Source organism: Vitis vinifera, chromosome 10 (assembly GCF_030704535.1).
Source record: "Vitis vinifera cultivar Pinot Noir 40024 chromosome 10, ASM3070453v1".
NCBI lineage: Eukaryota > Viridiplantae > Streptophyta > Magnoliopsida > Vitales > Vitaceae > Vitis > Vitis vinifera.
Window position 1 is genome coordinate 11,353,041 of NC_081814.1, and position 72,089 is coordinate 11,425,129.

The 72,089-nt window shown below is 34.8% G+C and overlaps 3 protein-coding genes across 6 annotated transcripts; 1 reads left to right on the plus strand and 2 right to left on the minus strand.

The window, feature by feature from the left end:
* The first annotated feature begins 4,974 nt into the window (after positions 1-4,974).
* On the plus strand, positions 4,975-42,643 carry LOC100233055 (cullin-4). The gene is made up of 17 exons (XM_002270728.5): positions 4,975-5,453; positions 20,364-20,479; positions 20,593-20,939; positions 21,935-22,115; positions 22,290-22,412; positions 22,526-22,813; positions 24,634-24,759; positions 24,931-25,032; positions 25,120-25,173; positions 39,471-39,577; positions 39,691-39,751; positions 39,878-40,009; positions 40,130-40,267; positions 40,398-40,478; positions 41,320-41,400; positions 41,510-41,590; positions 42,104-42,643. The coding sequence occupies exons 1-17, from the start codon at positions 5,099-5,101 to the stop codon at positions 42,215-42,217; spliced, it is 2,487 nt and encodes an 828-aa protein (XP_002270764.2). The 5' UTR covers positions 4,975-5,098; the 3' UTR covers positions 42,218-42,643.
* Positions 42,644-44,247: 1,604 nt separating this feature from the next.
* LOC100243015 (uncharacterized) lies at positions 44,248-47,139 on the minus strand. 2 transcript variants are annotated; one of them, XM_059740141.1, is made up of 3 exons: positions 46,733-47,139; positions 46,349-46,392; positions 44,248-44,498 (listed from the first exon to the last, which is right to left on the minus strand). In XM_059740141.1, exons 1-3 carry the CDS (start codon positions 46,866-46,868, stop codon positions 44,406-44,408), a joined length of 273 nt encoding a protein of 90 aa, XP_059596124.1. In that variant the 5' UTR covers positions 46,869-47,139; the 3' UTR covers positions 44,248-44,405. The 2 variants fall into 2 exon arrangements, with proteins under 2 accessions (XP_059596124.1, XP_059596125.1); XM_059740142.1 differs by lacking the exon at positions 44,248-44,498 and adding an exon at positions 45,988-46,094 and having other exon boundaries at positions 46,733-47,136.
* A 5,993-nt stretch (positions 47,140-53,132) lies between these two features.
* LOC100265306 (F-box/kelch-repeat protein At1g30090-like) lies at positions 53,133-58,468 on the minus strand. Of its 3 annotated transcripts, XM_019222741.2 has the most exons (3): positions 56,507-58,460; positions 53,969-54,113; positions 53,662-53,835 (listed from the first exon to the last, which is right to left on the minus strand). In XM_019222741.2, exons 1-3 carry the CDS (start codon positions 57,707-57,709, stop codon positions 53,789-53,791), a joined length of 1,395 nt encoding a protein of 464 aa, XP_019078286.1. In that variant the 5' UTR covers positions 57,710-58,460; the 3' UTR covers positions 53,662-53,788. The 3 variants fall into 3 exon arrangements, with proteins under 3 accessions (XP_059596091.1, XP_019078287.1, XP_019078286.1); XM_059740108.1 differs by having other exon boundaries at positions 53,133-54,113; positions 56,507-58,468; XM_019222742.2 differs by lacking the exons at positions 53,662-53,835; positions 53,969-54,113 and adding an exon at positions 53,133-53,589 and having other exon boundaries at positions 56,507-58,459.
* Between the last annotated feature and the right edge of the window lie 13,621 nt (positions 58,469-72,089).

The following is a 72,089-nucleotide window of genomic DNA, read 5'->3' on the forward strand; positions in this document are numbered from 1 at the left end:
GGGAAGCTTGATGATGAGGGCTACCATAGTCACCTTGGAGAGGGTAAGTGGAAGCTTATTATGGGTTCTCTTGTTTTAGGTAGTGGGAAGAAAAACAATACTCTCCACAAGACAGAAGCGAGACTAGTTAAGGGAAAGGTGAACATTGTTGAGAATGAAGCCTCTACTGAGCTATGACATAAGCGGCTTGGTCACATAAGTGAAAAAAGACTTTAGGTTCTTGCAAGAAAGAAGTTTCTACCAGTTAAAGGTACATCATTATTACTTTGTACACATTGTTTGTTTGGAAAGCAAAGTAGAGTTGCATTTCATAGATTTCATTCACATAGAAAACCAAATATTCTTAATTTAGTTCATACTGATGTTTTTACTATGCAAAGTAATACTCTTGGTGGTGCACTTTATTGTGTGACTTTTATTGATGATCATTCAAGAAAGGTGTGGGCATATGCTTTGAAATCCAAAGACTAAGTACTTAATGTATTCAAAGATTTTCATGTGAAGGTTGAGAAGCAAACTGGAAAGCAGTTAAAATCTATCATAGTAGACAATGGTGGTGAATATAGGGGGCCATTTCAGCAATACTGCAGAAGTCATGACATCAGGCTTGATAAGATGATTCCTAAGACCCCGCAACAAAATGGTGTAGTTGAGAGATGAATAGAACTATCTATGATAGAATTAGGTGTATGTTCTCTCATGCAAAATTGTCTAAGTCTTTTTAGGGTAAGGTCATGAGGACAGGTGTTGATTTCATTAATTTGTTTCCATCATATCCTTTAGAGGGTGATATTCCATAGAGGGTTTGGACAGGAAAATTTGTTTCCTTTGAGCACTTGAGAGTGTTTGGCTGTAGGGCATTTGTCCATGTTCCTAGAGACGAGTGGTCCAAGCTTGACAGTAAGACTTAACAGTGTATCTTCCTGGGTTATTCAAATGAAGAGTTTGGGTACAAGTTATGGGATCCAGCTACCAAAAAGATTATAAGAAGTAGAGATGTTGTCTTCTTTGAAGATCAAACCATTGAAGACTTGGATCAGGTTAAGAAACCAAAGCCTTTCAGTGAAGAACAGGTTGATTTGGGTCCAGTCTTTCCTAACTCTGTGGAACATAATGAACACATGGAAGTTGTGCAAGAAGAACATGTTGATACAGTTGACAGAAATGATGAGTTTGCAGTTGATGATGTAGAAGAAAATCCTATAATTGAGAATGATGGCTTAAAACAGCAGCAAGAACAAGTTACTTCAGAGTTGCCTACTGAAACATAGTTAAGAAGATCTACTAGAGAGCGTCAACCTTCCAGAAGGTATACTAGTGATGAGTATTTGTTGTTTTCTTATGGGAGGAAGCCAAAAAATTATTAAGAGGTTCTGTTGCATGATGAGAAAAAAGAGTGGTTGAGAGCTATGCATGAAGAGATGAAATCCTTGCATAAGAACAACACTTATGAATTAATGAAGTTGCCTAAGGGTAAGAGAGCATTGAAGAATAAATGAGTACTAAAAAGGAAGCCTGAACCAAACAGATCACAACCAAAGTACAAGGCAAGATTGGTTATAAAGGGTTTTAGTTAGAAGAAAAACATGACTTTGAAGAGATTTTCTCACCCGTGGTTAAGATGTCTTCGATCCGTGTTGTGTTAGGCTTGGCTGTCAATATGAATCTAGAGATTGAACAGCTTGATGTGAAGACTGCTTTCCTCCATGGTGACTTAGAGAATGAAATATATATGGACCAACCAGGAGGATTTACAATTAAAGGTAAGGAACACTTAGTATGTCGATTGAAGAGGAACTTGTATGGTCTCAAGCAAGCACGAAGACAGTGGTACAAGAAGTTTGATTCCTTCATGGTTGAGCATGGGTATGATAGAACTGCTTCTGACCATTGTGTGTTTGTGAAGAAATTCTCTGATGGAGAATTTATTATTCTCTTACTATATGTGGATGACATGCTGATTATTGGTCGTGATATTGATAAAATTGATAAACTGAAAAAAGAGTTGAGCAAGTCCTTTGAAATGAAGGACTTGGGGCCTACAAGTCAGATTCTTGGTATAAAGATTTCTTGAGATAGGACGAATGGGAAATTGTGGTTATCTCAAGAAAGCTATATTGAGAAAGTTTTAAATAAGTTCAACATAGGCAAGGCAAAACCAGTGAATTCTCCACTTGGAAGTCATTTAAAGCTAAGTTCCAAACAAAGTCCTTCAAGCGAGAAAGAAAAAGAAGAAATGTGAAAGGTGCCCTGTGCATCAGCTGTGGGTAGCTTGATGTATGCCATGGTGTGCACAAGGCCTGATATTGTTCATGCTGTTAGAGTTGTCAACAAGTTCCTTTCTAATCCTGGTAAAGAACATTGGATTGCAGTGAAATGGATTCTCAGGTATATGAGGGGTACTTTTAAGACATGTTTATGTTTGGGACTAACAAATCTATGCTTGTAGGATGCACAGATGTAGATATAGTTGAGAATGTTGATTCCAGAAAGTCTACTTCTGGTTATTTAATCATTTTTTAAGGGGGAGTAGTGTCATGGCAATCAAGGTTGCAGAAATGTGTTGCTTTGTCGACCATAGAGGTTGCGTATATTGCTATCACCGAAGCTAGCAAGGAGTTACTGTGAATGAAGAAGTTTCTACAAGAATTGGGTCTACAGCAAGAAAGGTATCTACTCTACTGTGATAGTCAGAGTGCTATTCATTTTAGTAAGAATCCAACTTTTCACTCTAGATCCAAGCATATTGATGTGAGATATCATTGGATTGGTGATGAACTAGAGATGAAATTGTTTTGCCTTGAGAAAATTCATACTGATGAGAATGAATCAGATATGATGACAAAACCAATACCTACAGAGAAGCTACAATTCTGTAGAAAACAAGTGGGCTTGGTAGAACCCCTCATATAGTTGGGAGGGAGAGATTTGTTGGGTTCCCTCGTATGTGAGGGAGTGGGCCCCATATGCTTGGGGCCCAAGTCAATTACATGAAAAAAAAAGAGATCGAGGAAATGAAAAACAGAGAGAAGAGAAGAGAGAGAGAGAAAAAAAAAAAACATATCTGCCCAGATTTCATCAACATACCGATCCCGCTTCATCTGTGGTCCAATCAAGTTGAAATTTGGAGGAAATATTTGAAACTCGAGTAGCTACAATCTGAACTGTGAAGATTAGATTTTGAGCTCGGGCACCAGTGTTACTACTTGTGAACAGTAACGACGTTTTTGGGTATTCTTTCTCCAATTTTTTCTTTGTTTCTTTTGCCATTTGATGTATTTGGTAGCCTTTAGAGATTATTTTAGAGAAGATAGGTGTAACCCATTATTGTTGATAGTGGAAGTTTGAACTGAATTAGGTCCCGTGGTTTTTTCTCTCGCATTGGGGGGTTTTCCAAGTAAAAATTTTGGTGTCTGATTTATTTTTTCGTTGCATGAGTTTATTTATTTATTGTTGTTAGTTACTATTACCTATTTAATTTTGTATAAAGAAATGGTAGAAAAATCCTGATGTTTATTAGAATATTGTGAATTCACCATAACAATATTCCACACCTTTTCAATTTATCTCTTCAAGACCCAAGTTTATCCCATACAAATAATTTAATATAGACACTCTCGTCAAGATACAAATGATGTTACATGAACATGAGTGAGGTTCATTTAAATGTAATATAAAAATTGGCAAACTAGCATGAGGAGAGGTGTATGGGGCCTACATCGAAGTGCTCCCTTGAAATATAGTTTTGTCCACGTCCTTTGGGAGCTTAAATGGAATATGACATCATTGGTTGAAGTCCAGTTCTTGTATATCTAGCAAAGTCAGACCTTGCTGTGAATAATTGTGGCTTAAGATGCTATCATTAGCAGATGACTCACTTTGAGCATGTTTGGTAACATTTTCGAAAATATCAAAAAACAATTTCTAATAACAATTATCAAAAACAATTATCAATTGTTTTTGGAATAAAATTTTATTTAAAAATCCAAATATGAAAAATAATTTTTTTGACTTGCTCTTCATACAAATATGAACACTTACGTATAATACATAAGTTTTTAAAGTATTCATTCAATTGTTGCTTAAAACATTTTATGAAAAACAACTACGACTTCTCACATTAAAAACAAACTATTTTCTATCATAATTTTTTCAACGTAGTTTCGAATTTAGAGAACTCCTTTAGTTTTAAAGAATAAAAAACTATTTTAAAATCCTTTTCCTACATTAAAAATGCAAAAACAAAACAACCCTCCACCCTTTTAGCATTCACTGCTTCCCATAGGATAACGGTGGGCTCGCCAATTGTGGGGTTTGTAGAAGCCCAAAAGGCCCTAGTTTGACACTTGGTAGGGCTCTGAGTTAAATATTTTTTTTTTCCTACCTGGAAACGTGAAAAAAAAAAAAGGGCATTGAAGGGATCCTCCTCCACAAACTTGCATGGCCTCTATAGGTATGCCTGGACATGTCCCGTTTTAGTCTACTCGGGAGGCAATTGGGTGTCCCATGCTAAGATGTACTCGGGTAAACATGGGTTTCTTAGCCGTGTCAACTCATGCCTTTGCCCTGGCTCCCTCCTAGGGTTCTATAAAAGTTGTGAAAGGAGAAGAGAGAGGGGTATCCAGAGAGAAATTTGGCAGCACCAAGTTGTTTCCCATTGCAATAAAAATTAGGTTGAAACTTTCTAGAATATGAAAAAACTAATTAATAACAGATATTTTTATAGTCTCGTTGGCTCCGTGATTTCTTATGGGTACAGGCATCTTCATTAACCGGATATGGTCTTTATTATTGACTAATGAAAGATGGTCATGGTCCTCGTGGACAATGGAGAGAGCATATACAGGAGCATTCACAAGCCTGATTATTATCCAAAATTTGGGCTTAGAACCCTTACGGGCCCAAAACCATTAGCTCAGTGGCCAGAGCCCACCATTATGCCAGCGAGGCCCAAAGCAAAAGGGACAGAGAGAAAAAAAGGCAACAAAAAAGCAGCACCCATCTGTGTGTGTGAGAGAGACAGAGAGTCTGATCTAGTTCTACGAACATATTATACATTTGCCCTCAGGAAGCTTACAATGCCCTCCTGACCACTTTGATGTCTCACCCCACCAAGCGCTCCCTCAGCAACACTACCACCTCCTCGTCCGGCGGCGCTTCCCCTCATTTTCCTCCTATGAAAAAAGCCAAGTCCCAGGCCGTGGCTTGCTCTCTCGACCCCAAGAACGGCCTCCAGCCACCACCCCACCCACCTCCTCCCTCTTCCCACCACTTCCCTGACGACGACTTCGACCCCTCCGCCATGGCCCTTGACGATGATCTCAAGCCCGACGATGCCGACGCCGCGGCCTGTAGCCGACCTTCAGCTGGTGGTGTCACCGCCAATTTGTCCCGTAAAAAGGCCACGCCTCCTCAGCCCGCCAAGAAGCAGCTTGTTATCAAGCTCCTCAAAGGTTTTTCTAATCTCATGTGCTCTGGTGTTTGTTTTCTTGGTGCTTTCTCCGCATTCTAGATTTAGGGTTGGGATTGATTTTTGCTTTTAGGTTTAGGTGAGTGTTGTTTGGTGGAATTGAGTCTGAATGCCTGTGAAATAAAGGGTCTTGCTTGTGATTTGATGTGAGTTTGGTGAGCTTGTAGCTTCAGTTGCGGTTTCTGCTTTTTCTTGGATGTGGGTTTTATGCATTTATTTTAGCGTGAAATTCATAATGATTTTGGGATCTGGTTGCTGAAATTGATGTTTTGATGGAGCATAGTGGCGGCAATGTTATGGCTAATCATATGCAATTCTTGCTGTGGAACTTGGAATTGCTCTGATTTTTGGGATCTGGGTTAGTGTTCTCCCGCTTGAACAGAGTGAAAAAGGCTCCTTTTAAACAGGGGAAAAAGCCTCTTCTGAAACGGATATCGCCTTCTCAAACACTGTATGCTGGGTGCCCAGGCCAGGATATGCCCAAAGTAGGGATTTTTCTTGATGGATCGAAAGTTAGGGTTTGTCTATGTACTGTCTAAATTATCGTTTTTTTTTGGTTTGAGGATTCCTTTTACCAACGTTTTTCTGTTATTTGGTGTGGTCTGCGCAATAAAAAGGCATGCTTGCTAAGTTTCAGAAAAATTAAGTGTAGGTTCTTTGGTATTTTTCAGGTAACTGGGGTTTTACTTTGAGTCAAATTGTGTATTTAACTGAATGGGGGCTTGAATTTCATGCATGTCAATTTTCAATCTTAGTTTGAAACTTAAATTGATTTGATCTTGGGATCTTGTGGAAGATATGGTGCATTTAGCTGTATATAGCTCGGGGCTGAATGCCCCTTTCTACTGGCTAGTGGGTTTTTTTCTTTGCATAATCTGTTCAATAGTAAGGAATGCGCTCTAAATTAAGGGTTTGTACATTACAATGAGTAGTTCCAGACCAGTTGCTTTGATGCTGATAAACTTGCATAGATTCATTTATTATTTTCCCCTTTTTTGCGTGGTTCTTAAGAGCTTGTAGCAGCATATGACAACTTTTACGATATATTTACTTGTGAGTAGGAAGCAAAGATGGCTTGGAGTTTCTTTAGCAATCATAGCTGGACGATTGAAACAAACATGTAGGTTATTTTTTGTTGTCTGACTTACTGTAGATGGTTCTGGCACAAACATTTTTTCTGTTCCTATTTTGGGACATGCTGAAACTGAATGTCTGTTTCAGTAATTTTTTTCCCATTTTATAATCAATTCTTGGCTCTATTAAAAACAAGGAGTTTTTTTAGGGCTTGTGGGAGGTTCTAGGTTTAAGTCTCAATAGGGATAAAAATTTACTTATTAGAAAAAATAAAATCATTCATATACATTTTGGGTCTGCATTGTTTATATTCTTTCTAGCAAGTGTGGATTCAATGTGGTAGTTTCTATAGTGTTGTATAACCTAAGGACAAGGAGGAAGTTCCTCATAAGCACAAAATCAAGACTTAATAATATATTATATAATTGACATCAATTAGAAGGGATGAAGAGGATAGGTTAGCTTGGATGGAATAAGTGTGGCAAATCTCTGTGGCCTTCAGTATGCTCCTTCAGCTAATCATATGCTCCCTCAGTATCCTAAAGTAAGGATTCTGTGGCCTCTAATTTTGTCTCTTTTCAATGTGGACTGGGCAATATATTCTTCAGTAAGAGGAAACCTTTTGAATTGGCACAGTTTCTTTTATGGGGAAAAATCCAAAAAAAACTTGGAGGGGCTGCTCTTTTGTGCCTTTTTTGGATGGAAAGAAATAAGAGGTCATTCAAAGATATTGAACAGTTTGATCAAACAATCAAGTATTCCTTTATGTGTACCTTTTTGGATTGGGTTAGAGTGAACATAGACGACAATTCCTTGACCATGATAGGCTTTTTAGATTGGTTGAGCTCAAAGTGGGCAGAGGGAGGTTTACATCGTGTGTTTGTTGTTGTGCCTTTGCTTAGGTGTCTTTAATGCATTTTCACTATTTGCCTTTAAAAAACGTGAGTAGAGGGAGCTTGTTTTTTATTTTCTCTTCCTTTCTACTAATTTGATGGTGCTTCTTGTATACATTATGTGTACTTTGGTACATCCTTTTCAAGTGCTTTTAATGCATTTTATTCTTTTGCCTATCGAAGATTAAAATAAAAAAAAAGAAATTATGGATGTCCCCTATCTTTTGGCCTTTGGAAGTTCTAAAAAGTGACACGGTATGGTAATATATTATTGGATGTCTCCTGTCTTTTGGTCTTCAAAAGTTCTAAAAAGTGATAGGATGTAGTGTTACTTTTGTAATTCCTTGTATTCATTTTTTGCATATGCACGAAGGTTAGGGATACCTTCATTCCTTAACCATAAGTTATACTAAGGATTAAGCCTAATCACCTCTTTTTATGCTTGCCATGAGATAGGCATCCTGTGTGGTGAATTCTTCTTAGATTTGAGAATGTATTATGATATAGACATGTTCTATAGGATTGAGAAGACTTAATGGCAGGGAACATTTTGGTCAAATTTTGGAGACTCTAGGGGTGAGCAATTTAACTAATTGGAAAACTGGTTGTTTTCTGAACATGAAGGGAGTTTAGGCTTTGTGAAGGTGAGTGAACCTTGGAATTAGACGCTTGATATATAAATATTTTGGACTTACCCAATGAAAAATGTTTATTATTGTATTACATCATAGAAAAGAAGCACAATGTAGGATAATGGATGGGATGCCAATTTGTACCATGGGAGACTTATTGGTTGTTGTGTAAGACAATTTGTCTATGTCATTAATAATTCTTCCTTGATGTCAAATTCATCATTGGTGATATATACCTCTGACTCATCAAAGGTTATTTCCTTAACTTTATAAGATTTTAGATGGAAAGTATTCCATGTTCCTAGCTTTTGTTTCCCTCCAATAATCTTGATCTTGGAATTTTGGTTTCTTTAGGAAATCTTGGCTAGGGGAGGAACTGCAAATACAATTAAGGTTCTTAAGGATTACAAGGGGAAGATATAGCTATCTAGAAAACAAAGTGAGTGAAGTAGGACATTCCATTTGCTGATCAAAAAAAAAAAGTAGGACATTCCATTTGAAAAATTGATCTATTCTTTGTTCCTCAAACAAGATAGGTCTGGAAATTAGAAATCTAGAAGTTGGGTTGTTCTTAAGAAAACTCTGTTTAGCAAGTTTTTTTTTTAATGGGTAGTGGAGGTTTGGGGTGGGGGGTTGGTTTGTGCACTCAATTGGGGGATTAGCAAAATGCTATTGGGAAGTGTTTGGATGTTTTCTATGGCTTGGTCAACGTTTATGTCAGAAATAGGATTAGGATCAAATTTTGTTGTAGGGAATAAACTCTTAAGGACTGCTTTCCATATCTCTCTATTTTAGCAATCTAATCGAGAAGCCTTGGTTGTTGATTATTTGTGTTTTCAAGGGTGGCTCTAGTCACTAGAACTAAAGGTTTGTTAGGAGTTCTCATGATTTGTAGTTGGAGATGATGGGGAGTTTCATGGTTGCTCGTGTATGCTTTATTTTTTATTTTTTTTATAAGTAAATAAGCAGAATATATTAAAGCACTTGCAAAAAGGAGCAATAAAGTACACATGAAGTATACAAAATGACCCACAAGCAAGTAGGATATGAGAAAAAGAAAAACAAATACCCACCACCCTAACAACAATCACCCTTAGGAAGAAAAGACTCCAACAAGAATTCCTGGCCAATAGAAAAAACCGTCCACTCAACCTCACTAGGAGGACCCTTTTTGAGTTCAGAAACCTTCTTAGCCCGACTGCAAAACCTTCCCTCAATCCCCAACACCCCTTCCTTGTTCCTTAGAATTGAAGGGAGAGCTATTATAGTTAACCGAACACTCAAGCTTTCGGATTTCCCTCTCGGGCCGTGAAGACAAAGGTATCTTCTTTCCCCTTGACACTCTTACCCCCCGTTCCTTTTCTTGATTCCATTTTCCTAAAGAGAGAGGAAATTTCCTTCTCAAAGTCCACCAGAGGATGTTAGTTTGATGTGTCTAAGATTAGTTGTCTTTTTGTGAAGTTTATTTATTTATTTTTTATGATTATAGAACTCTTTCTCCCAAGGCATCTTCTCCCTTTTAATTGTTGTTGGATGGTGTTCTTTGGTCCACTTAAAAGGGAATTTTTAATTTCTTGTTTTGTGAGGGAAACTATTTGGGGTAAGATGTAGTCTATTTGTGATAAGGGTGGGAATCTTATGGGGTGTTTGATAAAAGAGTTAAACACTTATAAGTGAAAAAAAAATGGTAGGTCCCACTTTTTAAGTGCATTTGATAACATAAAATTTACACCACTTAAGACTAAACAAAATCAAGGACTTGACTAATTACTTGAGACAAAACAATGTAAGTGAATTTTAAAATTTTATAGTTTTTTCATTCAATAGCTATCCTTTTTGTAAAATAAATATTTTTATTATTTAATAATTTTATATTCAACTTCTACATGGAATTTTTTTTTTTGATAGATAAACACAAAAAAATTATATTAAAAGAAGGGAGCAAGAAGGCAACCCGAAGCATACAGGAAGTATACACGAGAAGCCTCACAAACAAAAAGCACAAAGAAGCATACACTCACCAACCCTCAATTAGAGCCCAACCAATCTACAAAGTTAATTAAGGAGCAGGGCTCTCCATCTAAACAAGACTTAGACCAAGAGAAAAGATTACAAACAAAGGAGATTTTCAATCTTTGGAGCGACAACGCCTCATTATAAAAAACTATCCTATTTCTTTCTTTCCACATCATCCAAAATAAATAAAGGGGGGCTGCTCGCCAAATCTTCCCACACTTCTTGTCTACAAAGGAAGCGGACCAACCAAGGAGAGTGTCTCTAACCGTGAGCTGAAGGACCCAATTAACCCTAAACAACGTAAACACAAGATTCCACAACACCCTCGCCTTGGGGCAATGAATAAGGATGTGGTTTATTGTCTCCTCGTCATCACAACATAGGAAGCATCTGTTTGCTAGAGACCAGCCCCTCCTTTTGAGTTGATCTTGGGTTAGCACCTTCCCCCAAGAAGCTTCCCAAGCAAAAAAACCCACCTTAGTAAGCACGCAAGGGCTCCATATGATTCTCCATGGAAACGGGACTGCACCACCAGAATCAAGAGTATTGTAAAGGGATTTTACAGAGAAAATCCCATTCTTAGAAGCATTCCACACCACTCTATCCTCCAACCCAGCATTGAGCCTCTTTCCTTGAAGGACCGAAAGGAGACTCGCCACCGCCTCTAGCTCCCAGTCATTAAATGATCTAGAAAAACAAGGATGCCATCCCCCCGCATCCCCCATAGAATCCCAACAATCCGCTACCCACGCATCTTGGGATACCGCAAAGGCAAACAGAGAAGGAAAAGCCTCACTTAGGGGAATGTTTCCACACCAAATGTCCTTCCAAAATTTCACCCTTCTACCATCCCCTACAGTGAAGGAAACGTTTTTAAACATCAGAGCGCCTTCCTTTCTAATTTCCTTCCACAACCCCACCCCATAGCCTTCCCTAACCTCACAAGAGATCCACCCTCCTCCTTCTTCCCCATACTTTGTGTTGATAATAAGCTTCCAAAAAGACTCTCTTTCAGCCGCAAAGCGCCAACTCCATTTACACAACAGGGCCCTATTGAGGATAGAAAAATTTCTAATCCCCAAGCCACCCTTCATTTTATGAGAGCGAACCACATCCCACTTTACAAGGTGAGGCCTCTTCTCCAACGCACCCCCACCCCAAAGGAAATCCCTTTGGATTTTCTCAAGCCTTAATCTTACAACTCTTGGAATACGCATCAAAGACATAAGATAGATCGGCATGCTAGCCAAAGTGCTCCGAATGAGAGTGATTCTCCCCCCCTTAGAGATGAACTGCCTCTTCCACAAAGCGAGTCTCTTCCTCATCCTTTCTTCCACACCATCCCACACAACCACCGATTTGTGAGGAACACCTAGAGGCAGCCCCAAGTAAGTGGAAGGAAGAGAACCCACTTTGCAACCCAATTCAGAAGCCAAGACCTCAGCATTCTCAACTCTTCCTACCGGCAGAATTTCGCTCTTTTCCAAGTTGATGTTCAGGCCAGAAATGGCTTCAAACCACATTAAAAGCCAGCTTAGAACATCCATTTGATCTTGGGAATCCTTACAAAAGACCAACGTATCATCCGCGAATAACAGATGAGATACTTGAATCCCATTTCCACCCCTACCCCTTAACCTGCAGCCGGATAGGAAGCCCCCCCTAACCGCTTTGTTAATGAGGCAGCTTAAGGCCTCCATTCCTAATACAAACAAGTAGGGGGAAATGGGGTCCCCTTGCCTTAACCCTCGAGTGCTCTGGAAGAAACCCGTTGGCGAACCGTTAATCAGAACTGAGAAGGAAGCAGTGGTGATGCACCACCTGATCCAGCCAACCCACTTCTCCCCAAAACCCATTTTTTGCATCACTGACATCAGAAAATCCCAGTTAATATGGTCATAAGCCTTCTCTAGGTCCAGTTTGCATAACACACCAGCTTCATCCCCTTTCAGCAGCGAGTCTATGGCCTTGTTAGCAATTAACGCTGCGTCAAGGATTTGCCTTCCTTCAACAAAGGCATTTTGGGAGGAAGACACCACCTTACTCACTACTTTCTTCAGCCTATTGGCTAGAACCTTAGCGAGAATCTTGTACAGACCACCCACCAAACTGATAGGTCTATAGTCACGTAAATCCTCAGCCCCACCTTTCTTGGGGACTAAAACCAGAAACGTGGAGTTAACACTTCTAATGAATTTCCCCCTCTCAAAAAAATCCTTAAAGAAGCCCATTATTTCGTCTTTGACAAAATCCCAACAAAACTGCGAGAAGGCAATGGGAAATCCATCCGGTCCAGGAGCCTTGTCCCCATTTAGCTCCGAAAGGGCTAGATACACCTCTTCCAAGGAGAACATCTTCTCCAGCCTGGCAGCCTCCTCTCTTCCAATTCTATCAAACTCCAAGCTGCTCATACTCGGGTGCCAGCCACCAGGATCCGATAACAGGTCCTGATAGGCCCTCACCACTCCCCTTTGAATATCTTGATCTTCTAAAAGGCAGATACCACTGACTTTAATCTTTTTCAAACAATTCCTTCTACTGTTAGAGTTCGCCATCTTATGAAAGAATCCCGTGTTCTTATCTCCTTCCTTCAACCATATTTGTCTTGATTTCTGCCTCCACGAGATTTCCTCCATACTCGCCCACTTTTTAAACTCCTCCTTGGCCTTCTTTCTAGCCTCTAACTCCTGCTCGTTTAACCTTCTCTGCCTCTCCTGATCATCCCAAAAAGAAACTTTGCCCAAAGCCATCCTCAAGTTACCCCCACTTTGCCAAAAACTTCCTTATTCCAATTCTTCAGCTTAACTTTTAAGGCCTTTAGTTTTTCTGAGAGGACAAAGCTATAAGAACCATTGAAATTAAAACCTTGCCACCAGCCCTTCAGAAGATCCTTAAATCCCTCCTCCTTCATCCACATATTCTCAAAACGGAAAGGAATAGGACCTCTCCTAACTCCACCCCCATCTAACAGGATTGGGGCATGGTCAGACACAGGCCTTGGGAGTGTGCACTGAGACACTCCACTAAAATGGTTTTCCCAATCCTCCGAAATCAGGAAACGATCCAGTCTTGACCTGGACTGGCCATTTAACCCCCCACTCCACGTATAAGGACCCCCCTGAAGAGGCAAATCTCTTAAAGTCAGCTCATCTAGCACCTCCGAAAACCTTCTCATAGAACCAGACAGTCTTCCTACTCTACTCCGTTCACTGGGAAATCTAATAACATTGAAGTCCCCACCGATGCACTAGGGATCAGACCACAGACCTCGAATTGCACCTAACTCTTCCCAAAAAGGTTCTCTATACCTTTTCATAGTAGGTTCGTAGACCCCCGTGAAGAACCACATAAACCCATCCTCGCAGTTCTTGAATCGACACGAGATTGAGAAGATTCCCACTTCCAGGCTTACTAACTCCAACACTCTCTTATCCCAGAACACCACCACCCCTCCAGCTGCCCCTCTTGCATTCACAGCTCCCCAACCTAAGAATCTTCCCACGCCAAGACTGTGAATAACCCCTTGGGACATTTCTTGGATTTTGGTCTCTTGCAAGCACACCAAATCCACCTTTTGCGATCTGATTAGGGCCTTGATAACCTTCCTTTTATTTCTGTCATTAGCCCCTCTAACATTCCAAGATAGAATTTTTATCTTCATCTAACTGTCGAGATTCTAACCCCACCTTCTCTGACCATAGAATTCTCCTTTCTTGCCCCAGTATAATTGATAGACCACTCAAGTTTTTTCAATTCCCGATCAAACTTAGTGGTCCCTGACGTGCCCTTCTTCAAATTTTGCTCTCTTCTTCTCTTAGTCCTTAGGAGCAAATTCAGGATTTCGCCTTCAAAACCGTCTGTGGAGAAGCCCAAGAATTTGCTAAACCTCGCCAGGTAACTGTCGTCCCACCGGCACCCATCCAGATCCTGAAGCATCCCCTCAAACTCCCCACCCAGACCTTCTTCAGCCACTGGCTTCTCTCCCTTAGAGGCTAGCACCCCATTGCTACCGTCAACCAGAATGATACTCAACGGAGTCTGCTCCTCTTCGTTGACCTCAGAAACCGAAACATCGATGGACCCCTCATTCAACGTCACTCGTCCGAAAGAAGAAGGAGAAGGAGAAGAGAGATCTCGACCCCCCCATAGGAATAAAACAGAGATCGACGTACCTGGAAGCCTCTTCGCATAGAGCTTCGTCAGTCAAGAGCCCCCGATCCATCATCTGAGAGGAAACTCGCGTCACCGAGTCTCGTGGCAGCCCGACGAGGGGATCGGCTTCTCCTCTTGCATCTTGACTTGCGCCCCTGGATACAGGAGGCGACTGCAAAAACCGAGCCCTAGGAAGCGAGATTGGGGTCTCGTTTCCATAAAAGGCCCCATCTTCCAAATCGCCAACTTGAATAGGCCCATAGGCCTCACCCGACACCCCCTCTCTTAAGGAAAGGGGACTGGGCCTTGGATCTCGGCTCAAAGCCACCCGACTTACAAGACCAAAGTCTTGGGCTTCCCCACAGCTTAAAGCTGAAGGGCCATAGCTCGGCCCACTGCTTGGGGCTGCCAGCCCACTTCCACAGTTGACCATACTGATGGGAGAGGACTCCCTACCCCCTCCCACTAGGTCGACTGGACCACCAACCCATCTCCTCTCAACAGTCCCTTCTGCAGAGGCCTCATCAGAGGGAATGAGAAGTTTTCCTCCATTACGCGCCACGTCTTGTACCTCCACCTGCAACCCCAACTGCTCCACCCCCTTCCTTTGACTCCCACAGCAAGCCACCTGATGAGACCCAACAACTTCTTTGCCTGCCCTTAGCCCGCCCTTCTCGGAGGAGCTTCCCGCTGGTACCACCTGCGAGAACCAAGGTGCAGATTCCCACCACAGCTGAAGGGAAAAGCACCTCGTCCCCAAAACTATATGAACAGAGTTAGGGACCTCCCAATCCGCACGCTTCACCAAAATCCTCGCCCATTGCATCTCAGACATGGATTTGGTTCCTTCATCCATTGCTATAAATCCTCCGCACCCATCTCCAATACTTTTAAACACCTCAAGACTCCAGAGATGGAGTGGGAGCCCTACCACCCTAACCCATGTCTCTACGGCAATGGAGTTCTTAAAGGAACACCCCACCTCAGGATTCCATTTGTCCAAGATAAGCCAATTTTCCTTAATGCTTCTTTTGCCTCTGGCCAAAACACGCTCAGCCTCTTGAGCCTGCTTGAATTCGAACAACATAATACCCCTGCCCAACACGGCAATCGACAACTTCCCCTTAACCTCCCAATTTTGGCGGGTCCAATTCCTAACGTAATCCAACTCAGGTAATGGAGCTGAGATAGAACCCCATCTCCCTATTAGACAATGTTTCAGATGCTCTAGTCTACCACGCACCTCTTTTTCCCCTACCCCTAACCACACTGACTCACCCGCCCTTCTCGGGATCGATTTAATAGCTTCTGCAAAAGACTTCATTTCTACCCCCTTTTCCTTCCACTGAACCTTTAGGACTCCTTTCGGCTTCAACGGAGCCTCTGGCACATTGGTGCTCTTTAATCCTTCTGACGGTGTCACTCCAAGACCTCTCAACCTCATAGCCAAAGAGTTCCATCCACTGGCCTGACCCTTCCCTTCAGGGAAGATAATGCTGTATCTTTTTGCTTCCATATCTCGGACAGAGCATAGGATGAACCTCCCTGCCTTGTTCAACCGTCGCTCCATTCTAAACTTTTTGTTTCCCTCCAACCATTCAATAGCCCATCTTTGATCATCCACCTCTCTGCAACAGGTTTCAACGCCTTCCAAAAGACAACAAAGGCTAGCCTCCCCAAATCTAATCCAAGAATCAAAGCCCCTACTTCTCTCCCATATGCATCCTTTCAACTCTCCACCCGACTCCTCAACCACAATCTCAAACAATTTGGACTCCACCACAAACCGACTTCTTCCTCCCCTAAGTCTCATCTTTTTCTTGTTCTTAAGATATGTTGTTTACAACTTATACATGGAAAATGAGACACATGCACACACTAATAGAGGAGAATTATTTTCCTTAATATTTTTCTTTGTTTTTCCCAGCATTTTTTGAGAACCTAAAAAAATTATTATGATGATGCAAATTAAACATTTCACCTTTTTTATTTTATTTTATATATATTATTAGCTATTTATGAGATATTTTTAGAATAAAGTTAAATTATGTTCAATCATAAATCTACATATAATTCATTTATTATTTATAATTAAATTATGTTAATTAAGATAAAAAACATAGGAATAAAAGTGGTGGATTTATGGAAAGTATATTGAATCTGGTGTTTTGAATTAAAATTAAACTTCTTTTAAAATAAAGTCTTTATCATATAACATGAAATTAGACTTACAAATAAAAAGTCTATGTAATTAATTTTTTCCTTGTAATTAAGATTTTGAAGTTAACATAGAGATTGGATGAAGATTTAATATCTTTTCTTAGTGAAAGGTAAACTACCTAGAAATTTTTTAAATATTTATAACTACTTTTGAAATAAATAATGGTTAAAAATTTTAAATATATTTTTGTAGGATAAAAAATTTACTAACCATAATACACAAAATTGTATTATTAAATAAAGATTTAAACACTTCAACAGTATATTTTTATTGCATGAAGTATTGTGTACAAAGCTTAAATTTTTTAAGGGATATTATATAATAAATATAAGATTAATTTTGTAAAGAGGAATCATTTTCAGACTTCAATTGTTTCCAGCATCAAATGGTCAAATTAAATTCAACATTTAAATCTAAGATCATACCAAATAATTTTTCCCTTTTATTAATTTAGCACTTACAGTTCAGTTCTTAATTTTAAATTTTATCAAACACTGCCTTAGTTAACTGGTTTTCCTCTGCCAATTCGAACTGAATTTTTAATTCCTGTTTTATGAGGGAAACCATCTGGGAAAATATACTCTGTGTTTTGTTTTTTTGGGTACCACCTTCTTCTGTTCAGGAGTCCTTGATGGCAGGCTTCTCCTGTGGTGAGAAAAAGGAGGATAGTGTGGAACACCACCCTTCCCAGATTATTTTGGCATGTTTGGAAGGATCTGAAGCAAAGATTCTTGTTGATGGATGGAGCAGGCTGTGTTAGCTTTGAGAGATTTGTTCCTTGAATCATTTTCTTGCCTTAAATCCTTCTATTCTTAAAGGCCCTCTTGGGAAGGTAGTTTGCCTTTACCTGACTACATCAATAGAGTGGATTTGTCCAAAGGATTTCTGGCTTGGTCTTTGGATCTTGGCTCTTCACTTCTCCTCTTTCTTCTTCCCTTGTTGGTGATCTTTGTTTAGTTCATGTGTATTAAGGTTTGTCCCATTTCTGGTGTTAAATTCATAATTTTTCATATAAAAAATTGGTTAGACTGTGTAGGAAAAATTGTTCAGACTGGAGGTAAAAATTCAGGCTTTGCTTGAGGGTATGATGATTAAGGGTGATGCCTTGGTGATGATTGGATTGCTTTGGGGCTACTGTTCCCATGGCAGTGTGTTCACCTAAATGCAGGAGTTTCAGACATTTCTAGAAGCTTTTATGTGTCCTATAGATGCATCCCTAGGTTGTCTAATTAGGGATCTGACTCTTTATACTGGGAATTGGGGAGGGCGTCTAGAGGGTTTATGGTGCAGGACAACTCTGGAATTGTCTACACTCAAATAAGTGGACTGGGTTTTTAATCTTGCTTAGGGTTTAAGGAGAGGAATGGGGATTAAAAATTTATGGCAGCGGAGACAAGTGAAATCAAATATTAGAAAAGGAAGCATAAAGAAAAAGAGAAAATTTTAAATCTCATTAAGGCCTTCTAGGATTCTCACTTAGAAGAAAAACACTATAGTCTCACCATTGAGAAATGCAGGGCATGCAAAGAAACTATAATGTTATTGATTCTCAATACTTAATCCCATTTTACGTCAATTATCTTTATTCATAAGCTTTAGAAAATATCAAATTTTGAATAAAGCCATGCAAAAGTAAACCTAACCTATGTAGTAAATAGTACCTAATTAGAACTCATATTACTTTCCTTTTATTTTTTGATATAAATATTAAACCTTCTGAGAAATTAAAACAAATTAGAAACTTCCTTTTTAGAGTTAGAAAATTACTTTATAGAAACTTCGTCTAATAAAGTTTCTAATAAAGAAGACTTCTAGATTATAAGGACTCAAAATGGAAACTTTTAGGATAAAATGATTATTTTAGAAAGTAGAAAGTTTAGAACTTCTTCTAGGGAGAATTTAAAAACTTTCCAAATTCTATATAAAACTCAAATACTAATTACTAACTAATGGTGGTACCTTCAAAAAGAAAATTACCTAAATACCCTTAATCCAGTAATTTATGATTGTTTTAATTCTTTCATTCCTTTCTTTAGTAAATTTTGGGGATTCATCTTCATCAGTTTAGAAACTTTTTCAGGGATTGCAACCACTTGGGTTGTATCTTATTGTTTTGGCAGTGTTCATTATTTTTGTTTCTACCTTTTTTTAGTTGATATTAAGTGTATTTTGAAGGATTCTTCATCCATCCATACCTTTCTGCTTTTTCCTTTTTAATAAAGTTTTGTTTCTTGTAGGAAAAGAATTATGTAAGTGATTAAATATTGTTTTATATTGGCAGTCAAGTATGTGTGTTTTTTCCTGTCCCTTGATAAATTATCAAGGATAAAAAAGGAAGGGCCAATAGGCCGCTGTATACATGTAGAATACTAGCCCTCTACCCTTTTTTATGGGTTGTGTCCCATATTCATACGTCCATTCTTGCCTATCAACAAAAAAGAAAAAGAGAAATTTTATATCCGTTTTAACAGTGTGCTTGTTTGGATATGCACATTCTATTAAATTAGTATGTCTTATGATAAATACTTGGAGTTCAATTTGACATGTTTTTGTGTGGCACCTATCAAAGTTTTAAAAGGCTAAAGGTTGTCTTAAGGTGTCTTGCCCAAATGAGGTGAGGTGTAAGCCTCAAGGCAGAATGAGGCATAAGCCTCAACTTAAACACATTAATAATAAAAAAACTATCAAAAAATCAGAAATTTTTTTATAAAGTAGAAAGAAAATTGAATAATGAAAAGGCATAAACTTCATAATGTTAATGGTTTCTAATTTAGTTCCTTTTTTGCTCTTATAGAATTTAACACTCTCTCAAGGTTTCATCAAATAAGTCACTATCACTTGTAGGATCCTCCAAGGAATATGATCATATCCAATTGTTATGTTATCCTCTCCATCGGTGTTAATATCCATCCATTCTTTTTCTTTGTCCCCTAATTGCAATGGTAATTTTTTTTTTGTCTATCAATGATAAGATAATGATTATATATGAGATTAGTCACTTGGACGGTCAACAATTCCCTTATTCTTTATTCTCAATCTCTCTTCGTTTCCTTCCATTAAAAGGTTAATTAGAAGTCAACTAAGCCCTTATTTCATAAAAGGTTTAAACAAGTTGGGACCCAATACACAACTCTTGAAATCTATATCAAAAGCCCACAAAAGTATGGATGATAGAACCTATTAAAACTGATTGAATATTGGGGCTTAAACCTCTTATACAATGTATACTAAAAGCCACAAAGACCAAAAACCCTTTGGATATTTGAGGCTTATGCTTCAATAGCCTTGACGCTATAGCCTCAGAGCAGTAAACCTTGACAGGGTAAGGCTTAAGCCTCAATTACCCTGAGGCTATAGCCTTAAGGCATAAGTCTCAATAGTCTTTTAAAACATCAGCACCTATTAGATTATGCATGTAGAATTCTTATGTTATTTTACTGATTACTGTTGCATATGCTAATCAACTGTGGGAAACTAACAAAATTTTGTTCAAGTGGAGAATAATCCGTGGTAAAGATTGGAATGTGGAGCATTAAGATCAAGAGCTTCAAAACCTCTTTTATCTGTAATTTTTTGGAGTGCGTTAGAGAGTATGGGTTTAGATGAAGTGTCAGTGTCTATGGTAGAATTTGTTGATTGGTTAGGCAACAATAATAGAGAGAGGGGGAGGGGGGTGCTTTCCCCCTTTCATCTTGTTTCATGCCTTTAGCGCCCTTCTATACATCCTGTGTACTTCAGTGTGCCCTTTTGCTGGGCGCTGTTAGTATATTTCTTTGCTTGCCTCTTTGCTGGGGTGGGGAAGATGAAGAAGAAGGTTTGAATTCTGAAGAATCATTTACTTATGTTTGTATTGAGAAAGGCACCTGATATGTTTACTATTTCTTTTTGTTTTTGTTTGTTTGAAGCTAAACCAACCTTACCCACAAATTTTGAAGAGGATACATGGGCAAAGCTTAAGTCAGCTATTAGTGCTATATTCTTGAAGCAACCTGATCCCTGTGACTTGGAGAAGCTTTATCAGGTTCATTCAACCATATATATATATATATATATATATATGTATTTTTATTTTTCCTTTTTCTGAAATATTTATAAGTTGTCTATCTGATTATAAACCCAACATATTGTGGTTAGGCTGTTAATGATCTCTGCCTCCACAAGATGGGTGGAAATCTCTATCAACGGATTGAAAAGGAGTGTGAATCACATATACGTGCAGCATTACAATCTTTGGTTGGCCAAAGCCCAGACCTGGTGGTTTTCCTATCACTTGTTGAGAAATGCTGGCAGGACCTTTGCGATCAGATGTTGATGATTCGTGGTATAGCCTTGTATCTTGATAGAACATATGTAAAACAGACTCCAAATGTGCGTTCGCTCTGGGATATGGGTTTGCAGCTTTTCCGCAAACATCTTTCTTTATCTCCAGAAGTTGAGCACAAAACTGTAACTGGTCTCTTGAGAATGATTGAGAGGGAAAGGTAATTCAGAGTCCTCAAATTTCAGCTATTTATACAATTTTTTTTACCAGAATATATACATTTTTCAGAGTCCTATATTCATGTGGGTATTCAAGTTGTCACCAAGCTTCCACTTAAACAATTTCAATTTTTTAAACTTTTGCCCTTAGATTCATCCTGAATTCCCCCTAATAAAAAAAACAGGGTTTCTTTTCTTGTTTCTACACTCATTTCATATACCTTGAAGGAGAACATGAGCAAAGATGTTATGTCAAATGCCCTAGTTATTGGGTGCAAGCTAGATCCAACCTATTCATGGGGCAAAGTTGATGGAAAACTGTCCACTGGCTGAGTTCCAGGTCATACCACGAGAGAAAAAGGATCAATTTTTAAATATAAGTAATTTCTCAAAAATTCAAAATTGAGTTGATAATCTTTTTAGATCACTTTGGACCAATAAAATTTTCTTCGGGATTTCATGATAGAAAAGCTGAAAAGGCTCTTCCAAACCAATTCAGTGATGTTCGGTTTTTACCTAAAAAAATTGTATTGAGGGTTTGTGCACATGGTGTCATATTTTGCCTTTTACAAAGTGATTCAATTTTATTTTTTTTAATTTAATGTGAGATCTATTATGTCATGTATGTACGGTTCCCAAACTAAAATTAGGGACAATACTTTTAGTGCAAGGAATTTATATCATGCATGGAAGTTGGTGTTAAGCCGACTTAGCTTTCTGCTTGATTTTCTTGCCTTTTTGCTACATTACTAATTATATTTAATTGTATATTCATGAGAAAAAATGACCCTAGGAAGTTGATCAATGAGGTATGGGGTTGTGTTGTTATTTTGTTGTTGGCTATTCCATAAAGGATTTGATTATCATCTATATGAACTGATCTTCCTCTATTTTTGAAGGATGTTTGGATGATCCATTGTTCTTGACTAGCTTCTTTGTTAAATGTTCTATTTATTTAACATTTTGTAATGTAGAGCATTCTATTTTTGGTCTTCAGATTAGGTGAAGCAGTAGATAGGACTCTCCTTAATCATCTTTTGAAGATGTTTACTGCTCTAGGAATTTATTTGGAAAGTTTTGAGAAGCCATTCCTCGAGTGTACGTCTGAATTTTATGCTGCTGAAGGCATGAAATACATGCAGCAATCAGATGTTCCGGATTACTTGAAACATGTGGAGGTGCAATTTGTTTTTTCTTCTACTACTATAAGTGATATTCTCTGCTCTTTCTCACCTTTTATTGTATTTCTAGTTTATTGGCTGTGCAAATCACATTTATATTCTAGCTGACAGAATGTTCATTCACAATTTATGTTCACGTCTAGAAGATATGAGGGTGATGCTTTCTTGCAGATAAGGTTGCATGAAGAACATGAAAGATGCTTACTGTATCTGGATGCAAGCACAAGAAAGCCCCTGGTAGCAACTGCAGAAAGACAACTCCTTGAACGCCACATATCTGCAATTCTAGATAAGGTGTAAATCATGGCATGATTGTCTTTCTTTCTTCATTTGTTGCTCTTCTACCTCTGCCAGGTTTTGTGTTGTTTTTAAAGTACATATATGTTTTCCCCTTCTGGTCCATCCAGGGTTTCATGATGCTGATGGATGGAAATCGAATTGAGGACCTCCAGAGGATGTATTTACTATTTTCAAGGGTTAATGCCCTCGAATCACTAAGACAGGCCCTTAGCTCTTACATCCGAAGAACCGGGCAAGGAATTGTTATGGATGAGGAAAAAGATAAAGATATGGTTTCCTGCCTGCTGGAATTTAAGGCTTCTCTTGATACAATATGGGAAGAAAGCTTTTCAAGGAATGAAGCATTTTGCAACACCATAAAAGATGCATTTGAACATCTCATTAATCTCCGTCAGGTTAGCATAATCTTTGCAGTTGCTCTTCCCTTCTTAATTGCAAAGTTTATTTATTAATGATTGTATAGAGAAACCTATTCTTGATGTAATTTGATGAGAAGGGTTGAAAGGTGGAAATGTACATTAGAGGAAAGAATAAATTAGGGTCTTGAGCAAGGTTTGGAGTTTTAAGCAAATTTGAAAGTTTTGACATACCTTGAAAATTTATCCATTTTAAAAAATATTATATTGGACTGAATTCAATTGATTGTGTTTTTCCCCAGAGGATCAATTTTTATCATATTTTTGGATTCATCTTATAATGCCAGTGGACCTGATATATAAAAAATCTGATAGAGAGCTTCATCAGGTTGTATCCTATGAAGAGAATGCATTAAAAGAAGGGGAGCAATCCATGTTCTCACGAATATACACAGAGACTTAAAGAAACTAAATTAAGGAGAAATTTTATTGTTGCAATTTGGCCAGATATCATATGTAATATTAGGCCTAAAGATGTTCATATGTTGGATCATTGCTTCAAAACAAGACACATTTGTTTGTTATCATTGTAAAAAACTCATTTCCAATTTGATTTGGAAATGAGTTCTTAAGGGTTCTGCTGACAGAGTTCCAGAAATTTTTTATACAAGTGTATCTCCAGGATCAGAGTCTTGCTGAGGACATGGTAACAATTAATGTCTTAAAAGCTCCATTTGTATCAATAACCAGACAAATAGGAAATAATTTGACTTGCACATGACGCCTGTAGTGGATTTAGAAATATTGTTTTGTAGGTTATGAATGACTTGTAGGATGCTACATGGGGATATGGTGAAAAAATCGCAACCTGTATTTCCCCTGTTCCTATCGCCATTTAGGCTCCTAGCATCAAATAAGGAATAGTAGTAATGGAGCAATACCATTTTAATATACAGAAAAGTGGCATCCTTGCTTTTGCCCGATTGACCATAGAAATACTTCGATATTCATGCCTTTGATGACAGAATCATGCAACTTTTTTTCTTTTTCTTTTTATCTCAAAGAAATAGGTAATAGAAAATTTATAAAAAGAATGCAAAAGGCTGCATTTTACTAAAGTTTTAGTCATTGAAACCTGGTTGCAGAGTGATTATGCCACATCTGATTATCCTAGTATCATACTTTGAAGAGTACTTCTAAATTCATCTATTTGTTGAAATCAAACTGAAAGTTGTCAACTAAAAAGTGCTGAATGGATCATGTTATATAACTATTTACCTATCAAAAAAAAAAAAAAAAAACTAAAAAGTGCTGAATGGGTTTGATTTACAGTTGTTGAAACATTTGTGAAAAAGGCTCAAAATCATGTAGTTTGCCATCATCCTGTTATTACTGTTCTCTTAGAAGCAAAAATTGACTTCTATGCACCCTGTATTGTAATATGCATATTTATTTTTGTAAAGTTCTCTCTGATTAGCTTTTGCTTGTTTTGTACTGTGCTTACAGTGACTAATTATTTGAAGTAGTACTCCTAGCTTATATTTCATGACCTTCACATTATCACTTACAGGGTGTATATATGATGACTTCCACATTGAATTGATAATTATTTCTTAAAAGAAATTTCAATTCTTCAATTACTCACATTCTTCTTAGAAGGACTGTTGAATTGGGTGACCTATGTGTTGCTTCCTGCATAATGTTAAATGGTTCAATCATTTTTTATTCAACCCGTTACTATCTTAGGATAAGTTAAACCTGTTTAAATTTGGATTATTTCTTATGGTTCATTGAACATTACTTTCAGTATTAGCCCTTAAAAATTTTAAACTAAGAGTGTCTTGTGCTTCTTTTAATAGAACCGACCTGCTGAGCTTATTGCAAAGTTTCTGGATGAGAAACTTCGTGCTGGGAACAAGGGTACATCTGAAGAGGAGTTGGAGGGTACACTTGATAAAGTTTTGGTTTTATTCAGGTTTATCCAGGTAACATGGACATGTTCATGATGGAAAGCAGGAAGTTTAGTTTAGCATTGTTTTAGGAGTTCCATTTCTATATCAGCGATTGTTGTTTTTGCATTGCTATATAGTTCTGTTCTTGTGTATATTGTCAAAATGATGCCAAGGAATATCTCATATTATCTCCTGTCAATTAAGGGTAAGGATGTGTTCGAAGCATTTTACAAGAAGGATCTGGCAAAAAGGCTACTGTTGGGGAAGAGTGCATCAATTGATGCAGAGAAGTCAATGATCACTAAGGTGAAGGATAGATTGTTTGTAGCTATTCCTTGTAATTTTTTTTATATGTTGTCTGTCCTTACTAGCAAGTTTTCCTCATAATTACAGTTGAAGACTGAATGCGGAAGTCAGTTTACTAACAAACTTGAAGGAATGTTTAAGGTGTGCTTCTTTGTTCCTTTCAATGGTTTGGTTCAGGAATTGTGACTAAGGTTTTTAATCTGTTTGGAAGGTCTGGTCACACACACACACACACACACACACACACACATACATAGAGTAGGACATTGACCCTGAACATCCCACAATCCCAACCTGGGCCTTTATCACTTGAGCCAGGGCTCAAGGGCTATGCTCATGGAATTGATGCTGGTTTATTATCAAAATTGTAAGGCTAATTCATTATGATTATTTTGACTTCGGAGTTTCAACTTTCCAAGAATTTAATGGGTGCTACAAATTGTGAGGATGCTAATGTTAGTCATGGGGGTGGCAATTGTTTGGTTAACCTGACTGGCATGGATTAACTTGAGTTTGGATGGATGTTTTTCTTTTCCTGGAATTTAAGGTTTAATTGTTTGATTTAGAACATGGCCTAGATTCTTGGCTTCAGAGTGCTCTTATTACATGTGGAATCTTATAAGTGAAAATTTGGTAAGTGTACTCTGGGGATAGTTGGGAATTGTAGGCATTAGTGAGCACTTGAAAGTTGATCTGCCCCACCAGTGCTGCTCTGTAAGCCTTGGCATCATCCCCTGTTGGGATGAGTCCATTAAGGTTTATTCAAGAAAAGTAAGAAAGGAAACAAAGAAATCTTACATTGCCTTATTCAACTTCATTGATTGGCTGGGTTCTTGTTGATGGGAGGGAGTATTTTTGTTTCTCTTGTCCTTTTTTGGCGCCTTGTGGCAACCATTGTATATGTCCTGTGTACTTTGGTGCTTTATTAATATATTTTGTGCATTTATGTATCAGAAAAAAATAAGAAGAAAGGAACAAAGAAATCTTACATTGCCTTCACAAAGGGTATCTGAGTAATTTTACTGGTTTGAATTGTTTGGATTCAGAGTAGTAGTTAGTATTTGAATCTCTTTAGAATGTGGAAAATCTTCCTTGTTGGAAATTTCTTGTTAATAGAATTTTCCATAATTTCAAAACTTTCTTATCATAAACAACGTTTTTAATGCCATTTTAAGGAGTTTTAGGAAAGAATTAAGAAACCTAATGGATTATTGTTCAGTTTCTTTTCTCTGGTTTTGTTGTGCCCATATAAATAAAGGCTAAGTTGGTGTAGACCCAAGTTTTGATGAATGTTAATATTTTTTGCATCATTTGTGTTCTTCGTATCCTTTAATAGTGTTTCTCTTCTTGGTTTTAGAGATGTTTGTTAATGATTTTTTCCTTACTGAATTTCCTTTTCTTGTATATGAGGAAATTGTTAGTAGGTTTTTTCCTTTGATGTTGTTTTATCTTGTGAAAATGTTTGTTTCCTATTAAAAATAAAACAAAATGAGACATTTTAAGGAGTTGGTGGGGGATATATACATGCAAATCAGCATTCTTGAGGTCCTTTGGACCTCGTGGTATTTTAATATGGATGGCCTCTCTCATCTTCTATTAATCAGTTTGAAGAAATATAAAGCTGTAATCTAATGGAAAGTAGAGTGTACAGGACAAGGTTTGTCTTCTAGGCTCCTTTTTGCCCCCTTGACCCTTTTTGTTTAAAGGAAAATGACGATTCATGATTAGGTTTTTCTTCTAGGTTCTATTTTTCTTGATTGGTGTAAAGGTCCAAGGAAAAAAGAATATTCAGGATGAGGTTCTTCCAGGCTCTTTTTTTGCTCCCCCTGGTGTGTGTGTGTGTGTGTGAATGGAGTGGGGGAAGGCGGGAAGTGGCACATTTGAAGTATGGGGGGTGCATTGGATGGTTTATGTTGGTAAGGTGTCATTGGGTTTGTGATAATGGTGGTTTTAGTTATTGTTATTGGGGATATCCAAGCCAAGATGGTCTGGATTCCTTGCCCATATAGAAGGTTTTTTCTTTTCTGAATAGCTGCATAAAGAAATTTGATTGTAGACTACTGGATTTAGGAATGCAAAATGGGCCAAACCCCAGTTCTAGAATTAGGCTGAAGATTTCTTGGGATTGGTTAACCTGGTAAATCAAATGTTTCAAGAGTTCCAATTGAAGCCTTTTTACAATTCAGATTTTGAATGCAATATCTAATGCCAAATTCTACATCATCAAAATGGGTTCACTCAACTATAGAAAGCCTTAATTGCATTGGCTCCAGCTGCATGAATTTGTTCTTGCCATCCAGCTCTATATTTTTAATCATCTTTATTGACATTATTTTAGCCTACCTTTTATTCTTTTTGAATAGTCAAAGAGATGATATTAATTTAGGTTCCTAGAGAAAATGGGTCATGTCCAAAGCGCTACAAACCAAATTGCAATTTCCCAAAGAAGTTTGAGCTTAGGCCCCCACAATTTTTTTTTTTTTTTTTTTTTAATTTTTTCGCATGGGGGTTTGCGTGGAAAAAGGTTTTGACTATGGATCAATTGAAGAGAAGTGGATGAGCTCTAGCTTATTGGTGTTGTTTTAAGAGTAATGATGAATCGACCAACTGTTTCCTTCATCATGGTGTAGCAAGGAGCTTGTGGCTTTTGTTATTCTTGTGCTTCATTTTCTTTTGAATGTTGCTTAGTCAACGAGAGAGGTGTTATTGAGGTGGCATGGGAGTTTTTGGGGGGAAGAATGGAAGAAAAATGTTGAAGGTTTGTATTTGTTTTGGAAAACTTGGCAAGAGTGAATCGTATGACATCCAATGGTTTAGAGCATTGATGGGAATGAGTCATCCCTCAATGTGTATTAAACAAAAAGAAGGAAAGGAAAAAAAAAAAGAATGTTTCAAAATTTGAGAAGTTTTGTTTCTTTTTAGAACATTTAATAGTTTTAGAAAAGGAATGAGAGTTCTAATTAGTTATTACATAGGTTAGGTTTACTTTTGCATAATTTTATTCAAAATCTAGTATTTTTTTGAAATCCATAAATAAGGTTAATTAATGTAAAATGAGATTAAGTATTGATGATTAATAATATCTTGCAATTCTCAATGGTGGGACTCTATTGATTTCTTTTGGGTGACAAGCTTAGAAGACCTTAAAGGTTCTATATTTTCTTTATCTTTCTTATATTTTGTTTCACCATTTTTTTTTTTTTAATTAGAAACAAAAATTTATTGATTATAATAAAGGTACAAAAGAAGGATGAGAAGTCCTCTCAAAATACAAATCTTGATCAAAGTAATGCGTACACACCCCACTATACAAAAACTATACACAAAAGGTAATCCCTAACTATTTCAAACTTTTGAATCACAAACCGAAAGCCAGTCGAGTTAAATAATGTTAAGTGGAACACCTTTAAAAGTGGCAGTACAAGAGGCCCAAAGAGAGGAGTAGAAGTGAAGCAAATCCCTTAACATCCTTTCTGATCTCCATTTTTCCTCAAAAATCCTATCGTTCCTCTCTTGCCACACAATCCACAATAAAGTGAGGCAAGTAATTTGCTAAAGAGTTTTGCCTCTGATTGAATTTCTCAATCCTCTAAAAGAAATAATCATCATATCTTCAATACTCTTAGGCGGAACCCAATCTATCCTTGCTAAACTAAAGAGCTTATGTCATAGCCCTAAAGTTAAAGGACAATAAAGAAAAAGATGGTCAATTGATTCTCCATTTCCTTTGCATAAAACGCACCAAAGAGGACTAAAGATTTGTAGGGTCTTCTAAATTGTAGCATGTCATTGGTGTTTACCTTCCAATTTGCTATTAACGAAGCAAAGGCCTTAACCTTTGAGGAGGCTTTTGATTTCCATATAAAATTGGTTGGAGGAACAAAGTAGGATTTGAGTAAAAGAACATGGCTAAGAAAAAAGATTTAAGTGTGAATAAGCCTGAGGAGGATAAAGACTAGGCTTGTGAAATCTTTAAACACTAAAAGATTGAAATCTTAGTCCCCTATTTGACTGTAGGCAACCATTCTAGGGTTGTTATACATCAGTTTTGGTATATGAGCAAAAGTTCTTGGCTTGAATGTGCAACTAAGGATTGGAGTAATTGATTCAAGCATGAGTTACAAGAGTCCTAATAATCAAGATGTTACTTAAACATGTTTGGAAGAAATTTCTGCTACACAACAATTGCACAAGAGACCATCATAGAACTTAACAACTGACTAGATGAGATAGTGAGACTATTAGAAAGAAGTCAAGAAAAACAATCCATTATCCAAGGGGGTGGGAGTCATCATTATGACCAATCACCTAATTGAGCATGTGAAGAGTAGTGTAATTTTGTGATGGGTAATCAACCAAGGGGCACAATAGGAGATAACTTTTGTGATATGGACATGGAGAGACAAACTTCTAGCAAGATTATGATGTGGTAAAAAGGGTTTGCATTGAGTTGTTGAATTTTTGGGAAATTGAATCCAGTGGTTTTTCTTGATTGACTTATGTCTATGCAGGATTACTTTGATTGGTGTGCTTTGTCCAAGACTTCCAAGGTTCATTTTGTGAAGACAAAAATTGAAAGGCGCAACTTATGGTAGCATAGTACTGAAGATCAACTCAATAGAACCAGTTAATTGCCTATAAACACATGGAATGAGATGAAATCGAAGATGAAAGAGTGCTTTTTCCCAATTGATTATGAACAACTCTTAGACATTAAATGTTTAATTTCATACTGGATAAATAAATTGGTTTAAGAAACATAGAAGAATTTCATTAGTCAAATTTCAAAATCAAGGGAAAGTGTGGCTTAATTTGTTTCTCTCTATAAAGATGGTCTTCATCTTGATGGTGGAGGTCGCAATCAACAATTGTCAAATGCAGCTAAGGGAGAGGTTAATAAGGGAAAAACTCCCATAGGTGTTGTTGAAAAAAGGGTGGGTACAACTCCGATATTGTTGAAGTGTAGGGGACATGGTCATTGTGTGGTTGTCTGTCCAAGTAATGGGCTGCACTTCTGTATTGAAGAATCAAAGCCTAAATCTGAAGCTAATCTAAAGAAAGTTGAGATTGATTAGAAAGAGCAACTTGGAGAAGAAGGTGATTATTGTGATACTTTAATTGAAGGGCATAGCCTTGTAGTGTGGCTTCTATTGTTTGCTCCAATAGAAAATGAGGAAAAAGATTGGCAATGAAATAGCATCTTCCATACTTGTATTTCTTGCTAAGGATGACTATGCATCTTAATTATTGGAGGAAGTAGTTTCACAAAAACTCATTCAAAAGCTTAATCTAAGAATGGAAAAACATCCAAATACATAATCAATATACATATATGTATATATATTTGTTTGCTTTTTTCATTGAGTTCTCGTTGTTTGGTTGCATCCTTTGTTAGTAATAATTTTAACAAATGGTATGACGGTATGGTGCAATGCTTTGTTGATGAAAGTTGCTTATATCTTGCTTGGAAGGTCATGACTTTTTGATATATATGTCATTGAGTTCTCGTTTTTTGATCACACCCATTGTTAGTAATAATTTTAAACAAATGACATGGTGTGATGTTTTGTTGATAAAAAGCTGCTTATGTCCTACTTGAAGGCCATGACTTTTTGATCAAAGAGTGGAAACATATTGGCAACCAAAATGCTTAACACTCTTGTGCTCAATGGGTGTAAAATGATTCTCCATACAATGGAGGAAGTTTCACTAATTAAGAAGAGGAAAAATAATAAAAAGAAAGGTGCTTATTTTATGTGAATTTGAAAAGGAAAGTAAGGAGATTAATATTACTTTTGCTTTGAAGACTTATGTAGTGGATCAGAAAAAAGTAAGGGATTTCTTGACAAAGTAAAACACATCCTTGTATGTGAATTTGAAAAGGAAAGTAAGGAGATTAATATTACTTTTGCTTTGATGACTTATGTAGTGGATCAGAAAAAAGTAAGGGATTTCTTGACAAAGTAAAACACATCCTTGCTGATTTTTTTAGATTTATGCCTCAAAGAATTGCCTAATGAGCTTCCTTCACTATGTGGCTTACAACATGCTGTTGATCTAGTTCCGGGTGCATATGTATGTATGTATTGTCTTTCCGGGTTTTTATCAAATCTTCCAAAAGAATTGAAGCTGATGCAAAAAAGACTAAAGCTATCCTTAATTGGCCTATGCCTATAAAGCCTCATTAGGTCATCCCATTTAATCTTCAAATCTTCCAAAATGATCTTCAACCGTAGTAGTTCGCAAAACTCCTTGGGCCATTACATGAAATTTTGCTTCTACACTGGACCTCGCCACCCAACACTGTTTTTTAGTTCTCCATATCACAAAATTCTTACCAAGAAAGATTCAATACCTAGTGGTTGATCTTCTATCAACCACAAATCCAACATAATTTGCATCTGTGTATGCTTTAAGTACTAATCTCGAGCTTTGTTTAAATAGGATGCTCTTTCTTAGAGACCCCTTAACATACGACACTTGGTTAGGAGCTTGTAGATGAATCTCATTTGGATTGTGCATGAATTGGCTAATCACACTCACAACATATGCTATATCCGGTCTTGTATGAGAGAGAGAAATGAGTTCTTACCAGACGTTGATACATCTCTCTATCTGTTGCAACATCTTCCTCAACTTCTCCAAGCTAATGATTAGGATCTATTGGTGTGCTTGCTGCTTTACATGCCAACTTCCCTATTTCCATAAAAAAGGTTCGTCACATATTTTGTCTGAGAAATAAAAATTCCCTACTTAGAATGTGCTATCTCAGTTCCTAGGAAGTATTTCAACCTTCCTAACTCTTTAATCTCAAATTCCTTAGTCAAACATTACCTTAAAGTTTGTATCTCCTTGTTATCATTTCCCGTCATGATGATGTTATCTACATATACCAAAAGAGTTGTAACCCCCTCTCCCCCCCAAATTTGTATGTTTGATGAATAACGTATGATCTCCTTGACTTTGTTTATATCCAATGTTTTCTCATTATTTTAGCAAACCTTCTAAACCACACCCTTGGAGACTGTTTCAGTTTGCATAGAGTTTTCTTCAGTTTACACACCTTTTTAGTAGCTAGGTCACGCCAAATTTAGGAGGGACTTCCATGTAAATCTTTTCTTCCATATCTCCATTTAAAAATGCATTTTTGACGTCTAACTGTTGTAAATACCAATTATAATTTGTTGCTAATGATAACAAAATTTTGATTGTGTTCATCTTGGCAACTAGAGCAAATGTTAGATAATCCACACCATATGTTTGAGCGTATCCTTTAGCCACCAATCTTGCCTTATACATCTCTAATGTCCCATCTGCTTTATACTTAACAATATAGATTCACTTACATCCCATTAATCCTTTTCCTGTAAGCAAATTTACCAACCCCTAAGTTTTATTCTTCTCTAGGGCCTCCATTTCTACATTCATGGCTTGTCTCCAATTTTCATTAGACAAAACCTTGGATAGAGTGGTAGGAATATGAATATTGTTAAAAGGTGTAAGAAAACTCTTATGGGATGAAGACAACTTTTTGAATAACATAACATGGGAAAGTGGATACAAAGGGTCTTTAGTGCATTCCCTCGTTCTCTACCTGATGACAATAAGGAGATTTTTATCTATAGGTTTTTCAGATTGATGTTTTAACTCAGTTTGTAAGGGAGGATGAGAGATTGTTACCTCATTTCCAGAAGTCGGTTCAGATTCTTGGACTTGTATAAGTCTAGGGGTTGCAACTTTATTCCTTGAGTACACTTTGCCAGTCATTCAATTCTCAAGAGTAAGCGTAATGGACGACGACTGCGGTTCAAAGAAGGAGGGTTTAGATACCGGATCAGACACTGGACCAAAGACTTTAGGAGGGTTAATGAGAAAGGGATCAATGAAATAGGAGTTCCAATCCGTGTCTTGATTCTTGTCTTCCTTGATGGAATTCACTCCTTAAAGGTGAGGAGTGGAAAAATAAGACTTACTTTCATTAAAAGTAACATCTGCTAAGATAAAAAACTTTTTAGATGGTGGATGACAACACTTATATCCCTTTTGAGTTGAAGAATATTCCATAAAAATACATTTGACTGCACTTGGGTCCAGTTTTCCCTTGTTTGGTATGTGAACATGCATAAAGGGGACACACTCAAATATCTTAGGAATGAGATGGTTTGTGGTTCTCATATTAGGATAAAACGATGAGGGTATTTCCATGGGACTTTTGAAACCTAAGACACTGGAAAGTAATTGGTTTATGAGATGTGTGGCAATAGGACGACTTCCCCCCAATAAGATTTAGGCACATTTTTGGAACAAAAAGGCTCGTGTTGTATCAAGGAGGTGACCATTTTTCTTCTCTGTAACTCCATTTTGTTGTGGGGTGACGCATGATGACTTATGAATTATTCCCTCATGTTGAATGTATAGAGTTAGGACTTTGATTGAAATAATCTCTAGCTTTGTCGGACCGAAACATTAGAAAATCCAAGAGACCTTAGTACAATCATCGATGAAAGACACAAACCAACGTGTCCTAGATATATTAGGGACAGAGGAGGGGTTGTACATATCACTATGCATTAGATGAAACGACTTTGAACTTCTTTAATTATTGGTGGGGAAGGTTGAATGCTTGTGTTTGGCCAGTTCACATGCATCACAATGGAAGTTCTCAACATCTAATTTTCTAAGTAGAGAAGGAAACAAGATCTTAAGAGTTCTAAATGATGGATGTCTAAGTCTATGATGATAAACCCGAATTTTTTTCCTTTATTGAAAAGGTGGTGCTTAAAAAGAAAAGATACGATTGACTTGCTTGGTGTCACAAGGTAGTATAGCCTATTTTGTTCCTTAGCAAGTCCAATCATCTTCCCCAAGTCTTGGTCTTGAAATACACAGTGAGTAGGGTAAAAAGTCACATTGCAACCTAAATCTTATGTAAGCTTTTGTATAGAGATAAAATAAACTTTAGAACATGAAACAAAATTCTAATTGTGAGTATAAGACTAATTTGGACACTTCTATACTTGCGACAGTGGTTAATGATCCATCTACCATGGTTGTTTTCTTACTGTTTGGACAAGGGTTATAGTTGTTTAATTGGTGTGATGAATGAGTCATGTGATATGTGACACCTAAATCTATAACCCAAGAATTGACAAAGGTTTCATCCGAGACTTTTAATCCAATAGAAATAGGAAACTTACTTAAGATTGTCAGTGAGCATATACTTGAAGGTTTCTCAAGAGTTCCTCACAAAGTGCTTAGTTTTTCAATCTCCCCTTGATTGAATCCATCTTGTTTCAAGGATTTTTCTTCAATTGGTTGAACAAAAGACAAGTGTGCTTGCCCATTATCATTTTATTGCCCTCCATTGTCACCCCCCTCTTTGCTAGATGTGGTTGGCTTACCATGAAGTTTCTAGCATTTCTCTCGTGTATGTTTAGCCTTTCGCCAGTAAGTGCACCATAAGTTGCCCTTGTTACCACGGTATGAAGCCTTTGACCGATCGATCCTTTTGTTATTATCAATGCTAGCCTTCTGATCACTACCATAGTTGAGCCCTCCATATTCTAAGGTTCAAGCATGACACTCATTCAAAGTTGGAAGCTTTTTGTTGAGTATTTGAAGCCTAACTCGGTCAAACTTAGCATTGAGACTAATTAAGAAATCATAGACTCGATCCTTTTCAATATAATTCTTTAGGATTGTTGCATCCTTAGGACATTTTGTCTCAATGCATTACTAGTGATCAAGTTCTTGCCATAGATTATTTAACATATTGGCATACTTCGTGATTGCCTTGTTTCCTTGTTTCGTGACTCCGATCTTAACTTTTATTTCGTACGTTTGGGCTACATCAAGTGCCTTTGAGTATGTTTGGTGAACTGCATCCCAAACGTCCTGAGTAGTTGTCAAGAACATACATGTATCACTGATTTCAAGCGTCATTGAGTTCCACAATTATGTCATAATTATTGAGTTTGCTCATCCCAGGCATCAAACTGAAAGTATCCTCTCCTTGGGTCAGTTCCCAGAAGATGATTAAGTTTCCCTTTTCCTTTTAGAAAGGTACAAACAAGTTGTGACTATTTGAAGTAATTTTTCCCATTAAGCCTATATACCGTTTGAATATTCTATTATTCTCCTGTGTTGTGATTGGTTATCACTCCTTCAAATTGTGCAGTGACAACAGTAGTTTCTAATATCTTTGACATTTTTTTTAAAAAAAAAAGAACTATAAAAGGGTTGATATTAAAGGCTTAAATGCTTAGACCAACCTAAAAATTAAACACGTAGAGATGAAAGGGAACTTAGCTATTAGCGTAGTTTGTGGTGGTCGGAACGCCGAAACTCATGATCTTGTTGGCGATGAAGGGAAGTCGTAGAGAATTGGTGGACATAATCCTCTGTTGTTTTTGATCATGTAAGAAGGATTATCGTCGTTGACAGAGGCATAGAAAATGAGAAAGAGAGATCAACGATGCCAAAGAAGACAAGCAAAGCTAAGGCAGCTAGGGCTTCCAAGAGCGCTATCAAGTTCGTTTGCAAGGAGTGCAAGGCTTGCGAGAAGGAAGATCTATACTGGTGTGAAGTTGAGGGCGCAGTCTTGATTTTACGATGAGAGTTGTGACGTGATCTCAATGGCACAAGGGGTGTGATGATGATAGTGTGATGACAATGGTTGCTTTGGCATTTCATTCATGATTTGGGTTTACTATAATGACTCGACTCAAACAAGAGGAAACTTTGAGGTAGACAATGAAGGTCGACTCTAGTCTTCAACTCAATAATGAAGGCCAAAAAAAAATTCTTCTATTCCTAGATTTACGAGCCTAAAGCTTTGATACCATGTAAAAGAAGAGAGATGGAAGGAATACAAGATATAAATTTTTTTCCTTGATCTTTAGCCTATACAAAGACCAATATGTACATATTAAAATTCCTAGCACCAAAATTAGGAACTTTCCTAACTTAGTTACATCAAATCCTTTTGATTACAAGATTGTCTAATTCTCTTTTCAATTACAAAATCATGACTTTCCTAATTTCATTCTTCCACAAATTCAAAGCACCATGCGGGAGTTCAAAAGAATAAAGTAGTAGATGCTCTTAGCAAAAAGAGACTTCTTTTGGTAAACATGTCAGCCATTGCAATTGGATTTGAAGAATTGATGCATTATTATGAAAATAATTCTGATTTTGGGAGTGTTCATGCCTTTTTTTGAATAGATCCTAGGTACCATGTATCGATTTCCAAATTTTACATGGGTACTTGTTCTATAAAAACCATCTATGTTTGCCTAAGACTTCTTTACGCGATTATGTGACATGGGAACTCCATGGAGGAGGTATTTGTTGGGGCGGGGGGTGGGGGGGAGAACATTTTGGATGAGATAAAAAGACTATTATTTTGGTGGAGGATCAATTCTTTTGGCCTAGCTTGAAGAAGGATGTTTGAAAGGTTATCAAACAATGGCATACCAATTGGGAAAAGGTTCTAAGAAAAATATGGGTTTATATACACCCTTACTTGTTCCAACTAGACCTTAGGAAGACTTGAGCATGGATTTTGTGCTTGCATTACCAAGTACACAAAATGTGTTTGATTCTATACTTGTGGCTGACCAATTTTTCTGGATGGTGCATTTTATACTATTTAAGAAGTCTTCAAATGCTTCTTCTGTGGCTAACTTGTTCTTTGAGGAGGAGGTTCTCTTACATGGACTTCCAAATGCTATGGTTTTTTATTGTGATGCCACGTTTGTGAGTTACTTCTGGAAGACCTTATGGACTAAATTAGGCACTCAATTGAAAATTTCAAGCTCTTTTCATCCACAAAGTGATGACTAGACCAAAGTTGTTAATCAGAACTTTGGTAATCTCTTATGATGTCGTGAAATCCCAATTGAAAAGTTGAGACAAATCTTATGAGGTGAATTTGTTTTCAATGGTGCTACTAATCGTGCTTCTGGATATTCTTCTTTCGAGGTTGCATATGGATTAAAGCTTAAACATGCCTAATTCATTTTGCATCACTATGGAAGGTGATGCTTTTTCCCAACATATTCGTAATATACAAGAAGAGCTATGAGAAAAGATTAAGATGAGCAATGAAAATTATAAAGAGGCGGCAAATATGTATCGAAAGTTTTGTTTAGTTTAAAGAAGATGATTTAGTAATGATTTGTTTGTGTCCAAAATGGTTTCAACACAGCACAAAAGCTTCACTCAATTCCCAATGCTTATTTGCTGGAGCTTTCCTCAGAATTGCTTTTCAGTCCAATATCTAATATGGAAGAATTTGCTTGGATATCATGGTCATCAAGACAATGTGAGGACAATTATATTCAACTACCACCTCTCTATAAACCAAGTAAGGATTTTGAGTGTCCTTAAAGATCAAATTGTATCAACTTGTCAAGGAGGCAGATACTAGAATTTTTTTTGTGAGATGATGAAACAGACCACACCTTGAGAATACTTGGATTATGACCATTGAGACTCTAAAACTGGATCTCAACGTTTATGAATTTTATCAAGCATCCAACTTGTTAGAGCCAAGTTCTTTCATTTATTTTTATTTTTATTTTTATTTTTTGAGAGGGGTAGGGGGGACTTGATTGGGATGAATCATCCTTCAACATGTATTCAAGAAAAAGAATGAAAGAAAAAAAGGGGGGAAAGTTTTGGAATTTGGAAAGTTAAAATAAAATAAAACTAAACTAAACTTTCTATTTTTTAAAATAATCTTTTATCCTAAAGTTTCTAAGTCCTTGGAATCTAGAAGTATTCCTTGTTAGAAACTTATTAGAAGAAGTTTCTATGAAGTAAGTTCGCAATTTAAAAAGTAAGTTTATAGTTTAATTTAATTTTTTAAGAAAATTTAATAGTTTTAATAAAGGAATAAGAGTGGTCTAATTAGTTACTACATAGGTTAGGTATACGTTTTCATAGTTGCATTCTAGATCTAGTGTTTTTTAAGTCTATAAATAAGGCTAATTGATGGTTAATAATATTAAACTTTTCTTTGAATACCTTTTAATTTTCAATGGTGAGACTTTATTGATTTTCTTTTAGGTGAGACTCGGAGAAGGCTTTGGTTAGATTCCTAGGGTTCTATCTCTTTTTTATCTTTCTTTCCTTGTATTTTATTCATCATTCTTCTTTTTAAACCGTAAAAGATTGAAATCCTAGCCCACCTATTTGATTGTAGACAACCATTATAGGATTGCCCTACATCAAGCTTATAGTTCAATCAATGAATCTAGAGTTTTCTTGAGTGCCTGTTGTCAGACTTTAGAATGATTTCAGCTATTGTATGAGATCTTGCTAATATGGTATTGACACTTTTTCTTTTGTAGCCTTTTGGTTGTATACTTGCTTTGCAGTAGGGTGCACTCTCTTTTTTTGATTGGTGATTTTAATAAATTCTCTATTTGGCTATCAAAAGAAATAAAGATAAGAAAAAAAAAAATCTACCATGATACTGAAACTAACCATTTGTAATATGAAAATGGGATTGGACTTTTGTTGTTTTATGAATTGTAAGCATGGTTGTTAAAAACTTATGATACACGATAAGATACGACAATATGATACACTTTCTTTTTTTTTTGAAAATTGGGATGTATCGCAATCCTTATAATATTTTACGACGATATCATGTGCGATACATGATACAGTACATGATATAGCGATACAATGATATATAAATCTTCAACTATTTTTTATAATTTTTAAGAAAAATCAAATTAATTTTTTTTGTTAAAAAGAATTTATTATTGTAATTGTTTAAAATGTACTAAAAGATTAGAAATTGATCATAAAAATGAGAAATGGATAAAATAATCTTATATGAAAAACTATATTCTTGTTCTCAAATGCTATATTAAAAGTCAAGTTGGTTTATTATTACAAGGAATATTGGAGAATTTTCATTTGAACAGTTTGAATGTTGATAATGAAAATAACAGTGATCAGTGAATAAATTTTTTTACTTAATATATCAGTTTTTTTTATATTATTTTTTTAGTGGGGAAGGAATTATGACAAACTTGAAAAGTTGGAATTTTGAAGAAAATACACAATACGTTTTACAAGTTAACAACTATGACTGTAAGTGATGAATTTGCTCATCTTCATGAGTTTGCATCCAATTAGCAAACAATGCTGCATTGTAGATAATAGTTGTGTATCTGTGTGCTAGTTTTTATGTGTCTGATCTCTTGTTAAGTGATATCTGTAGTAGATAACTATCAACTGAATTTCCATGGTGAAGGACTGCTCACAAGTGGGCTTTGTTAGCTTGTGATGGACCTCCATTTATTCGTTTTTTTTTCTTTTTAATGTTATATGGGTTTGTAAATTTCCATACAAGCTTATAATTTGTTTGCATAGATAATGTTAAATTATTTTTTATGCAACATCTTGTAACATTTTTACAGGACATTGAATTATCTAAAGAGATAAATGAGTCCTTCAAACAATCATCGCAAGCCAGGACAAAACTTCCAACAGGAATTGAGATGAGTGTTCATGTCTTAACAACTGGGTAATTCTATCTTATTTTGTTTTCTATTACACTTCAAGAAAACACAGTCCTAATATTTAATCACTTATTTCTTCCAAGGAATTTAACTTATTATTTGAGTGGCTGGGCTACAGATATTGGCCTACTTACCCACCTATGGATGTTCGGCTCCCGCATGAATTGAATGTATATCAGGTTTGGCAGCCTAAGTGATGGTTTCTTTCAAGTTTTGGCGCTGGGCATATACTTTTATATAATTATCTGATTTTTTGGGTTTTGTTTTTGTGTTTTTTTTTTTTTTTCCCCTGTTGGGTGCCACAGGACATTTTCAAGGAGTTCTACTTGAGCAAATACAGTGGGAGGCGATTAATGTGGCAAAACTCATTAGGACACTGTGTTTTGAAAGCAGAGTTTCCAAAAGGTAAAAAGGAGCTGGCAGTTTCTCTATTTCAGGTTGGTCTTTTCTAGACACTTGTTTATTCTTTTTCTTTCCATGTTTTTCCTGAGTTTTATTAATCCCTGTGCACAATGCTTTAGTGCTCAAGTTTTAGCATTTTGGGGGTGTGTCTGCAGACTGTTGTCTTGATGCTGTTTAATGATGCGCAAAAGCTTAGCTTTCAAGATATTAAGGACTCTACTGGCATTGAGGATAAGGAGTTGAGAAGGACTCTGCAGTCCCTTGCATGTGGAAAAGTTCGTGTCCTTCAAAAGGTGAGGGGTTATGGCAGGAATTGTGTGTTCATTTTGATATATATATATATTTATCACTTTCAGATAGAATTACAAATTGGTGAGCTTTTACCTTGTTTTCTTGTCTGCAAAATATTATATTTGTTTACAGTTGCCTAAAGGGAGGGAAGTTGAGGATGATGACTCATTTATGTTCAATGAAGGGTTTACTGCTCCTCTCTACCGTATAAAAGTGAGTTTATTATATATTTGGTCAAGAGTCTGACAAGTATCAAAAACATAATTTTAAATGATTTTGTAATTTTTATGTACTTGATTTTTCTTTTTTTAACCCCAACCAAGCAGTATAATGCTTTCACATTCCATTTAGATCATGAAAGTACTAATGAAAGGAAAGAAAAAAAAGACTCAAATTCTCTCATTTAATTTGCTATGAAAGATAAAATATGATGACAATTATCTTAAAAACATTACATTTCTAAAATCCCCAGTTTCTATACAAAGGAGGTATTTAATTGGAAAACATGGCAGAGAAAGATTATTGATCTTAAACTTGTTATTACTATTTTTTTATTTTTTTCAGTTTTTCTTTTTCTGTATGCATTGCTTGGTTCTCAGAATGATTGGGAGAAAGAAAAGAATATATATATATTGTTTTTCTGTCTGGTTGTCTATGGAAAAGTTGAGGGAAGGAAAATTAAATTTTTGACAAATGCACTTTTCACCAACTTTCCGACCTTTTTCTTCTAAGGAAAACAAGACGGAAAATCTTTTAGCATTTTTCCTCTTCTTTTCTTCAATTATTTTTTTTCCTCACCTTTTTCCAAGGCATCCAAACATAAGAAAATCTTTTTTATTGACATTTTTCCCCTTTCTTAGTACTTTCCATTAAACATACTATTACTTTTCCTCCACTTTCCATGATTCAAATGGAGCCTTGGAGTTGAAATGAGTTTTAAGTTTCCCTTTTTAAGCCACTCAAATATTTACAGTCAGCTTATGACATTGTTATGTCTTTTCTAATTGTTACTCAACTTATGGAGGTTGAAGTTTGCATTTTTTTTTAAATACAGGTAAATGCAATCCAAATGAAGGAAACAGTGGAGGAGAACACAAGCACCACTGAAAGAGTGTTCCAGGATCGTCAATATCAGGTTTGACTTTTCATTTTTGACATGTGTACATTTGCAAATGCTGTCCCATTCTCTTAGGTAAAAGCTGAGTTGAATAAATATTTTTGCATTATCTGTGGATTCATGGCAGGTTGATGCTGCTATTGTCCGGATAATGAAGACGAGGAAAGTTCTTAGTCACACACTATTGATTACTGAACTCTTTCAGCAGGTAACTGGATTCCATTGGTGGTTGATTTTCATTTTTTTGAGGAAAAACCTCCCAGGGTGTTTTTTTTAAGGTGAGGATCACATTGCGATCATGGCACACCATGGGAGGAAAAGGTGCTTGTCACCAAGGAAGTGAAGCACTTGTTCTACTATCAGGGAGACAGCTCCTCTGCTATCTACTCCTACATATACATCTTCATTGTCATTTTCATTTCTCGTCTTGCACTTAGGTGAGGCGTCACCTAGGTGGCTCTCATATAAATGCAGTCTTGAGAGATGGAAAAGGCAATGCATAGGTGGAAAAGGAAATAGGAGATGAGCAATTCTCATTGGTGGAAACAGTGCCTCAATTAGATGTGATCTTGTGAATGCAATTATTGAGTCAATTGATGGGGAATACCCAGAAAGAGGGGATAGATAGCTAATGACCCGGTTAGGTGGAGATTGCTGGGGGAGAATTTGAACTTCATAGAAGATTTGATTGAAAAACCATGTTTTTGTTTTGATGAAACAGCTAAAATTTCCAATAAAGCCAGCTGATTTGAAGAAAAGGATTGAAAGCCTCATCGACAGGGAGTACCTAGAGCGGGACAAAAACAACCCCCAGATATACAATTACTTGGCATAATCCATATTGTCACACATCTTGTAAATGATCCAGGAAACTGCAGTCCTCTTCAGGCTTCCCAATCCTTTGTCAGATTCATGTACAGTAGCTTGCTCCTATTTTATTTGTCTCATTTGGGTCAATACCATAACTGTAAAGCATATTTTGCCCTTTATGTTTCTTTTGAACCCTCTTCCTGCAATGCAGTAGAGTTACATGAATAAGCAAACGTTTAGGATTAATACCAGAAAAAGGATCAAAAAAAGAAAAGAAGAAAAAAAAAGAATATACCTTCACGTGGGTGGATCATTCCAGGTTGGAGGGAAGTAAAGATGTTAAATCTTCCTTTTAGCCTGACAATTTGTGTTCCTTCTCACTGGATGATGATAAATACTTCACACTAGCATACCATTTTAATGTTGTACTTAATTCACATTGATTTTTTCATGCGACTTGTCAAAGGATTCTTCGGATGGCTGGAGCAAATGAATCCTTCTAGCTCAGGTTGCTCCGCCTGCCCTATTTGAAAGGTTTCTAGCTGATGTCAGGCCATATTAAGCATTTTATGGGTGGCTGATAGATTTTCAGAGCGAAATTGACCATGATCGTAGTAGTCTAAACCGACCCATGGGTTTGTTAATCACCTATCACCTAATGGTGATGTAATCTGCTTCAGTCCATTGCCTTGTCATAGGTGTTTTTGGCAGAAACCTCGAGGAGAGGAACAGAAAAGCTATAACCTGTCAAATATCAGCGTGGGCGGTGCTATTTGGTGCTGTGGGCTTTCAACTTGATCGTAGTCTCGCTTGGGAACTTCTATCCAAGTGAGAAGGAATTCCATAATTTATAGTAGGGATTTTGGCCAGGTTTTGACATCGGTCTTTGTAATTTGGGATGAGCTTGTCAAAGAACAAGTCTAACTTGAATTGACATCAGTTTCGGCTTAGTTTGAGATGTCGAGCAAGTAGAATCTAAATTGAGTATATAATAATTTTAATGAGATAATTATATTATATTATATTTTTTATAAATACTTAAATTTTATTATTTATTATTTATTATTTAATCAGTTATATTTAAAATTTAATTAACTTTAATAATTTAGTCAATACTTAATTTGTTTATATTATATAATAACAGATAAATTAACTTTTTATCTATTAAATATGATGACGAGATTACTAAATATGATTGATGAGATTATTTCGTTGATCGGTTAGGTAGCAAATGAGGGGAGAGATTGCTTTTTTTGTCATCTCTTTCTTGTTCTTTTGCCCTACAGTGCACTTGTAACCCCCGCTCCACTCGAGTTGCACCACTAATTTCTCCAAGCTCCCTTCTGAATATCCTGGATGGTAAAGCAGCTCTTAGATCAGTCCAAATAGCTCTTGGTTACCTGTTGATGGTGTAAGCTTACAGTAAGCGCTTAATAATAGCTGTTGGTTACCTGCTGATAAGGTAGCTTACAGTGAGCAATCCGAATGAGTTGGGTGGGGGTTTATCTCATTTATGGTGGTGATCTTTTTCTACTTTTCAAGAGACCTGCACGTTGCAATACAGTTTCTGCAACTGAGGCTGGGGCTAAGATGCTCCAACTACTCAATCAATTACGGCTTCTTGTAACACGTTCAAACAATATACCATTTCTAACAGAAAATCCCATTTATAGCAATCAAAATGTCCTCAAACCTTCTATCACTCCTCAACAAATCTTCTCATCACTTTCTTGATTATTAATTACATCCTTTCCCTAACCTAGATCAAGTCACACCCAGCCACCCGATCATCACTCATAAAGCCTTCCTGATGAAACTTAGGACTGGAATTGGCATCTAAGCCTATAATGTTAAGTAGATGTAGAAATGCCACAACCCTGAAATAAAATCTTTGTTACGAGAATGGTTGTAAATAACCAACCTTGAATTTAATTTATTCTGAAATGAAAAAGTTGTGTCAACAGTGCATGGTAATTTGGGAATGAGCATGAAATATTGAGCACAGAGAACCTGAAAAATCTGAGGTAGTCTCAAGACTGTAAAAGAGTTCCAATCTTGTCACCTAATTTGAGTTATACCATTTATCATTTTTGCTTAGATTATAGGTTTCTCTGGTTTTGGTTATTTATAATTTCGAGAGGAACAAACATATATTAAACTCGACAGTACCCATCGGAAATTTTGAAGCTAGATAAAAGTCAGAATGCTTCTTCTCATGATTCTCTCATAATCCTAATCCTAGAAGTGGCAATTGTTGTAACACTGCTACATAGGGCCATGCTTCCTCCTATGAGCATACCATCAACCTGTTGGATAGATAAAAAAGGAGTTGTTATATCTTTTAAGCAAGAGGAGCAGTGTAATTTCAGGAGTTGCCTAGGCTCAAGTCATAAAACAAGAACTCTGAAAGGTTCAGCCATAAATGAAGCTTCAGGTATGCTATTTTTTTTTTTTTTTTTTTTTCAAATTCTTTCAGATGCAAATGCTTATCATCACTTTTGAGTATGGAAAGTCATTTTAATTTTGATAAACCTCTTATATTTCTAGTTTGAAGCTGTAAGTTAATTGAAGCCTTCTTTAGAGGGAATATCGATGGTGTTGCAGGTTGACAAAGATATGAGGGCAACCAACCTTGGAATGCATACATGCTTCCAAATCTGATAAAACAGGGTGTAAATACCTATAGAAATAAAAGTATAGGGGATTGTAAAAATAGATTCTGTATAATTGATTTCACATCAAGGATACCCTCAAAATCCATCTACAAGTAACTGGTCCTGCCATCATGGAAGTGAAATTGGAGTACGAAAATTTCAGTAGCCCGAAGAGTAGAGTGAAGAGTCCCCATGGAGATTAGAGGTCTTGTCCTCTAATTTATGTCATGCAGTATAACAAACTGTATAATCAACATATATAACAGTTCCTAAGGTTAAAAGTGGTGATGTTTTTCTCAAGTTGATCATAATGCCTGGAAAGACGAGGAAAAAGGAAAAGAAAAGACACCGACTCTATCATGGAATGGGTTATCCCAGCTAGGATACAAATATGAATCCAACAGTGTTGTTCCACCCAAGGAAAATCCATGTTAGATATGCTGTAGAAGCAAAAGAGTAATGCTAAAGAACAAAACTTATTTGTCCATCTCAAGTATAATCACATCTAAGAATTTCTTACAGAATTCATACTCGGTTTTTTTAGATGGTAAATAAGATTGCTCAAAGCACTCTGTTATGCTTTTCATGGATTAGTTAATCCTTCATCAGCTTTCCCACATTAAAGGCTGTGCCCAGTTATGCACTATATCTGCTGAATCGCCTGCTTTCTACAAATGGCCCAATTAAGTTGTTAACCATAAGGACCAGATTCAAAATACAAGATCTAGTTATTAAAATAATTTGTAATACTTATACATGCAATTGGATTGAAGGAGGTAACCACTCTTACGTTTTGATTGCTATGATTTTCAAAATCAGATGAAGATTTCCCACATTAAGATATCATGTCCACACTAAGTGCCAGATAGTTCCACTCTATTCTCTTCATTCTTTTTGCTGGCACCATTTGCCTGTGACCCATTAACCTTATGGCCCTTACTCATTCTAGGATGATATCCTAGGCATAGGTGTATAATAAATGCTCATTGCATTTACATTGTCTCAAGGGTCGTCTTGATAGCTCTAGAAATCTCTAATGCCATTTGAAAACACACATGAGCTTCCATATAGTCTTGAACTATTGTTCACTGTCACTATTGCATGTTTCAAATAACCACATTATTCTCTAAGAACACATGAGTTCCTTCAAGAAATATCTTCATTAACTTGGAAAACCAGACATGCCCATGATTCAATTCAGATAATCTTTTCTACACTGCATTCAAATTCCAAAGCTACTGCCAAAATCTGAAGACCACCAAAATAGAAAAGGGAGACCAGTTATATTGTATCTTCTAGCCTTTCTTCCTTTAAAACCGAATTCTAATTATGATAGTATACATACTTATTCCTTTCAACTCATTAGTAAGGCATTTATTACAAATCCTATGAATTTTGCCCTCATCACTATACTGGTAATCGGGTAGAATACTTAAAATCAGGGCAATGTGTATAAACCAAAGGAACTACATTCATCATGTTTGAAATATGCAACAAGGTACCTTCCTCTCAACTTCAGTCCCCAGTAGCTCCCCAAATTCTCGGGCTAAGATCAGCATTCACATAGCAAGGAGAAAAAAGGAATCTTGATTAAAATTTCAACATCAGAAGCTTATAATTGTTGCTAAGAAACTAAGTGATCAATGTTGTTTAAAATTTTGGAGCAACATATCAATACTTACACCTCCAGTTCACAAAGAAAAGGCCATGAAGTTGCACAACATATTCAAACATTCACAAAAGGAAGTTTCTTACATGTCTATGATAATCAAGAAAATACACACCACCGTTCTTTCCTTACTTTTTCATTACTTTTCCAGGAAAAGATACAGCGAGAAATCAGACAAAAAAACCAAACAAACAAGGCAACCGGGAAAAAATCGTACCGAAAGAGAGAAAAAGGTGATCAGGAGATGGTGATAACTTTGGGAGCGGAAGAAGCAGTGTGGGCATTAGGATCGGAATCTTGAGGAAGTGAAGAGCTGGGATTGAGAGGGGCTCGAATGTCGACATTTTGGTCATCGTCCGGGTCGTAATCGGGATTGAGAGAGCGGTCAATGGCTTGGCGACCTTGTTCGAGGCAGGGTTTGCAGGCGATCTCTATTGTGATCCAACCCAGCACAACTCCTGCTATGGCTATCACCGCGCTCGTCAGCCCACCCATCTCTCTTTCTTCTCTCCGTAGCCTGCGATTTGGCCTCAGAGAGTAGAGAAAAACGAAAGGAGAGTGAGGACCTGGTTACGGACGCAAGGGATAAAATGGATCCAAATCACATAAAGGTTTTGAATTTAGGAAAGCGATTATGATGCTTAGGTGTAAGATTTTGAGAATAATGCAACTTTGGTGCCCCAATTTGCCACCATCCAGGCCAAAGGCCCAATTCAAGTGCAGCCCTTGGAATGCCGATGATACCCTTTCAAGGGCCCATCCAAATAACCATTGGGTCGGTTTGGAAACTATTTTTTTAAAATAATTTTTTGTAATAATCAAAACATATAAAGTAGTTTTATGTTCTTAATAACAGAAAATAAGCTGTTTTTAGAAAATATCTTTTAATTGTTTTTAATTTTTTCATTTGTTTTTTTAAGAGATTTTTTAAATATTAATTATACAAATATAAAAAATGATTAAAAATAAAGTAATACATATGAAACTTATTTTAAAATATAAAAAATAGGTTATAAACATTTTAAGCTCCAAATAATCTTTTGTTTTATAAAAACATTAAAGAACATTTTTTAAAAAATGTTCTAAAAAGCCATTTTTCAGAACCATTTTTAAAAACACTTTTCAAATAGAGCCTATAAGATTATTTGGAAAAATAATCTAAAAATTATCTATACAAATTGAGGTACCTCAAATTTGAAAATTTTTTAAAGCGATCTTATAAGATAAATCTATATTTTTTATATAAGAGGTTCTATTTTTATTTTTAATAAAAAAATTGCTATAAATTTTTATTTTTATAAATAGAAAACAAGAAGTAGATCCAAACAAGCACTAAGCTACATACATAATCTCTATTACCGTGGTAAGCCTTTGAGAGAAGATGTGAGGATCTTTTAACATTCGCTTCCATAAAAAGAAATAAAGTAACATCATTGTGTTATATGATCTAAATAAAGTAAGTCAGTTGTATTATTTACTTTTAATTGAACAATATAATAATGAAAAATAAAAATAGATGTATCATTTACAAAGCACGTCATTAAGCCATGAACCATGATTGTCCAATAATTGAAACCAATTTTGATGTGTATGCATGTCGTCAAATATCAAATGCAAACCTTTTCGACACCAAAGTGGAAGAAACCCAAAGAAGTTTAGGAAATTGTCAAAAACATAGAATTAGAAGTTATAGTCGTGTATAACTTAGCCTTGGTTATGACTCACTCACTTTCAAAAGGTCTTGTAAGCTTGTTCACTTTAAAATCCAATGCTAGTTAATTTAGTTTAGATTCTCTAGGATAACTATAGCTCAACTTCTTATAAGTTTATATAAAACACTTGACACTAATCGAAGTTTAAGCTCAACATGTTAACTATGGTACAAACTTCTTATATTGTAGGTGGTTCTATAAAGCACAATCAATGATAGTTTAGTTTAGGTTAAGTTACTTTTACCAATTGGGGGTGGGGGGCATGCATCATTTGTTCCCTCTTCCACCATTGTTGTAATGCACCACTTCTAGAGGTACATTATGTGTTAGTTGTTATTTGTCTAGATGCTTATAATAATCTTGTTGAGCCCCGCTAAAGTGGACGTAAGGACTAAATGGAAAGATAACTACTGAATTCATATAAAAGTAATTTCTCAATAAATAATGATACAATATTGTTTATAACTACATTGTTAAAATGTAAAAGAATGATGTTTATTTTCGAATCACTTTTCACGACCATGAGGTGGGTTTCAAAATAGTGAAACATCATTGCAAAATTCTTATTTCTCCATATTTTTACATTAAATATTTTTAGGAATTTAAATTCTTTCCTTTTTTCTTTAAAAATTTGGACGTATGAAACAAATTCTTACATATCAATGTTGGTGCACAATTAAATTAATAATATTTTATTACTGATAAAATTTTGCTAATTTAAAGCACAAACAAGGAATAAGCTTTGGGCAAAAATGACTCTATTAGGAATGAGAAAGCATTGAGGCTAAATTTAAACTAGTCCAATTTCAACTTTGAAAGATGAGGAGTTGAGTATGTTATCATTGAAGGCTTTTAAAACCCTTACTAAATTCTTCAAGTTCTTCATAAGGAAAATCTTTAGTATCATATGATTCAAACATAAATCTCCAATGAAGACAAGTGCTTTAGACTTGTTTCTTTTTTAAAACAGTTGTTGCAAAACCGTTTTTAAAAATAGTTTTTGAATATTTTCAAGAACAAAATTCTATTTAAAAACTTAAATATGATAATAGTTTTTTTGACTTATTATCTATAAAGTACTATACACTTATGTATAATGTAAAAAAATTTCAAATTATTTTCTTCTTTTCAATTTTTGGTTAGCACATTTTACAAATTATAATTGAGAACGCCTTAAACTTGTTCTAAAAATAACTTGTTTTCAGAATAAATGATGACAAATTAAAAATGCTCATTCCTATTAGCAGTTTATCAAAGGTGTTTTCTAAGTTAAAATATATATATATATATATATATATATATATATATATATATATATATATTTCCTATTCAAATGAACATAAAAAATTAAGAATAGTTACTATTATAAAAATTTTCTACTTAAATAGAAAACATATAAATTTTAACTCACATAAATAAAAATAATAAATTAAGGACTGAAATAAACAAAATAAATAGAGATAAGAAAAACTAGCATGTTTTGGAGAGACACATGTAAACACATTATCCTAAAGCTACTATAGCCTTTGTACATGTAGGTACTAATGATTGGTAGTCGCTCTAATATATAATCACAATATCTCTTTGCAATCTCTTTTTTTTATGAGCATGTTCAAAGAATGATTGAACTATTCATATCTCATTGCCTAAGAAAGGAATAAAATAATTAAATAAACAAGCTTAAGTTTCAGAGGAGTTGTTAGAAAATTTCAATTCACTATAAAAGCTAAAGAAGACTCCCTTTTATAAGTAGACATGGGAAAAGAGATTGTGAACATTACAGGTTATTCCGATTACATCCAAATATTGAAGGTTATCAATTACAAATTAAAAGATGTTGACTTACCAAACTAATATTATAATATCTTTATTCTATTTTTACAAAATAATTAAAGTTTTAAACTTTCTTTTATCAAATTTCCAACATTCCCCTTACAAAGTTTAAAGCTTCATAAATAAAATAAAATAAAAACACATAAATGAAATAAATTGGGCAACTATATACTATGTAATAGTTGTATGTGTCTTCCCAACTTGAACCTACACTTAAGTTCACAATTTCTATTTGAGAATCCATAGTGAACTAATTCTTGAACTAGGTCATTGAGCCAATTTTTCACATTGTCACACAAAAAATAGTAAAATACTAATATAATGTTGAGATAGAACCTTAAAAAGTAATACATGATGTAATAAAGTTATACTTGAGTTTCCATTATTTTATCCATTATTTACATTGATATTTACTTGAACATTCAATCTTACATAATTTGTATTGTACATAACTTCGATGCATTTAAAGTTGTACAAAATATCCAAGTCATGAGTCTCTCACAAGTGAATAAGTTGTTCATACCTAGTTTATGGATGTAAGCAATCCATTCGAGACTATAGTGCACTACCTTCTAATTGGAGGAATAATTTGTTTTGGTAATTACAATGAGTTTCTCATAGTGAGTGTGCTAGTGTGTATGGTTACACATTAGACATGACCTACCATGAATCATAAAATTGGTTATCAAGTAGTCTCGATTCACCAAGCTAATACATTGCATAGACTCTCAACTTTGAGAGAATATTGAATAATGTTAAGGTTTTTAGTAACCTTAACCTACAAGTGACATCTTAAGGTAGTCATATATTCCTTACGGATTGATTTATTATTTATTAAGGCATGTGACAGCAAGTATTTTCAAGATAGGTGGCACGATATCTCATGAGTTTAAGATATTTTGTCCCATTAGGTGATCCGAAGGACATGTGATCATGAAATTCGTGGTCATAGTAATTTCTTAAGTGAAATTCAAAATTTGCTTTTAGAGAGTTAAAGTATGTCAACTAATCACATAATACGAGAATTTAAAACTCATATATTGTATAAGTAATTTTGAGAGGTTGATGACGTTCACCTCATTAAATTACAAACACCAATTCATGAGGAGTTTGCATGAAATCATTAGTAAGTTACAGACCCAAGTATTCTGTCACGATCCAATATCAAAGGATATTGGAGTACAATTGACTATTTGTAGTAGATGTCGGTGAACTTAAAAATTGGATTATGAAGAAGCTACATTTTCCTATGAATCCCAATAAATTCCATTTGAGCTCATATTCTTAGGCGACATATTACTTGGAGGGATATTTGAGTTCTTTATTCACATGCATGAATATATAAGAGCATTTTGGTAAATGTGTAATATTACATAAGAACTTGTAAATGATCTCTCTAACTAGGATAATTAATTAATTAGAGTCTAATAAGACTAATTTATTAGGCTCCAATTAATTAGTTATGATCCAAATGGGTTGGATTAAGTAACTCAAGCCCAAGATGGGTTCAAGTCATTTAGGTTCACATGTATAATCTATATAAACCTCTTTTAAGGTTTAAGGTTTAAGGCTTAGATTTTTATTTATTTATTATTCTATCATCCAAATAGAGAAACCCTAGCCTCAACCCTTTTAAGGGGATTTTACCATCCTTAAGTGCTTAGATTTTAGGAATGAGAGTCATTGTATGGAAGGTCTCTTCGTTTTTTAGATTCGTATCATCTTTTCATCAACTGGAATCGATTTAGGAACATCCAAATTGCAAGTATATTTTTTTAGAACATAGATCTACATTTTTTTCATGTATATGCTTCTTTTGTATGGATTTAGAGACCCCTAAGATAGTTTTATATGCACCCCAATGATTCAAGGCTTGGAATGAAACAATCTAGATATTTCGACATTTAGGACTTAGTTTTAAGCCAGTTAGTTGTATTAAGGGTCATGCGCTAGTATCTTGATTTTTCTAAGTTATTAGGGAATAGCTCAACCGCTCAATTAGGACCTTACGACAACTCTCATTTAGGTGAATCCACCAAAAATACATGTAACTAGTATCTCGTAACATTTTCTACCTAGGACTCACTTAGAGTAAAACCCTTCCTAACCTCATATTTGTAACATTATCACCCTAGGGATAGGAAAAAGACTTTTTTCCTCAAAATCAAGGCTACTTGCAAGTCACAGGTGCAGTTCATATGATCTCCAATCACAAAGGTTAGATCACCTTCGAAAGTGATTCGCTTGTGAGCTTAGCCCATCCCTCTCAAATGAATATGTATCTATCTTACTCGCTAGTCTTGAGACAATCACTCCTAAATAAAATGATTCTTTTTCTCATCTTGCATATTTATATCAATTTGTTATAAGTAAGCATATCTTCCACTTTCATCGCATCATTATAATATTATAATTTTTTGTACATTGAAGAATGACATTAGTAGGACATCATGCATAGAAATTGTCATAAAATATCTAATATCCTTCAATTTCTATGAATACACCAACATTATAAATATGCATTTCTTCCATTATATTTTTAGAGTCAAATGTAATCCTCACATTTAAGATACTTATTACATTAAAATATTTTTTTCTAAAAATTAAAAGTTAATATACGAAATTTGTAGGATATTATGAACTAATGTTCCTAATTTCACCGGAATAACAAGACTACTAAAAACATCAGCTTAAGCAACAAATCTGCACGTCCAAGATAAGGAAAAAAAAATGGCGTATGATAATGATCAAGACCAGAAACCACAATACCATGATATAATTTAAAATTGGCACAAGAGGCATGACAAACCATCCAAGATATTCCTCCCATCCGTACCCATAGTGCAGAATATTGACATTCGTCCATAGTATAATTTTAAATCCCCCTAAAAGTTTGAATTCACCAAATCAAGTTTTTATATATATATATAAAAAATCTCGTTTATTAATTATTTTTTAATTTCATAATAATATATATTAAATAACCCATTTATTATTTATTATTTTAATTAATAATAATATTTTCAATTTTCCTTTTTTCATTAGGTCAAGACATATGAACACTCTTAAAATACTCCCAAACCGTCGTCTTTAATCATAGATTTAAAATTTAATTCAGTAGGTCCAGATTTAGAATAGAATTCAGTTCAGTAGCTATTCGGTATGATAACATTTTCTAGCGCCTATTAATACTCCAAGACATGATTTGACGTGCATTTGGAACCCCGCTCGATGGCTCCATTGGCATATTCGTAGGGAAACGTGATAGACACGGCAAGAATTAGAGCACTCGCTAAAGAATCACGTTTGACAGTGATGGTGAAGCGAATCACATGGCTTATTGCTTTGTTGCCAAACAGATGGAATATCTGATCCTCGACTCCATTTGAAAGCTACTCTTCCTATTCAGCCTCTTTTACATTGCCTTCCAAGAGGGACTCCTCACCACAGTTTCCAATCCAAAGCAGAGGGAAATGATGAAACGTTGCCTCGTGGGGAAGAGAAGCAATGAAGAGCCTAAGTCTGGAGACTGAGATGGGAGATTGTTAGAAAGAAAGTAGCAGGGAATAACTGAAATATAAGAGCAGGAGGCCCACAGACATAATCAAATATCTTTCAATCTCTCAATTCAGTTATCTTAGCTCCTCCCGTCCAAACCTGTCCATGATGTGACTAAGGAAGCATCAGGGGGCATGATAACTAGATTTTTACGTTGATGAGTGGGTCACTCAGCAAGATTTGCCGATGGAGGCATCAGTGTCATTATCCGCGGCGACTGTAGAAATCGTGGAAAAGATATATCTAGATAAACCATGATTTTTCTACTGTTGGAATGCCTAACTAACTATAAAAAAGAAAATAAATAAATGAATAAAAACAAGCAAAGATCAACTTTAGGGCTTCCCCACCCTGAAGGAGATGTTTGCTTTGTTTTCCAGGTGGGAAATCTTTGGTAGTTGGTAGGTGCCAATCACTGATGAAATACCCTTCATGTTGTGTATGTGGCCTCCTTCTCATCACCATCAATAGATATTTTTCCTCTCTTTGACCCACCTATATGATATGTATCTTTAGCTGTCCTGAATTCAGATAAGATAAAAAGGAAGAAACTGCAGCTAAACACAAAGGCACAATATATATAACAATGGAGGCGCAAAAGAAAAAAGTTTCTCGTTTAATTTCTTCTTCTTTACAATATTGGGCATCACTTTATCAAGTGTAAAATTTCATTGATAAGCTCATATGCAGAATTCTCGTATGATGTATGACTGACCTATAACAAATCCCACCAGATGCCTGGGCAAAGAAATCACTTACCTAACGTTATGTGTTTCATAAAAATCAAGATGAGGTTCCATTAATTGATGAAAACACATCCACTGAAGGGGGTCCTATAAGCAGTCTCCCTGCAGAGGAGGAATTCGTGAATGGCTGGGCTCAGCTCCATAAATTATTTTTCTGCATTCATCTTGGTTCATGGCCACATCTACCTCTATGATATTTATCTTTAGCTGTCCAGAATCAGATAATATAAAAGGGAAAAATGTCTAACTGATGGAGAGTTCTTTTTCTAATCTGTTTGCGTAAAAGACCCAAAAGCATGCAGCTACACACAACGGCACAAAATATATATAACAATGGAGGCAAAAATTAAAAAAAGAAAAAGAAAGTTCCCATTTAATTTCTTCCTTCTCTTTACAATGTGAAGCATCACTTTGTCAAGTGTAAAATTTCATTGATAAGCTCATATGCATAATTCTCGTACGATGTATGACTGAGCTATAAAATGTCCAACCAGATGTTGGGAGAAAGAAATTACTCACCTAACTTTATGTGTTTCATAAGAATCAAGATAAGATTGCATTAATGGAAAATATATCCACTGAAGGGGTCCTATAAGCAGTCTCCCCAGAGGAGGAACTCATGAATGGCTGGGCTCAGCTTTGTAAATTATTTTTCTGCATTCATCTTGGTTCATGGCCACACCTACTTCTAAGTTGGTGGTAGATTTAGGTCCACATCTAGTACCAAGTTGGAGGACACCATGTTGTTTTGCAGCATTGACCTATGTCTTTTTTTTTTCTGATACCCTTTCTAGCCTGTCTTGTCCTTGTACCACTTCCAACAAGAAAAATATCAGTCCTCACCAGTGCACTCAATAATGATCAGAATTTTTCACATATAATCAACTAAACTAACTTTTTCATGATTTTTTTCCACTATTTGTAATATCTCTGACTTTAGACAGTCACTTCTCTCTCTACACCAACAAGATCCATAAACCAAAAAAACAAAAAATCAAAGCATTATCTAACATCCTAAGGAGGCCAGAGGAATATGGCTCACATTTATAACCCTTATTGAAGGATATCAAGACAAGCCAAATTGGAAGACATTGTGAACAACGTAACTAAGTAGCAGTGTGATGGATATTACATACTAATAAAACTTTAAAACTAAATTCAATGGATGACTTGGCCATGGCATTTTCCAGGATTATTTTGATAGAGGACTAGACGGATGTCAAGAAAGAAAACTGACAATCAACTCTCAAACCAGTTTCCAATATAAAGTATAAAAACAAAAAGGCAACAAAAACAAAAACATAAAAAGAAAAAAGAAAAAAGAGAGAAAAAATTGGCTACAAGGACAATGCACTAGAAAGGAGAAACACCTCTTGAGTAGAGGGCATTGCAGGAAATGGGTAATGACAAAAGAACAGTGTGAAACTATAATAAACAATTTACAAGTAGGAAAATGCTTTCTTAGTAGGAAGAAAAATAGCTGGAATAACATACGGTAGATAGAAAATCTTCCAATAGTTCTGCATACCTATGCCATGAGGTTTCCAATATGGTGCCCTAAATAGGTCTATACCAATGTTCAATTGCACAAGATGAATGAACAAAGCAGGTAAATGGGATCTCATAAGCAACTGAACTAAAGCAAAAACAGAATAGTTCATGCAATCCTATCACATTTTTGATAGATCAATAAGTTGGAAATTATGTCTTAAATTCTGATCATTAGCATGTTAAACAAGCTGCAGATGCAATCATGCAACTGTATTTTAAATTTACATCAGCATCCATCTGCAGAAGCAATTCAACATTACGAAGCAGCTTCTGCTCAATATTGCCCAAATTTTGGTTTGAACATCACTGCATTACTACCACAACAAACAGGATTTCATCCAAGAATGAAAGGAAAACAGCAAAATGTTTGAATAAGGTGGTATTATTGAACATAGCATACATTGAGCAATCAGGGAAGAAACTAAGTAAATACCAAAAAGTTAAACAACTTGACATTTGATACATCCCAACTGTAAGAGCTTGTTCAACATGGTCATTAAAACTCCACAGTTTTTACTGTTTATATGGTTACAGTTTATTCAAAAACACACAAAACATCAGAAGAAAGCTGAAGAGCTAGGCAAACAGAACCTGAGAGCTGGAGGGTGTCAAGTCAGCGAAGGCTTCTGGAGCATCCACCACATGCCATCGAACACCAAAGCTCCAGTTTTTCTCACAATTACCCTTTTGATTCAGCCTCCAGATATGACCCACAGCAACATGAAGGTTCCGACCAACAACATAGATCTTGCAATCACAGGCATTCACAGAAAAAGGCTTGCAAATCTGCTCTGGTAAAGCAGGGCCTTCTACTGTTTCCCAATTATCTGATTCCATGTCATAAACCTTAAGTTTCATCCTTTCATGCTCTGAAACAACAAACAAGTGTCCATAAACCACTACACTAGAGCCAGTCCAGCCTTCTCTCAGGCCAGCAGCCATATTCTCCCAATTATTAGTTCTTGGGTCATAAACTTGACCCCTGGGAGAGACAAAGAAAGGCCACAACCAGCCTTCAGTGACAAGAAGCTTTCCATTGAGAACTGCTGCATCATAAGAGGCCATGTTTGTTCCCATGCTGGCAATGGGGCTCCAAATCCCTTTAACAGGATCTAAAACCTCAGCCAAGTCAAGCTCAAAGAGATCCGAACTATTTCCACCCGCCGCATAAATCATACCATCAATCACCCCAGTAGCAAAAAATGACCTAGCAGTAATCATCTGGCTCATAACAGTCCAACGGTTTTTCTGCATTTCATACTTCAATACCAAGTCAAGTGGGCAATCTACATCAGATACCATACCCCCACAAACAAACAAAGCACCCTCATGGGGGATGGAAACACACCTGAATCCATGGGGGCAAACTTTATCCTTGCAAGGCATTGCTGGAATGGTGTGCCAAGAGAAGTGATTAAGGTCAAGAACCTGCCACTGAATCTTTCCAGTACATTTGTGAAATGCAAAGACAAAGAGCCAAGGGTCTTGGAAGCCTAGTTCCTTTCTTCGGGTAAAGAACCGCTCCTTATTACCAAGCAGTAGATGCCAACGCTTGCAGACAGCTCTGCAAGCTGCGTGGCTCTGGACCGGGAGGCGCAGGAGACAGTTGAGGGCAATATCATCAGGAAGGCCTGGAATGAGAGGCTCTCCCCTGAGAGATAACTCTAATTCCAATGAAGGATTTAACAAATTTGATTGGATTACAGCTAACCTAAATTTTGGGGATAATGTCATTTGGGAATCCCCTAGCTTATGTACTGGGGCCTGTTGCGATGAAATTCTAACCCTTTGCATTTTCCTTGTCGGACTTAAGATTAAAACTCTCCAAAACACTAAGAAAGCCGCCTGTCTAATATATAATTTTCAGTCTATGACGCGCAAACACCAATCAAAAGAGCCAATCACAAGCCGCAAGGGCCTACCTCTTCAAATTTCTTCCTTATTAACTCATTCCAGGTCCTTGTGCAAAGGAAGAAATCCCAAGTTCGAAATTAAACTACAACACCTTTGCACCACAAAAACTAAAAACCCACAAGACCCCAGTCCATAAATCAACATACAGATGAGTTTTGCTATGCTCTGTACAGCTAGACGTTTCCACATAAAAAGACTCTACCCATTAATTATCAGGACAAAACCCACAAAGTAGACACAATAACACAGAGAGAAGAAACTTAATAACAAAGGAACTCAACACATGAACTTACAAACATGAAATCCCAGAAAATTTTTTCTTGAAAAGACAGTGACTGATGAGATTTGGAGGCCTGATTTTTGCAGAGAAGGAAGGAAGCCCTTGAAACTGAAGACTCTTCTTCCCTATAAAAGGAATCATTATCTTCTTGTGTACAGCCTCCAAGTTGAATGTGGGCAGTCGACATACAATGGGGGATCCAATCCACGCGCCCGTGATGCGCGTCAACAACAATGGCAGGTGAAGTTATGGTGGGCTTCGTGTTCGTGGAGTGTTGGTTTCGAATCCAGCGAAGAACGGCACGCACTTATCGCGTGACAGCGAGAGTGCCCCAATTTGGGGTACACTGCATTTCCATTCCCGTGGAGTAAAAAGGCGAAGATATAGGACAACATTAAAGACATGTAACGTCAAAATTTAAAATCAAACTTTAAAAGTTTTGTTTAAAAAAATAAAAATAAAAAAAGAAAGAAGGGGGAAAAGTGTGTTTTAAAACTTTGTAAATTCAAATTTAATCCAAGTGTTTCAAAATAATTAAGATTTTATATAGTTTTTATCAAAGTCTCTATTACTATATTTGGCTTGATATTGCATGACTTTTGAATTGCTTTGTAAGGATTCTCATTTTATAATTTTTTTTTTCTTTTTCCCTTACTCTTCGTTTTTTTTGCCGAGGTCATCCTATAGAGGTATTCAAATTGGATCAACAATCATTTTTTTTATGTTTTATCACAAACCTAATTGATTATTTCCAATTACGTAAATCAATGGTTCAAACAACACTTAAAGCTAGGACTTTCCCATTTTTATAAAAACTTTTGTACTAAAAATAATGGTATCTTTGATTATAACCCATTTGAAAAAAAAAAAGAAAAGGTAGTGGTTATTATTTTCTTTTGGATATGTGCAATTGTTATTTTATGATTCAAAAAATGAAAGAGTTATTGGATTAGGATGATTTTTACATGTGGAGGAATTACTAAGGTTATGTATGGCTCCAAAATTTTTTTTGAAGGAAAATGTAAAGGGAATTTCAAAAGATAAAAAAATAAAAATAAAAGAAAGCAAAAGTAAGTTTAATATTAATAATTATTTTTACATGATTTTTTAAAATCATTTTGGTTATTTTTTTTTCTTATTTTGCTCTTTCATATAAAAAATAAATAATTTAAAAAAATCCTAAGATCCTATTTTGTTTAGACTGATTTTTACCTTTTAGAAATATCCTAAAATTCTAATATATTTCTTTACTTTAAATTTTACAACACATATTTTATTTTTAAAAAACAATTTTTGGAAATAAAAAATGAAAACCACAAAATTTTTACCAAACCAAACACAACATAAGTTTCCAACCAATTTTAGTTTTATTTATTTATTTTTTTCTATTTTTCATGAAAAACTAAATGTAAGAAAACTATCTTTTTAATTAATATTTTTCCCCTTTTCTTAATACTTTCTTGAAGCCAAACATAGCCTAAATCATGAGAAATTACATATTTATAAAATTTAAAGATCTTGACATTGCCATATTGATGATGGTTAAATCTGTTTTATTTTATTTTATTTTTATTTTTTTAACACTATTGGCGTTGCTAGTTTTTTTTAATTAATTTTTTGTGTAAGATTAATATATCAAATTACAAGAGACTTAAGCTTTTTGTATATAGCAATGAAAACTACTAATTATTGGGGTCCCACCTTTAATGGTAGGATTTTGAATATATATATATATAGAGTATTTAAAAGAAAAAAAAAATTAAACATGGTGCTTGAAAAATTATTTTTATATTTACTAGACTTTGTGAAAAGCCAAATAGGAAGTATGTTTTGAAGAGACAATTTTAGTTAAAATACTAAATTTGAAAATTTCTTTTAAAGAAACAATTTTTATTTTTAAAATTTACATTGAAATGGTTTTTTCAAAATAAAATTTTAGAGTGATATAACAATACTGAATAACCATTGATTTAAAAATACTTTTCAACAGGCTATAAAAGAAGCGGTATAAATATTAAAAATCCCCTTAATGGCCACCAACTTTGGTTTTGGGCTAAGAGATTATGATCCGTGAATAAAAGGTGTAACATACATTTATTAAATACCAACATTTACTTTTCATTAAAAACAATAATAAAATTTATGATGAATTTAGAACAATATACAAAATCGGATCAACATAACAAACATGGCAACAATTTTTTATTTTTTTTCGGGGAGCGTCATAGCTAAATCAACATCACATACATCGCTAGAATTTCATTCTAAGCACAGTATATCCTCTCTCTCACTTTCTCTCTATCTCTCTCATTTTTGTTTTTGTTTTTTATTTTTTGAGTTTTATGGAAGTGTTAGAGCTAGTATCTTGGTCTAAGTTATGTTAAACAAAACAAATTTTTGAACGGGGATGTGACTATCCTTGTCCTTGTTTACTCGTATTAATGGAATTTATGTTAAAATTTTGCCATCTTTGGGATTCTCTCATGTATTCTCATATTGGATTGATGGTCCTTGGCATCCATTTGAGGTAAACTATTAGCTATCCTGTAATAAAGCGTAGTTACTTACCTCTATGAAGAATCCATGTACCATTTTTATATTGCTTTTTACTTTGAAATTTGTATATTTGATCCTAATGATAATGCATGGTAAAATGCTATGACAACCAACATTTCATCAAATCTTCTCAACTTGTAGTAAATGTTGGTTAAATCTCTTTATGAACCCTCAAATTGTTTCTTTAGATCTCTTCCTTAATTTTATTGAATAGGATTACTACTCTTACCTCTGGTCGAATTGAGCATCTATATTGTAATACGAACTACTCACAAAGTTCTCAAAAAAATCTAACTTAATTTTTAGGAGATAATGGAACCATGAGCAGGATGTTTGTTTTAATCCATAAATGAATTTATGCAACTTGCATGTCTAATGCTCTTGACCCTTTGCTACAAAACCGTCATGTTGCATCATGTAGATGATCTTGTCAAGATAGTAATTCAAAAATGTTGTCTTGAGGGCTAGTTTTCATATCTCATAATTGAGATGTGTTGGAATCCTTAAGAGTATTTCTAATGGACTTGAACATAACTACCGATGAGAAGGTCTTCTCATAGCTAAAACTAAGTTTCTAACTATAACCTTTGCTACAAGCCTAAACCTTATATATCTCAATTTTTCCATCTACTCATCTCTTCATCTTATAGACTCATTTACACCCTATGGATTTTATCCATTTAGGTACTTCTATAAAGCTCCCAGACTTTGTTAGAATGCACGGATTTTAAATCTACTTCCATAGCTCCTTGCTAAAGATGTGCATCCACATCACTCATTATTTCATCACAATTTATGGGATTGATCTCATGCATGTTCCTTTCGAATTATCTCAAAATACTCTTTCAAATACATGAATTTGTATAGTTATATAACAACATTCCTACTAAGATGAGACATCGGTGTACTCTAATTGTCAGGAACAATAGGTATTGAATTCATAATATTATGTGCTATTATGAGGAGTGTCATTTAGTGTTCTCCAATTGATACCACTCCTAGACTTATTACTTATTTTAGAGTAATCTTTTAGAAATCTAGCATTTATACTAATAAACACTTTCTGGTTAATCTAACTATAAAAGTAATGACCCCTTGTTCTTTTTGGATAACTTACAAATTGACAAACTTTTGACCTTGATTTCAACTTATCTACCTTTGGTTTTAGCACATGTGCTAGGCACTCTCCTATGTCAACATGGTGTAAACTAGGTTGATAACCTGTCTACATCTCTCTAGGACTCAAATGTACCGATTTAGATGGAATTAAGTTAAGAAAATATATTGTAGTTTCCAAGGAATATTCATAAAAGGATTTAGGGAGTGTTGAGAAACTCATCATAGATCACACCATGTCCATTAGAGTTTGATTTCTTATTTCCAAAACTTCATTATGCTATAAATTTCTAAGGACACTTAATTGGGATATAATCCTCATGCTTCTTTAGAAAAGAATCAAACTCGCCTAACATACAGTCTCTACCTTGGTTAGATTGAAGTGCCTTGAGGTGTTCAAGTCACTTAAGTCTACAAGGAAACTTATATAAAACCCCTTAGTGGTTTAGGGCTTTACTTTGTACACTTTTGTCTTTTAGACTCTAGAGAAAAACCCTAATCTTTCCCTCTAGAGAGAATACTACCCTTCTTTAATGCCTAGATTTGTGAGAAAGAGTGATCAAACGGAAGGTTGCTTAGTCGGTGAGGTTTGTGATTCACTTTACATGACTTCATTAGATTGGAATTAATTAGGGAACATCCAAATCACAAATATAATCTTTATTATCTCTAGATATATACTATTTATAGTTTTATTGCCATGTTTTTATGTTGCAATTATATTGAAAAATCCTTAGACTATTAACGTACACCCTAAGAGATTCAAGGTTAAGAATGAAGAGATCTAAGGATTTCCAACAATTAGTATTAGAGTCTTAGGTTAGGATTTAGCATGCTAGAACTATTCTAACATGTGCTAGCTCTATTTTGCAAGGTTATTTTATTTATCCCATGACCTTAAGGAATGAATGAATGTTTTCATTAAATATGATGGATATCGTGATTCTTAGTTGTGGTTTACTTGCTTTCTTAATCTTTAGATTGGGTTGTATACCCCATAAGGAGTATAAGATTTTTATTTGCATATTTAAAAAAAAAAAATTCTTTCTTATAGATGGGTTGTAAGCTCTATTATAGGAGCATAGGAATTTTTATTTTTGTGAAAATTTCATTGTTTTTATGCATCTAAGGTGACCTAAGAGAAAAGAAATGATAGGTCTTGGTAGTTTTTTTTTAGATCTATGGCAGCACATTAGCTTTGACTTTGACTCCGCTTAATTGGTCCAAGGAATCAAGGAATATGTACTTTTATTATCATCTTAAGGCTTATCTTGATTTTGAGCCATCACCAACCCAGTGGTGGGTTGGACCAAGGTATCAAGGGATATGGATTTTCTTAAGGAAGAGACTAGATATATTAGTAGTAAGAGTAACTACCCCAATAGTGGGGTTTTTTATTTGGTAACATTGATGTCAAGGATTTTGGTTATACACTTAACTTTGAATATGAAAGTGGCTTACCCAATATAAGGGCTTTCATGGACTTAGGGCTAAACTAAAAGATATGGTAATCTTATCTTAGGAATTTTTCAAGTTTTTAAGGTAGAAATATCAATTTGAGAGGGTCTCTACCTAATAATAAGATCATGACCTACCTAATATAGGCTTGATATTTGTGATACTAGGATATCTAGCAAAAAATAGGTAGTCTCAAGAGTTTTATATTTACTAAACTATTGTTTACCTTGAATGTTTGATATTAAATGTCTGGTTATATTCCATGTTATAGATATCATGTCTAGTATTGTTATCACTCTCATTCTCACAATCAATTAAATGGATTAAGGCTAATTGTATGGATTAGAAAATTAATATGGATATAGTAAAGGCGAAAAAACTACAATTGGAATATTGAGAGCTAGTTATTCCTAAAACAAACATAATAGAAAGAAATAGTGGTATATCAAATGTAGCACATGATAGATAAAAAAAAACCAAGTGTCTCATACTTGAGTCTTTGAATAATGTGTTGCAACAACAACACATGTCTATTGTCACAGTCTTTCATATTTTCTTTAGTCTACAAAGGATATTTAATGATAATGGTAAGCCAGCTAGACAAGTTGTCCTTAGGACTATTATGAACACAAAGTTTGTATGATCTTAGAGACCTTATTGGATTCCTATGGAATGGCTAAGGGGATTCTCAAAGATTAAAAATGTGTTTGTATGAGAGTCAAGGATTTTTTAGGTTCTTCTACCAAAAAGAGGAATAACAACAAATAAGGAAAGTTCGAGAAAGGAAATAATAGAGCAAACTCAGGGGCAAGTAATTCCTTTGTGTCTTTTTAAGACACTGGAAAATGGATGCTTGAATTACCTAAGGAAAAGGAAAGTATACATCATGTTCTCATTATTGAATAAGTAGTTGTAGATAAATTCCAAGCCTAGGATTTATAATTCTTCATGGGGCTTTCAACAAGTGATAAGGTTACATGATAAGAATATCTTAGTTGTAGTACCAAGATTAGTTGTGCAAAGAAGTGGGAGATGCTACTTCTTCAATGTATTACTCAATCACCACATTTTCTAAGATATGAGAATGGTTAGATCTCACTAAAAGGAAAAAACTTAGCATTAATCAAACATTTGGTTTCTAAACCTAGGTCATATTAATCTAAACAAGATCCAAAGCCTGATTAAGTAAGTCTGGACATTGTGATTCTAGATGATTTTCTAGTTTGTGAATTTTGTATAGATGGTAAAATGAATAAGAGGACCTTTACTATTAAATGACATAGGGCCATGGAATGTTTAGAGTTGGTGCATACTAACATATATAGAACTTTTGGTTTTGTGCATATTAACGAGTATACAATTTTTAATGTTCATACAAAGGATGGTAAGAGTGATTCGTCACCTTTATCGATGATTACTCTATTTCTAGATGTGCATAGAAGTTTGATGCCTTGGATAAATTCGTTAAATTTAAGTTGGAATTGGAAAACCTATGGAGTAAACATATTAAGAGACTTCAATCAAATAAAAGTGGTGTGTCTAGTAGGTTTAATCTTTCCTTAAGGAGCATGGGATTATATCTTAGTTAAGTGTATTTGAGACTTTATTGCAAAATGGAATAATGGGAATAAGAAATCAAACTTTGATGGACATAATGATATTAATGATGGTTTTCCCATAAGTTCCTATATCCTCATTTTTAGGTATATTCCTTGGAGATTGTGTCTTATCTCCTTTACCTAAGAGATATATCAGTTTGTAGGTATCTAAGAAGATCTTAGGGATTATTGTTTTTATAGTCAAAATGATTATAAGGTATTTAGTATAAAAAAAAATATCAGATTTCTTATAGAAACTATATGATAAGTAATAAGGTAGAAAGTGATGTAGACTAGAGAATATTAGAGTATAGTCTCATATTTGCACAAGATACTATAGATCCAGAGATATAGAGACATATCATTCTCAACACTTCTAGTACATGAGTGTTTCATCATAGTAGGATGTTAGTATCTCACAAATTATGATGAAGTAATGAGTGACGTTGATGCTCATTTATAGAAATGAGCTATAGAGGAAGAGTAAGAATTCTTAATTTCTAACAAAGTCTAAGATTTTGTAGAAACACTTAAAAGGATAAAACTCATAGGTGTAAGTCAATTTACAAGAAGGAGACAAAAGTAGATAGAAAGGTTGAGATTTATGTATCTAGGGTTGTAGCTAAAGGTTATAGTTTGAAACATCATTTCAATGTTACAAAAAATTTTCACTGATACTCTGATTAATTTGAGTATAACTACCGATATTGAAATTTATCAAGTACTCTTATCCATTGCGGTGCACCTCAATTGTGAAATATGACAATTAGATATCAATATAGCATTCTTAAATGGTTATTTTGATGTTAACATCTATACGATGAAACTAGATGTTTTTATAGTAAATAGCCAGGAATATCTAGTATCCAAGTTGCATAAATCCATTTATGGATTAAAGCAAACATCTTACCCATCGAACATGTGTTTTGATAAGGAAATCGAGACCCTAGATTTTGATCAAAACAAGGATGTGCCTTTTTTTTTTTTTGATGTACAAGAAAGTGTAAAGAAATATGGTAATACTCTAAGATCTTATAGATAGATGATTGTCTACTCATTAAGAATGATGTAAAGATATCATGAGTCAAGATCTCATTGTTTGCTCAATTTTAAATGAAAATCTAGAAAGGAGCACAATATATTATTGGAATACAAGTCATTCGGGATTGCAAGAATAGGAAAATTACGTTATGTCAAACCATTTACACTTACAAGCATTTGGTAAAGTGCATGATACAAAACTCCATAAAGGGTTTGCTACTCTTTAGGCATGGAGTTCTTTTTTCTTAGGATCAATTTCATAAGACATCTAAAGAGAAAGATTGCATTAAGGTGATACTTTATGTCTTTACAACATATGACCTTGTGTATACAATGCTTTATGCTAGACCATATATTTGTTTTGTTGTAGAGATAGTGAGTAGATGTCAATCCAATCTAGGATTAAATCTATGTGTGGGTGTCTAGTATATACTCAAGTATCTTAGGATAATGAAGAAGTATATGTTAATGTGTCTTTTCCATGAGCCAATACTCCTTATGTACTGGGAATCAAACTTTTAGTCTAATGAGAACTCTTGCAGGTTTGCCTTTGGTATGTGTATACTCTAAGTGGTCTTTGTTGTTGTTTCTAAAACAACAAAGGAATTTATTTGGTTTAGGATATTTCTTATGGGACTAAGGGTATTTCCTTTGGTTGTATTGTTCATGATCTCATTTTATGATAATCGTGAGGTGGTAGCACAATTTAAAGAATTAATAAACCATTGAAAAAGATAACACTACATGTTTTATGAGAGTTTAGAGAGATGATGTGACTATGAAGCAAATTATTTCTAGGGTGCCTAGTATGCTTTTAGGGCTAGTAAGCGATTATTGGGATAGAACCCTTAAAAGCATGATATGATGTAATAATAAATAGAATTCATTAATATTTATATATGATTTTAGTTCTTTTTTCCTTATCCCATATATGCATTATATATGTTGAGCATTTAAGCTTGACATCTCTTGCATTGTACATAACTTGGGTGTATTAAGAGTTGCACAAAAAATCCAAGTTATGGATTCCTTACAAGTAGATAATTTGTTCATAATTGGTTTATAGACTTAGGTAATCCATTTGAGGCTTCAGTACACTATCTCCTAATTAGAGGGATGACTGATCTTAGTCATTAAGATGTAGTGTACTACTTCCTAATTGGAATGATGACTAGTCTTAGTCATCAAGATGAGTTTCCCATAGTGAGTGCACTAGTGTGTATGGTTACACATTGAATAAGATTTATAGTGAATCATGCCATTGGTTATCAAACAATCATGATTCATCAAGCTACTATAATACATGGACACTCAACCTTGAGAGGATATTAAGTTTGTGCTAAAATCATTATAAGGCTTTAACTTATGGGAAAGATTTAAGTTAGTATATATTCCTTATGAATTGAGTCATTTTTTATAGAGGTTAGTGGTAATAGATATTCTCAATAAAGACATCATGATATCTCACGAGATTGAGATAGTGTGTCCCATTGGGTAATCCTAAGGACATGAGATCATGAAATTTATGGTTGTAGTAATTCATTAAGTGGAACTTGATATATGATTTTGTTAGTTAGAGTATGTCAAAAATTGAAAAACTAATCTTGAGAGGTTGATAATATATACTTATATTATATATAATTTTATAGGGAGTCTTCATGCAATGAATAGCGGGTCACAAATCTTAGCCATCATCTCTAGAAAGAAAACCTCATTTCTTTAGTGCCTAGATCCGTGAGAAAGATTGATCAAGTAAAAAATTGCTTTATTAGTGAGACTTACTATTCACTTAATTTACATGACTTCATCGAATTAAAATTAATCTAAGAACATCCAAATCATAGGTATGATCTCTATTATCTTTAGATGTATATTATTTATGGTTTTATTGTCATGTTTTTATGTTGTGATTAGACTTCTAAGCCTTAAGACTATTAGCATGTACTTAAGCAATCCAGGGCTAGGAATGCATGGAAAGATATAAGGATTCCCTACACACAAAAGGAAACACATTATCTCAAACCTATAAGATATCATGGTGTTTCTATTGAGAATACTTATTATCAACTACTTTAATTAATAATGATTCAATCCCTGAAAAATATATAATCACCTTAGGGTCTTACTTGCAAGTCAAAACTATTGAAAACCATAGCACTAGCTCAATGTTCTCTCAAGGTTGAGAGTTCATACAACATAATAACTTGGTGAAGTCATGACTATTTGATAACCAATGTCATGACTCATCATAAGTCTTGTTCAATGTGTAATCAAACATATTAATACACTCACCATAGGAAACTCATCTCGATAACCAATACAAGTAATATTTCTAATTAGGAGGTAGTGCATTCTAACCTCAGATGGATGTTCTAAGTCCATGAACTAATTGTAAACAACTCATCAACTTGCAAGGAACTCATGACTTGAATCTTTCATATAACTCCTAATACATTTGTCATATATAATGCAAGTGATGCATGGTTGAGTGCTCAAATAAACATTAATACAAAAAATGATAGAATAATAAAAACTAAAATCTCATTTGTTACATCATGTCCCACTTTTAAAGGTTTTATCTCAATAACAATAACGTCATTATCAAAAAAGTCAAAATTCTATATAGCATTATTGATAATAAAATAACAATTATCACTAAAATCCTTTTCCTTCTAAACTTCTTGTAGCATTTGTGTTGTCACTCAATATAGACATAATAATAACATTTTGTAGCAACAAAATATATATTCCATTAAAAGTGGAGTCTAACAATACTTTGTTTCTAATCAAACTTTGTAATGATCTAAAAGGAGTCATATATCCATATATCCAAACAATTGTAACTTTGATTTTCAAATAAATAGAATCACATAAGTAGTTCCATGAAGATTAATACCATTTCAATGTCTTTGATCATTAACGCATAATTGTATTTTGCCAATAAATTAATAAAAAAAAAAAAAGCAATGTTTAGGTATGTGCAATTAGAAAGATACATAGCGCATCGACAACACTAAGATTTGGTGCTTTAGGACCAAGTAGTTATTCATCATCTTCATGAAAATACAATGTGTCATTTTTCACTTTAAGTGATTAGACAATCATTGAAAAGCTTAAGGATTTGTCATACTCATGAAAATGCTTCATGATTTTTTTTTCAATTTATTTTGATTGATGTACTAAAACTCTATTTGGAAAATGCTTAATTTGTAAATTGAGACAATTTTATTTTTCTAAGATCCTTCATCCTTGATTCATTTTTCAAATAAGTTCTTATTCTTATGACCTCTTTGAAAGTCCTAACAAGATTTGGTTTATCAATATGTACTATAATAATTTCAATTTGGTTTCTATTTGCTTAATAAAAATGCATGAAAAAATCAAATTATTTGCATTTCTTTTTTTTATTACTTATTTCCTAAGGCTATTTTACCACATACTCTTGGTTTGCTTCAATTCAATAAGAATTGTTATATATATAGAGCGAGAGAGAGAGAGAGAGAGACGAAGAGAGAGAGAGACACACACATGAGACACATATTTAATCATTCTGAAACTACTAAATTAATAATAAAAATTGAGATGAATTTGCATCCATGATGGGAGAGCATATTTCCTTATAGTCAATACTAAGTTTCTATGAGAAACCTTATACTATTAATTGCATTTTATATTTTATGACCTCATTTTTCTTATTACATTTTCATACAAATATCCATTTGTATTGAATAGGTTTTATGTCTTTAGGCATTTAGACTAAAAGTCCAAATATTTTGCTTCATTAACAAATTTAACTTTGCTTATATTGTTTTCTTTCCATTTCGATCAATCATTTCCTTGAGACATTGTTCCTTATTTATAATTTGGAATCCTATCATTACTTATGATTTCAAAGGTCACTTAGAAAGCGAAAATATTATTAATAACAATATCATTTTGATCTCGTGTTTCTTTTATATGTATATAACTTACTAAGATCTCATTATTTATAGTTTTTATGCCTCTTTAAGGATTATTTATTCAATTTGTACATTTTCAAGTATTTGTTTAACATGTATCTTTAAAGGCTATCTATTTCATGTGTCTCTTCTTTGGCTATTAGTTCACCACTTTTAGATTGATGAGTCATTTTTGTGACCCTTTTGAGAGTGCTAAGTTTTTCTATTTTTCTTTTTATTCATTTTTTTTCTAGAGAATTTCACCCTTTAAGCCAACAAGTCTACCATGTTTTAAGTATATCTTGGATTCATTTATTGTAAAAATAATAGCTTATCAACGGGATATTATCTTTTTCTTCGACTACTTTACCACACTTCAAATGTGTATCTCTACTTAGTTAATTGTCCTATAAGGAGTTCATAGGGTATTTATAGGTATGTGATTTTGTCACTTTCATTTTATCAATAAATGCATCTCGTAATTGATTTGTAAGATTTTGCAAATGAATGGTCAATTGAACTTCTATTTCACATTGACTTGTATAATGAACAAGATGAGACAAAATTGATGTATTCCAAGCAATTTCTTGTTATTATTCTAGAATTGGTATTTTCCCTTTTAATGGTGGTAAAATAATTTCATGAAAATGACAACATACAAAGATTGTTGTAAGAGCGCCACCTTATCAAGTTTGATATCTTATGATAGACGAAGAATTAAAATATTCATAAATCTTAAGTCTTTGTTGGAGATCCATATTAGTGCATTGCATGTGTGTAATTGGTACATATACTCACAATTGAAGATTTGTAAGTGGGAGATATTTGATTGTTTCCTAAGTACAAGTTGTAAAGTAAAGTATTCATGATAAGTTGTAGGTCAAATGTAAATTAAAGTTACAACAAGCATAATGACATGCCCACAAGTAATGGTGGGTAATTTAGTTTTTATTAGTAAGGGTCTAATAATTAATTGAAAACATTTGATGAGGGATTTTATCAAGCCATTCTAGGTAAGAGTATAGGTATCAAGCTAATATCAATTTCAACTAACATATGATAGTCAATGAGTGTTTAGTAATTGACTTTATGAACATTACCAAGACTTATTGTCTTGTTTAGATAATTTGGAAAATGTGATCTTAACTGGATTATTTATGTAAAGCAAAGACAACATTGCATATAGAAAAAAGGTAAACATGTGATTACCTAATAGCACAAAATAAAAAAATAGTCCACATGGTGGTAGATAGGCCCACATATGCCCCCATGTATTCTTTCTAAAAAGTTTAGTGACTCAACATCTACTTTGCATCATTTATTAAAAGGTTATTTTTTTTTTACTAGAATCTTCAAAGAAAGCAACATCATAGTAGGTTAAGAATAATACATCACTATTGGTGAAGTTCATCTCTATTTATTTTCTTTTACTTTTATTGAGGCTTAGTAAAGGTTGGTCAAATGTTTAGGCATATGATAGGTACACAACTAATGTCATTTCATGCCACATTGATAGCAATTATTATCACGATTTTTGGGAGGTTTATGTTATGAACTCTTTCCATTTTCTTGTGTTGCCTTTTTTATTGCTCTTTTGATAGTGTGATATGAGTTCCTTTTTCTTGGAGTTTAAGGAATCATTATCGAGAGTACCATGGTACCGGAAGTTCCTTCCATAGCCATGACTATGTGATGATATTACATTCACTTTAACGAATCCTTTCAAACTAGTTGGACGAGAATAGTGATTTTTTATTTTTAAAAAATCATTATTTTGTTCAATAAAAAGAAGACATGAAATCAATTCTTAGTATTTTTATAAATTTACATTCCAAATACTATTGCTATAAGAACACATTCAAGGCATGAAATGCAGAAGAAGTTTTTTCTAGCATGTTTATTGTAGTAATTTTTTTTCTACATAGTTGCAACTAAAAGTTGATTTAGAATAATCTAGAGTTGTACACTTACTAATAATTTGGAAATCTTACAACCTCAAGAACATCTCGTCCTAGCGAAGTTTTGGAAAAATTACAATTTTTTTTATGATCAATCTTTCCTTCAAATTACTTGAGAGAGTAAAAGGGTGTTTTGTTGTAAGTATCTATTTTTTAAATCTTCATGAAAATGACGGTATAGGAAAGTATATTTTTACACAATCCTACTAGAATGCTTGATTTCCTTCCTTGATCATTTGAAGATTTGTCACATCAAAATATATATCAACAAGGTTTCAAAATAGATAGTTCTTTCTTGAAATATAAAGTCCAACA

Coding starts and splice junctions, on each gene's coding strand:
- LOC100233055 (XM_002270728.5), top strand. CDS start 5,099: ATGTCTCACCCCACCAAGCGCTCCCTCAGCAACACTACCACCTCCTCG. Junction 25,174..39,470: donor AACTTGAAGGAATGTTTAAG/GTGTGCTTCTTT, acceptor ACATTTTTACAG/GACATTGAATTATCTAAAGA. Junction 41,401..41,509: donor TCCAGGATCGTCAATATCAG/GTTTGACTTTTC, acceptor GATTCATGGCAG/GTTGATGCTGCTATTGTCCG.
- LOC100243015 (XM_059740141.1), bottom strand. CDS start 46,868: ATGACCAAAATGTCGACATTCGAGCCCCTCTCAATCCCAGCTCTTCAC. Junction 46,393..46,732: donor TCACCTTTTTCTCTCTTTCG/GTACGATTTTTT, acceptor TGCTGATCTTAG/CCCGAGAATTTGGGGAGCTA. Junction 44,499..46,348: donor GGACTGAAGTTGAGAGGAAG/GTACCTTGTTGC, acceptor TCTATCCAACAG/GTTGATGGTATGCTCATAGG.
- LOC100265306 (XM_059740108.1), bottom strand. CDS start 57,709: ATGCAAAGGGTTAGAATTTCATCGCAACAGGCCCCAGTACATAAGCTA. Junction 54,114..56,506: donor TGACACCCTCCAGCTCTCAG/GTTCTGTTTGCC, acceptor CATATCATATAG/GTGGGTCAAAGAGAGGAAAA.